Genomic DNA, 69,132 nt, shown 5'->3' on the forward strand with positions numbered 1-69,132 from the left:
CTTATTGTGGCCTTCCAGTATTTGAAGGGGGCTACAAGAAAGCTGGGGAGGGACTTTTTAGAGTGCCATGTGAGGATAGGAGTGGGAGGAATAGATCCAAGGTAGAGGAGGGCAGATTTAGATTAGGAAGAAGTTCTTCAGCATGAGGGTGGTGAGACACTGGCACAGGTTGCCCAGGGAGGTGGTGGAATCCTCATCCCTGGCAGTTTTTAAGGCCAGGTTGGCTGTGTCTCGGGGCAAACTGATCTAGTGTGAAGTGGGGTTGGAACTGGATGCTTCTTGAGGTCCTTCCAGCCCTGGCAGTGCTGTGGTTCTGTGACCTGCATCGTTTGCTGCTGTTGTTGGCATGGTGGCAGCTGCCTGCCTAGCAGAAGATTGCAGGCACTAGAAGAGATGCTGCTTTGTTTGCAGGAGCTTTGTGGTGAGCTCTGTTTCTTCTCAGACAGGGAAATATGTCTCCTGGTGGTTGCAACTATAACTCGACCTTGGGGCTCTGTTGTGTCTATCTTGTGCAGTCAGAGTTGCTTATCCCTCCTAGCCCCAAAAATCAGGCAGTGAGGCTCCTCATGCCCAGTCAAAACACCACGTTCTTGGCTTTGGCAGCTCCAGGAAGGCTGGCAGGCATTGACTGGCTCCTGCTGGCACCAGAGAGTGGGCATGGAGGGGCATGGTGAGCACTGTGGAGAGCAGTCTCTGCTTAGCCAGGTGAAAAAGGGAGCAGGGCAATTTTAGACCCAGAACCTGTGCCAGGTGGCCTCAGAACACCGTGGAGCTGACACCAGACTCAGCGTGCTGGTCTGTAAGGCAGGAAGATTCCTTTCTTCTCTAAGGCTGCAGGGTTCACAGAATGGGTTGGAAGGGACCTTAAAGATCATCCAGTTCCAACCCTGGAACACCTCCCACTAGAACAGGTCGCTCAAGGCCTCATCCAACCTGGCCTTGAACACCTCCAGGGGGGTTGTGGAGCACAGAAGCACCCAATGTGATCAAAGATGCTACTGTGCAGGAGGACAATCGTTACCCTGCTCCTGCTGGCCACACTATTGCTGCTCCAGCCCAGGATGCTGGTGGCCTTTTTGGGCACAGTAGTCACTGCCAGCTTTGCCACCACCAAACTGGGAAGGCTGAGGTCTCCTGAAGCAGTGAGATCACCCAGAGGCGTGGAGGGCCAGATTCCTGGGGGCAGAGAGGCAGTGGCCTCCCGGTGCCTTGCAGCTGTGTGTGTGCGTGGGAGGCTGGCGGGGGAAGCTGGTGGGGGAGGCCCTGCCTGCTTTTTCTTTTCCTTCAGCTCTTCTTTTTGTTTGGCTTTCCCCTGCAGCTCTCTGACGAGCGAGGCAGCAGCCCCCGGAACCTGCTGCGTTGCGATTTCATTCATGCTGCTTAAAACTGTTTCTCTCAGCACTGGCTTGGGAGCCATAAAGAGCTGGGACAAAAGCTCAGCTAAAGGCAGCAGTCCTCCTCCTCCTCCTCCTTCCCTCTGGCCAAAGCCTGCCTACAGATGTGACTCTGAGCAGCCATTTCTCCAGCTCTACTTGGCCCCACATCCCAAACTGGGTCATAGAATCATCAAGTTTGGAAGGGACCTCAAGGATCATCCAGTTCCAAGCCCCCTGCCATAAGGTTGCCCAGAGACATATCCAGCCTGGCCTTAAAAACCTCCAGGGATGAAGCTTCCACCACCTCCCTGGGCAACCTGTGCCAGTGTCTCACCACCCTCATGCTGAAGAACTTCTTTCTAACATCCAGTCTGAACCTCCCCACTTCTAGTTTTGCTCAGTTTCCCCCAGTCCTATCCCTGCCTGACAGCCTAAAAAGTCCCTCCCCAGCTTTCTTGCAGCCTCCTTCAGATACTGGAAGGCCACAATAAGGTCCCTTTGGAGCCTTCTCTCCAGGCTGAACAGCCCAAACTCTCTCAGCCTGTTGTCACAGGAGAGGTGTGATCCCCCTGCTGCTTGGCTTCATGGGATGCTGGAGGATGATGGAGCTGCCGTGGTGCTGCTTTACATCCACTGTCATGCTTTGGTTAGGAGTTGGCTCCTTGTGTGCCAGGTCCCTCCACTGTCACTTGGGATGCATCATCCCACATGCCTGTCCTATTCCACAGAAAACTGAGTGGTAAAACCTCCTCACTTTTAGCCTTTAAGCAGGCTCTGTGACATGCCCCTCACTCTGAGGACACTGAGGCTCTGGAACAGGGCAATGAAGCTGATGGAGGATCTGGAGAACAGGGCTGCTGAGGAGCAACTGAGGAACTGGAATTGCTTAGCCTGGAGAAGAGAAAGCCTAGGGGAGACCTTTGGGTCACCTGCCTGAAAGGAGGTTGGAGTGAGGTGGAGGTTGCAGTGAGGTGGAGGTTGCAGTGAGGTGGAGGTTGGAGTGAGGTGGAAGTTGGAGTGAGGTGGAGGTTGGAGTGAGGTGGAGGTTGCAGTGAGGTGTGGCTTTGTCTCTTCTTCCAGGTAACAAGGGATAGGGTGAGAGGAAATAGCCTGAAGTTGCACCAGGAGGGGTTCAGGATGGATATTAGAAGAAACCTTTCCCCAAAGGGTTCTCAAAGACTGGCACAGGCTGCCCGGGGAGGTGGTTGAATGCCCATGCCTGGAGGTGTTTAAAAGCCTCAGAGCTGTGGTGCTGAGGGCTGTGGTTCAGCAGCAGGCTTGGCAGAGTTAGGGAAGGGTCGGACTGGATGATCTCACAGCTCCTTTCCAACCCAAACGATTCTGTGACTCTCTGGTTCCACACCTGGCTTTGAGAGCCTGCCTGTGGTGGCTTCACACCCCAGAGCTCCGGATTTGACACTCTCCTGCAGTGAGCTGGGTGCTTGGTTGGCACCTCCTTGGTGCTGCCACCCACCCTGCCCACCCTGCCCGCTTTGGGTCTTTGGCAGCAGGAAGCGGTTTGTGCCTCCTGCCCTCAGCAGGGCCAGCTGCTGGGAGGAGGTGAGGGCTGCCAAGGCCTGTGGGGTGGGTGGTGGGAGGTGAGAAGGTGGGGGTGCTTGTACAGGTGGGCTTCCCCTGCTCTGGCAGAGTTAACATCCACCCCTACCCAGCAGAGCCCTGAGAGCCAAAGCTTCCTTCTGTGAGGGCCACACAGTGCCTGTGAGACTGGTTGGTGATGATGGAGGCATCAGAGAACTGCAGGGTGGGGTTAGCTCAGTGAGCTGCTGCAGCCCCCCAACCCATCCTCAACAGCTCCCACCCTCCCTTTGAGCCATGGGCAGCTCCTCCATCATGGGGAAAGGGAAATGGTTCCTAGGCCTTGTGCTCCAAACTGCTGCAGGTAGAGAAGGAACTGTTGATGCACCTGTTTGTAACTTGCTGTGTGGTAGAAAGATGGGTTGGGCTTTCCCCATCCGTGCATCCTCCTGCCTGCCAGAGTGAGGGGGCCAAGGGATGGTGCCTCCCTTGATCATCACTCGTGCAAGATGTGGCAACTATTGGGGCTGCTACCCCATGGGCTGGGGTTGCTCCCAGACCCCACACCAGCTCCTCCTCAGGCAAGTGGGGTGGTGGTCTGGGGCATGGCTGCAACCCCAGCAGGGTCTGTGGAGCACAGACAGCACTGGGCAGACACAACACTTTGGGCTGTGAGTGATAGAATCACAGAATGGGTTGGTTTGGAAAGGACCTTCAAGATCATCCAGTTCCAACCCCCTGCCATGGGCCAGGGACACCTCCCACCAGCACAGGTGGCTCAAGGCCACATCCAACCTGGCCTTGAACACCTCCAGGGAGGAGGCATCCACAGCCTCCTTGGGCAACCTCTTCCAGTGTCTCCCCACCCTCACTGGAAGGAATTTCTTCCTCATCTCCAGTCTCAGTCTGCCCTCTCCCAGCTCGCAGTCATTGCTCCTTGTCCTGTCCCTACAAGCCCTTGTCAAAGTGATTTCCAGTTCCAGAGCTGGGCTGCCCTGTGCCAGTGGAGGTTGCCTGGAGGCATCCCATGGCCTCAGGGCTTCAGAGGTGGAGGAGAGCCCAGGCAAAGCTGGGTTTGGTTTTATCCATCCACAGTGAATCCTCTCAAAGCCATCCCTGTGGCAGGGCCAGGGTGGGCCGAGAGATGCAGAGTGAGCACCAGGCATGGCAGAGATCCCCAAATAGAAAATCATTTATATCTGAATTTAAACCACTCATCAGGGAGGCTCTTCCTGGACTAGACCTGGGATAGCTGCAAATCCATCTCCCTACATGTCTCTTAGTCACATTCAGCCCAACAGGTGCCATTAGCATCCTCAGGGATCTCTGTGGGTCAGATCTCCTGTATCTCTGTGTCTTCTCAGCTCTTTCTCTCTCTAAGAGATGGTTTAAGATGTTGAGGTTTGGTCTCTTTTCAGCAGGCTCTGTTGAGGCTTCTGCTCTCCTGCCCCTTACGTGTTGGTGTTTGTGCTGCAACCAGAGCCAGAGTAAGGGCTCCAAAGGGATCAGGGCAGATGCCAGCCTCTGCCCTTCACAGAATCATTAAGGCTGAAAAGGACCTCTAAGACCATCGAGTCCAACCTTCTACCCAACACCACCATGACCACTAAACCGTGTCCCAAAGGGCTCATTGTTGACACCTCCAGGGATGGGGACTCCACTGCCTCCCTGGGGAGGCTGTTCCAACTTCTGACCGTTCTTGCAGGAAAGAAAGTCTTCCTAATCTCCAACCTAAACCTGCCCTGGTGCAGCTTGAGGTCATTCCTTCTCATCCTGTTGTTAGTTACTTGGGAGAAGAGACCAACACTGGCCTCACTCCAGCCTCCTCTCAAGCAGCTGTAGAGAGCAATGAGCCTCTCAGCCTACACACCCCCAGCTCCTTCAGCTGCTCCTCACCAGCCCTGTTCTCCAATCCTCTCAGCACCTTTGTTGTTGCCCTTTATCTGTACCTTCTCCAGCACCTCAAGGTCCTTCTTGGAGTGAGGAGCCCAGAACTGGACACAGTAGAATCATAGAATGGTTAAGGTTGGAAGTGACCTCAAAGACCATCCAGCTCCAACCTCCCCCCCACACACACACACTCGAGGCATGGGCTCACCAGTGCTGAGCAGGGGAGGCACCGTGGTTTTGCTGTCCACCTGCAGCAGCTGCTCTGCCTCTGCAGCCCGGCAGACGTTAGCAGGCAGCCGAGGCTGCGATAAGGCTGGTGCCAAAAGACCCGGCGCGGCTGGGCACAGACTCCTTGGCACCAAGCAGGCTGATAGCTTGGCTGCAGTGGTGGCAGCCTTGCAATTAAAACTTGCAGGTGCAGTCTTCTTGCCCTGGCCAGCAGCCACCTCGGTGAGGAGGTTAAAAATTGTTTCCAGGAGTAATTGAGCTTAATTAGAAGGTTGAATTCCCTGAGGCTGTGCTGCTCAGGGTTTTTCTCTGCTTGGTCTGGGAATCAGGCTGGGGCTGAAGATGCTTGGAGCAGGGAAGGAAATAAATCCAATGGGGGCAGTTCCTTGCTGGGTCTCATCCTTGGTTGGGTATTTGCTCGTGGGATGTTTTGATGGCCTTCAGATGGAGGTTTGTACCTCTGGGACTCCTTTGGCTTTGGTGCTGTGCCTCACTTTTCTAACTGGCTAGGGTGAAAAGGGGATAAAGGGGACAAAGCCAGCAGGAAGCCTTCAGGCTGGAGAATGTCGGTGTGTAGTCATCACCACTAAGATAAAATCAATCTGCTCCTACCTGCAGGCCCCTGGGCTCTCTGGAGGGAGCACAGGGAGCTGAGCTGTGCCGTGGAGACTCAGGATCAGGCTCCATCAAGAGTAGCTGCAAGGCCACCTCAGTCCCAAGGCTGGGGAGCTCCTGGCCCCCAGGAGCCCAATGGCCTGTACCTCCCAGTGGGTTATCAATGGCTGGTGCCAGCTCCAGGCTGCCTGCTCCTGGCTCTGTAGGGATGGGCACCTCAGGGACCTGCTTAGCTTCTTGGCACCAACCCTGCTGACAGCAGAGGAGGCCAGAAAACCCATCCCCTCTCCCCCCCAGCATCCTCTCTCCTTCCAGCAGAGCTGGCATGGCAGGTGAGCATGCCCGGACAGGCTGCTGCTGCCTCCTCTTACCCCTCCCGACGGCGAGAGAGAGCAGAATTCATGGCCTGAGGGGGTGGGGGAGAGGAAGCACAGCCATAAAAGGGATTTATAAAAGGGATTTAAAGAAAGGATTAGTTTATTTGTTTCTTGGCAGGGCTCCCTGCCATGCGAGGAAAGGCTTGCCCCGGGGGAGCTGTGCCCCCTCGCAGCAGTCCAGGCCCTCCTGCCTGCCTCTGCCTCCTTGTGTCCCTTGATTTACATGGGTCACTTGGGTGGTTTATAGCTTGGGAGAAATATGATTCATGAACTGGAGCCTGATAAGGATGGGGGAAGAAAGAAAAGCCACGTCAGCCCAAAGGAATGCAGCCAGTGGAGGGAGAGCCCAGCCTGAGGCTGGCAGAAGCCCCGGGAGGGTGGATCAGGCGTGAAAAGGGGAGAAACTTGTGCCTGGAAGAGTAGCTGGAACTGCCATCCGTGCTGTGGGAAAGCACAGCTCGCTTTGCCTGGGCTCTCCCCCACCTCTGAAGCCCTGAGGCCATGGGATGCTTCCAGGCAACCTCCACTGGCACAGGGCAGCCCAGCTCTGGAACTGGAAATCATTTTGACAAGGGCTTGTAGGGACAGGACAAGGAGCAATGGCTGCGAGCTGGGAGAGGGCAGACTGAGACTGGAGATGAGGAAGAAATTCCTTCCAGTGAGGGTGGAGAGACACTGGAAGAGGTTGCCCAAGGAGGCTGTGGATGCCTCCTCCCTGGAGGTGTTCAAGGCCAGGTTGGATGTGGCCTTGAGCCACCTGTGCTGGTGGGAGGTGTCCCTGGCCCATGGCAGGGGGTTGGAACTGGATGATCTTGAAGGTCCTTTCCAAGCCAACCCATTCTGTGATTCTATCACTCACAGCCCAAAGTGTTGTGTCTGCCCAGTGCTGTCTGTGCTCCACAGACCCTGCTGGGGTTGCAGCCATGCCCCAGACCACCACCCCACTTGCCTGAGGAGGAGCTGGTGTGGGGTCTGGGAGCAATCCCAGCCCATGGGGTAGCAGCCCCCAGTGGCTGCAATGAAGCTGGTGAGAGGCCTGGAGCGCAAACCCATTGAGGAGAGGCTGAGGGAGCTGGGGCTGACTAATCTGGAGAAGAGGAGGCTCAGGGCAGAGCTTATTGCTGTCTACAACTACCTGAGGGGAGGCTATAGCCATCTGGGGTTGGGCTCTGCTGCCAGGCAGCCAGCAACAGAAGAAGGGGACCCAGCCTCAATCTGTGCCAGTGGAGGTCTGGGCTGGATGTGAGGAGGAAGTTGTTGGCAGAGAGAGTGATTGGCATTGGAATGGGCTGCGCAGGGAGGTGGTGGAGTGGCTGTGGCTGGAGGTGTTGAAGCCAAGCCTGGCTGGGGCACTGAGTGCCATGGTCTGGTTGGTTGGGCAGGGCTGGGTGCTAGATTGGGCTGGCTGAGCTTGGAGCTCTCTTCCAACCTGCTTGATGCTTTGATTCAATGAGTGATGGGCAAGGGAGGCATCATCCCTTGCCTCCCTCACTCTGCCAGGCAGTGCCATGTGCCTGCTGGATGCACAGGTGGGAAAAGCTGCTGCTGTGCCAAGGTTTCCTTGGGCACTGGGACTGGTGGGGAAAGCCCTGACCTAGCAGCTGCCCCCACATCCATCGACCCCTGCACAAACACAGCTTGACCTGGCAAAGCTGTCCCCTTTATAAAGGCAGCAAACTTTGGCTATGAGGGCAAACCCTGGGCCTGCAGAGTGACCTTTGGCTCCAGGAGGGAGGTGCTGGGTGCAGGGAGAGCTCTGCCTCTTGCTCCCCTCGGGTATAACCTCCTGCCCAACACTCAAGCTCCTGTCTGGCAGCATCCCTGGAGAGCTCCCGTGCCCTGCACACCCGCAGGGCCAGTTCAGCTGCCAGGTGCCCTTCGGGGGTGTTACTCACGGCAGCATTTCAGCATTGGTAGGAAATTGTTCTTTGCTGGAAGGCTTTTCACCCTGCCCTGTGTGGGCAGCATATGGGCAGGGTGCTGGCAGGGTAGAGGCAGCATTTGGGCAGTGTGCTCCTGGGATGCAGGAAGGGTGCAGGCAGGCTATGTGCAGGGAAAGGCAAAGTGTGGGCAGGCTATGAGCAGGGTGCAGGCAGAAGGTGGGCAAGGTGCAGGCTGAATGCAGGCAGGGTACGAGCAGTGTGCTGGCAGGGTGTAAGCAGGGTACAGGCAGGATGTGGCCAGGATACAGGCAGTGTATGGACAGGTTATAGGCAGGGTATGGGCAGGGGCATAGACAGGGTACAGGCAGGGTATGGAGAGGAGCACAGACAGAGCAGGGGCAGGATCTGAACAGGCTCACAGGCAGGGTATGGGTAGATGCAGCAGGGTGTGGGCAGGGGCACAGGCAGGGCATGAGCAGGGTATGGGCAGGAGCACAGACAGAGTACGGGCAGGGTCTGAACAGGCTCGCAGGCAGGGGATGAGCAGATGCAGCAGGGTGTGGGCAGGGGCACAGGCAGGGCATGAGCAGGGTATGGGCAGGAGCACAGACAGAGTACGGGCAGGGTCTGAACAGGCTCGCAGGCAGGGGATGGGCAGATGCAGCAGGGTGTGGGCAGGGGCACAGGCAGATGCAGCAGGGTGTGGGCAGGGGCACAGACAGGGTACGGGCAGGGTGCGGCCCACGGCGGGGCTGGCAGGGCTGGAGGTCTGCAGTCGGTGAAGCCTGGCAGCGACTCCAGCAGAGTCAATATTGGCCTCTGGCCAGCCTTGCGTGCAAGGGCAGCGGCAGCACCACAAGCAGAACCAGCCCCACGCTCCCCTCCTGCACCAGCCTCAGCCACCCATTCCTCCACCCCGATCCCAGCCGGAGACCTGTCTTCGTTTGGGCTTTTCTGGAAGACAAAGAGCTGGGAAAAGCCGGGCAGAAAGCAGGCTCCACCTTCTGCACTGCTGCTTGTTTCTGACCCCTTCTCTTCCTCCCCTCACCCAGCACCCATCCTCCCCACGAGCATCCATTGGTGCGGGGAGATCCTGGCACTCAGGATCATCCTGCATCCCCAGCTCAGGAGCTGGGCAGAGGCCCAGAGTGGGCATGGGAACCAGCAGCACCCCTGTGGCTTAGAAACTGGAAATAAAAGCTGAAGTGGTTCGAAGGCTCAGCCTCGAAAGGGGGAAGGTGGCCGAGGAGCCAAGGGGAACTAAAACCCACCAGGGGCGGAACAGGAGGAGGGCAGAAGGAGAAGTGAAAGCAGCTGTGATTACTGAGAGCCCTGCTGAGGAGCACTGGGAGCTCTATCTTTGGGGCTCTCACTTCCCTGTCTGGGCGGGTTTGCTGGGCTTTGGGTTGGTTCTCCTCCTCCCCTGTCTCTGCTCATAAATTCCCCCCCTGGACTCGGTGGGGTTTGGTTGTCCCATCTGCCGTGGGGGCTTGGAACAGACCAAAGCTGGGGACCAGCAAACATCCTTGCAGTGGAGGGTTTCGTGCCACCAGAGGTGGTTGTCCCATCTGCTGTGGTGGCTTGGGGTGGCTATCAAAGCTGGGGACCAGCAAACAACCCTGCAGTGGTGGAACTGGTGCCACCAGAGGTGGTTGTCCTGTCTGCCACAGGGGCTTGGAGTGGCTATCAGAGCTGGGCACCACCAAACCTCACTGCAGTGGTGGCATTTAAGGGTTACCCATTCCTTGCCAGAGATGCAGATGTGCCATCAGTAAGGGTCAGGAGAGCTTCCAGCCTGGTGTAAGGCAAGAGTTCTGTTTCTCCCACAGTAAAAGGAAGTGAGGCATGGCCCTGACTTGCTGGTGGTGTGGAGGTGCTCTGGCATCATTCTGGTGTGGAAAACAAGCATCTGACACCACAACAAGCAGTGGTGTCCCCAGCTCCCTCGTAGCTGTTTTGGGCAAGGGAAGCTCACAGGTGGTTGGATTTAAGCTCATTTAGCAACCCTAATTAGAACAGTTGCATTCCCCTCCTCCATCAGCCCTGGAAAGAGTTGGTGCACCTCAGCTGTGACCTCATCTGGGGTGTCTGACTGCTTTTTGCCCTGCTGTCCTCTGTGGGACCCAAACCTGGGCTTGAAGTTAAGCCCGGGATTAGAGGCTGTGCTGAAGCCAGCTGGGGAGAGCCCTGAATCAGCAGAGCTGCTGCGAGGGGATGAGTGAGAGTGAACAAGGGGTCTGGCAGCTCATGGGGAGCACAGTGGTAGGTATTGAAAGGAGGGAGCTGGCAGGAGGGGGTCCATGCCCAGCCATGAGCTGGGCCCCTGCATCCACCAGCTGAGCTCTAGGAGACAGAAACCATGGGAAAATCTGTAGGGTGAATCTCCAGAGTGGTGTCAGCCCTCATAGGGGGCTGGGCAGAGGCCTCAGTGATGAGGGTGCAGCCCTCCACATGGCTGGGTTTGGATTCTCTCCTGGCTCCTGGGGAATTACTCCCTATCTCTGATTAAGCACCCCCACAGGCATCAGGACGACCACCCTGGAGTGGATCAGCAGCCCAGAACTTGGACCCCACCCCTCATCCTGGGCTGGAACAATCCTCTCTATCAATGCAGACTGGGGGGATGAGGTGATAGAAAGCAGCCCCCACAACTTGGGGCTGCTGATGGACAAGAAGCTGGACTTGAGCAGACAGTGTGAGTTTGCAGCCCAGAAGGCCAATGGCAGCCTGAGCTGCATCCAAAGCAGCACTGCCAGCAGACCCAGGGAGGAGATTCTGCCACTTTGCTCTGGTGAGAGCTCACCTGGACTACTGCGTCCAGCTCTGGAGCCCTCAATACAGGAAGGACATGGATGTGATGGAGCAGGTCCAGAGAAGGTCCACAGAAATTATCAGGGGTTTGGAGCAGCTCTGCTGTGAGGACAGGCTGAGGGAGCTGGGGTTTGTTCAGTCTGGAGAAGAGGAGGTTCTGGGGAGACCTCATAGCAGATTGCCAGCACCAGAAGGGGGCTACAAGAAGGCTGAAGAGAGACTGTTTGCAAAGGCCTGCAGGGACAGGATGAGGGCAATGCCTTCAGACTAGAGCAGAGCAGGTGTAGATTGGATGTGAGGAACAAGTTCTGCACCATGAGGGTGGTAGAACACTGGAACAGGTCACCCAGGGAGGTGGTTGAGGTCCCATCCTTGGAGATACTCAAGGCAAAGCTCAGCAGGGCTGTGGGCAAGCTGCTGTAGCTGAGGATGTCCCTGCTGACTGCAGAAGGGATTGGACTGGATGACCTTTGGAGGTCTCTTTCACCTCAGACCATTCTGTGACTGATTCTATGATTCTATCTCCCACCACATGGCTACTGAGGATCACCTTTGGCTACCAGCTAGGATAAATGGCAAGAGGAGAGGAGAGGAGCCCTGTCCGTGTAGCAGGAGACATGGTGATGGGGAGGGATGGTCCAGGACAGCACAGCTGTGAAGCTGTGTGCCCACCTTGCCCTTCCTACAGGTGAGGTTTGCCAAATGCCAGCCTTTCACTTGGTGTCTCTCCTGCCTCCTGTGGTGCACATTGGCTCCTTGCTTGCTCTGTCCTGCTAGAGTAGGGCCTGAAGGCCAAACCACCCTGAATCTGCAAAGCAAAGATAAGCATTCCCAAAACACAGGGCTTGGGAACAAACCAACAACATTTCTTCCCACACATGCACAGAGATGCATGACTTTAGCCTGCTTCAGGATTTCTGAAGGCACAGGTCTTGTCCTGCCATGGATGGAACACTCCCATCCCCAGGGATGTCTGGCCCCTCATTTCCAGTCTTGCTTTTCTCTTCCTGCTCCTTTTGCCCTCTACACTTCCCACTTACCAGCCCTTAGATCCCATAATTAACAGGCCAGCACCATCAAACCTATTCCAGAGTCTGAGGATCTGAGACAAGGAGGGAGGCAGTGATTTTCCACCTTGCTCCATGCAGTGAAGAGGGTGGAGGAGGGAAGGGGCTGGGGACTTTCCCTCTGACTGAAAGCAAGACAAAAACTAGAGAAACATCACTGGTGCAGAGTGTGTGTGGAGGGGAAACGGCAGGAGAGTTAAAGCCACCCCCTGAACCTCAGCCACTCGCATCCTGCAGGAGCTGGGCAGATGGACCAAAGGCACGGCTGGGTCAGAAGCTCTGGAGCTCTTCCAGGCCTGACCAGTGTTTAAACAGAAAGGTTTATGTACCTGGGAGATTTATTTCATCTCTTAATTGGTTGTTTGTTTGCACGGCTCGGGAGCTCTCTGCTGATGTTTGCTTTGCTGGCTCACTCGGCTGCTGACGGTCCCAGCCCGGGCAGCCTGCCGGGGAGAGCTGCCCTTCAGCTCCGGCTCCTTGCCTTCGCCCTCTGCTTCCCAGCCCTGCTCGGCAGGCATCGCCAAAGCCTCCTCACGGGTGGGATGGTCCGGATGAAGGCCCACCCCTCCAACCATCTCCCCTTCCTTAGTGGGCAGGATGATGGTAAGCAGGAGCAGGGGGGTGGTGGAGGTGGATGTGCCCTTAACTGGGTTTTGGGGCTTCCCCTCTCCCCATCACCCTGCTAGGCCCAGCAGAGGAGGAGGTGCAGAACTTCAACGTGAGAAAACAGCTTCTTTACAGTGGAGGTACTGGAGGAGGCTGCCCAGAGAGGTTGTGGAGGCTTCTTCTCTGGGGACTTTCAAAACCCACCTGGATGTGCTCCTGTGCAGACTGCCCTGGGTGATCCTGCTTTGGCAGGGGGCTTGGCTGGACTCGATGATGTCTGGAGGTCCCTTCCCACTTTTAATGCCCTGTGATTCTGTGAAAGCCTCATGGTTATGGGTTTGGTTTCTCCCAAGAGTGTAGTGTGGTCTCAGTTCTCTGCTGGTCTCAATCTGCAGGAAGCTCTGGGGGGGAAAATCGCTTCTCTTTGCCTGCAGCTCTGAGGAAAAGGGCTTTGAAAGCACCTGGTGAAGTGCAGGGCTTCTGCTGCACCTCCTCTCCCGGTTTTGTCTCACTCGGTGGTAATTTTTGCCTTCCCGTGGGTCCTGCCCAGCCGGCAGGCGCCTGACGGCCGCGGAGGAGAACGGCTGCGGTGCGACGTGTCCCCGGGCTGCTTGGCAGAGCGGGCGCCGGAGGGTGCTGGGCTCCTCCACCTCGGCCTTGAGGGGCACTCACATCATTCAGGGGGAGCCTCTTTTCCTCCCCGCCCCAGTGCCCGAGCCAGTGGATCCTTATCGCCGCCTGGCACATCTCCCCGGAGGGCAGGAGGGGAGCGATGCTCCCTGCCCGCGCTGATGAGGAGCAGCCACCCAGCCGGAGCCACGGGCAGAGCTGGGAAGCAGCAGCCTCGGGGTGATGGGGAAGCCACAGAGGAAGCGGGGGGGATCACACCCGAGATGAGCTATCTTTGGCAAAAGCCCCCTGAAGTGAGGAAGGCCAAGGAGGGTGTTCCCAAGGCGGGGTCACTCCAAAGAACCCCCCAGCTGCTGTGGCTGGTGGCCATCTCCCACTGGGTGGCCTGTTGTGGAATCATAGAATCACAGAATTGTCAGGGCTGGAAGGGGCCTCAAGGATCATCCAGTTCCAAGCCCCCCTGCCATGGGCAGGGACACCTCACATTAGATCAGGTTGCCCAGAGGCACATCCTTAAGGGCCTCCAGGGATGAAGCTTCCACCACCTCTCTGGGCAGCCTGTGCCAGTGTCTCACCACCCTCATGCTAAAGAACTTCTTCCTAACATCCAATCTAAATCTGCCCTCCTCTAGCTTGAATCCATTTCCCCCAGTCCTACCCCTACCTGATACCCTAAGACGTCCCTCCTCAGCTTTCTTATAATCCCCTTCAGACACTGGAAGGCCACAATAAGGTCTCCTTGGAGCCTTCTCTTCTCCAGACTGAACAGCCTCAACTCTCAGCCTGCCCCCATAGCAGAGCAGCTCCAGGCCTCTCCTCTGCTAGCTTGAGCCCATGCTCATTGAACCCATGCCCGTGTGGCTGGGAGGAGGTGATGGGTGTCACTGCAGAAATGTGGGGCTCTTGGGGGCTTTCCATGGCATTTGGGTCACAGCAGCAATGTCTGGTTTGTGCAATCAAGCCCTTGCTCAATCTTTGCTCCCTACCATCAACTGGAGCCCCATGTGTGTTGCTTAACTGAGACAGAGCTGTCCCTGCTCCTCCAGCCTCATCAACCACATGTGGCCAGCTCTTCTCCTCTTCCTCTCCTCAAAGGCTACATTTGACATCATTTAACACCAGCAGCATGGCAGGAATGTAACAGCAGCAATGAAGGGTGAAACTAGGGTTGGTCAAAGCTTGTCTCCTGCAGGGCATCTCTCTCCAGCAGCTTCTCTGTGCCATGAGTGGTGGCAATCAAAGTGTCTGCCCAAGAAAATCTCAAGCAAGTGGGCTTGTGTCACAAGAAGGATCAAGGGAAATGTCTCTGCAGGTGATGCACAAGGGCACAGAGAGACAATAAACAGGCAGAGGAGGTGATCAGAGGTCCTTGAGTGCTTTGAACACCTGAAGCTCCCTTTGGTGGTGGGACCACCACAGCAGGTTCCAGCTGCCCTGTAGCAGGGCTGACTTAGCTATCCCTTGGAGGACCCTGTGGGATGGTCTCCATGCTTCTGGCTGCTGAACGTGGCTAAGGAGAACAGGCAGAGCAGGAACAGGTCATGAGGAAACAAGAGAAGGAAGAGGACATAATTGGGTGCCATCATGGCAGCTTCTCCAAGCCTCTCTGACCGTGGTGGGGTTGGGTGCAGCCAGGCTAGCCCCGGGAAGTCCTTGGGAGCTTTGGTGGCATCGAAGTCAGCTGCCAGCTCGGGCTGGGCGGTCCCTCAGCCCAGGGGCAGTTGCTGAGTCAGGGCCAAGCTGTGATCCCCCGAAGGCATTGGATGGGCTGATCCAGCTGCTGGAGATCAGATAGTAGCAGCTATCACCCCCAAGCAAAGGCTCAGGCAGGAGTAAGCCTCCTTGCAACAGGTGCCCTGTAAGATGATGAGGACATGGAAACAGGGAGAGGGGGGATGTGGGGCAGAGGGTCATAGAATCATCAACTCACACAACTGTCAGGGCTGGAAGGGACCCTCTGCTTCCAACCCTGTCATGTCATCCCTAAGCCCTGGGCAGCCATCTCACTCTTCCCAGGGTGACAAAGCCACCCTTGCAGCAGGAGTATGGCTTATCCCACCACCACCTCATTTCCAGCCACCTTACTGAGGGTCTTCTCAACAAAACCTCTGCTGGCAGAGCCTGGGCACCAGCAGGTGAGCCCCAAAGTGCCCACCCTAGTAATAGAGGGGTGCAAAAGGAGAGCTTGAGATTCAAAACAGTTGGCTGATGGAACCTCCTCTTTCCTGGCAGGCCAGAGAAGCTCCCACAGCCCCAGCTTCAGGCTTGCATCCAGAAATACCACTATGGGCACAGCCAAGAGCTTCACTCATTTATTGATGTCTCTCTTGTCTTTCTTCCTTTGTCCCTTCCTTCCAGGCAGTGGGAATTGCTGTGTGGGAAGAAGGGGTTCTGGAGGTGGTGAACGGCTTGGCTGTGGCTTGCAAAGAGATGCTTTCTTTTCATGGGCACCCAATACCTGACCCTGTCCTTCCTGCCTGGAAGTGCAAACATCCCCCAGGATGTCCTCAGATCCTGGCAAACCTTGGTGATTCCATGAGAAAACTAGGAAGGCTGGAGATGCAGAGCTGTGGTAGGGGAGGGCAGAGGCCAGGCTCAGCCTTCCTGGGTGCGTGATGACCATGTGCAGCTTCTTCCCCAGCCAGGAGGGTTTTCCAGTGACCTGGATATTAACAAGACATGCCCCATCCCTCCCACTGCTCCTGGCTCAGCCACCCTGGAGCCCTGTGACATAGCAACCAGGTCAAGTGAGCATCCTTACACCTGGAGGCATGTTCTCAGCCCTCACAAAGAGCCCAAGGGGGTTCTCCACCTTCCTCTAATGAAGGAAACATCCATGGAGAAGCTCTGGAAAGCATCAAAGGACAGGGGTACAAGTCCTGTGGGGAACCACACTGAGCTATTCCAGTTGCAGGGATGCTGCACCAAGCTGAGAGCAGCAGACAGGTCTTGGCTTCCTGATCTGTGTGTGGAAATCAGGGGGTTCCCATAACAAGAGCATCAAGATGTTTCTCTCTGTGAGGAGCAGCAGCTCAGCTGGCTGGCCTTATGCTCTGTGAATCACACCCTGGCTAGCAGAAGGATCTTGAAGCCTTGATGCCTCCTCCTCCTCTAACCACCCATCCACCAACCCACTCATCCATCCATCCATCCATCCATCCATCCATCCATTCACCCACCCATCCATCCATCCATCCATCCATCCATCCATCCATCCATCCACCCATCCATCCATCCACCCATCCACCCATCCATTCATCCATCCATCCATCCATCCATCCACCCATCCATCCATCCACCCACCCATCCATCCACCCACCCATTCATCCATCCACCCACCCACCCACTCCATCCACCCACTCAATCATTCATCCATCCATCCACCCATCCATGGCAGGAGGTTGGAGCTAGACGATCTTTAAGGTCCCTTCCAACCCAAACCATTCTGTGATTCTGATTTGTTTTTCTCTCATGACACTTCTGAGGAGCAAAGCCCAGGCAGTGGTTGTGCTTCCCTCTCCCATGGGCTGTGCTCTACAGACCTCTCCAGAGAAGATCATAAAAATCATAGAATCAGGCAGGTTGGAAGAGAGCTCCAAGCTCAGCCAGCCCAACCTAGCACCCAGCCCTGCCCAACCAACCAGACCATGGCACTAAGTGCCCCAGCCAGGCTTGGATCCAACACCTCCAGCCACAGCCACTCCACCACCTCCCTGGGCAGCCCATTCCAATGCCAATCACTCTCTGTGCCAACAACTTCCTCCTCACATCTAGCCCAGACCTCCCCTGGCACAGCTTGAGGCTGTGAAGCAATTCTGGGCCAAAATGGATATATTTGGGTTTAATTTACCTTTTTTTCTGTTGAATGCTGTAAGCTGCTTCATCCAGGCTTTCCAGCCCAGGCAGCATCCCATGGTGAGGAGCTCCCCAGCTGAAGGCGCAGCCTCAGCTCGCCTCGCCCTGGGGCAGGCAGGGACCTGGCACTGGAGCATCAGCAGTAATTTTCCACCCATCTCTGTGCTGTGGAAATAACACCCAAGCACGGAAAAAGCCTGGAAGGGAGTAAAGAAGACACTTGGCCAATACCACTTGGCCAGCTCCCAAGTCAAGGAACGGCTTCAGGTTCATCTCCAGCTCCCCAGCAGCTTGGCAGGCTGAGGCTGCCTCGGCTCCGCGTGGGCTGCGGGCTCCCCGGGGCCGGATCCTGCTCTCACTATATATGAGATGAGCCAGCTGGGCTTTGCAGAGCAGCTGTGGTGCCAAGTCCCCAGGGGCTCCTGCTCCAGCAGCTCCCTGTGCCCACGACTTCGGTGTGAGATGAAAAGCAGGGAGGGGAAGGCCTTTCTGTGGAGTTTGGGTGGGTTTGTGCTCTTCGTTCTCGCTGCAGAGCAAATGGCTTGGGGAGCAGAAGGAGAAATGTGGCTCTTCTCATAGCCAATGCCACGGGGAGGGCAAAGGGCCTGAGGGCAGTGTGGTGGTGGGAGGGAGGTGATGAGTCCTTTTATGAGCCTCTAATTGCCCCAGCCCCCCGGCCCCCCACCCTGAACACCCAAACCAGTGAGCAAAAGGAGAGTTTTATGAGGGCAATTGAGGTTCCAGCACACCAGGGTGGTAATTGTCCAGCCAGAGCTCTGCAAGGAGCCTCTCCTGCTGCAGTGTGGTGCAAGCCTGGGCAGTAATTCTAGAACAAAGAGTTGTTTCAGTTGGAGGAGCTCTTTAAGATCACCCAGTCCAACCAACAACCCAACACCACCGTGGCCATTAAACCACATCCCAAAGTGCCATGTCCCCATGTTTCTTGAACACCTCCGGGGATGGTGACTCCATCACCTCCCTGGGCAGCCTGTTCCCATGCCTGAAGAGGGTTCAGATCATTTCCCAACCTCTCCACACTAATCCAGCTTACCTTGCTGGTAGGGCAATAACCATCGGGAGCCATCCCTACCTGGCAGTGGCAGCAGTTGGAGGTCATGAGGTGTTCCCAGACAAGCCTCCCCACACCCTGCGTGGTCCTGGCCAACAAAAGAGGCTTCTCCAATCCCCTCAACATCCTTCCCCCAGCAAACACCCTTGCAGAGCTGCTGTCTTCTTCCCAACTCCATGAAATTTTGGTCTCCCTTGCAAGGGATGATGAAGTAAATTGGGAAGGAGGCACCACAGGCAGATGTGCCCAAAGTTTATGACATCCTGGTGAGGCCAGAGAAGATCAAGAAGGGGGTGATTACTCAGTGTCAAAACCAGGGTGATCAAATGCAATCCAACAGTTGGAGAGTTGAAAACCACCCAGAGGAGATGCTGTTCCCTGTGATGAAGCTGTGCAGCCCTTTGCTGTAGGACAGCAGGACACAGAGGGATGAGGAAGGCTTCAAAAAGCAGTACCGAGAAGAGAAGAGAAGAGAAGAGAAGAGAAGAGAAGAGAAGAGAAGAGAAGAGAAGAGAAGAGAAGAGAAGAGAAGAGAAGAGAAGAGAAGAGAAGAGAAGAGAAGAGAAGAGAAGAGAAGAGAAGAGAAGAGAAGAGAGGAGAGCCACCCCTGACACAAGGAGCATCACCAGTTCACTCTGTTGTGTGCTGCAAGGAGTGTAGAAGTGACTTCTCTTTGCTGAGCTCTGAGGCTTTCCCTTGTTGTCTGCTCTAGCTGATGGTTGGGGAGCAAGAAAACCCAGTGGTGAGGTGGGTGGCACAGCTGCCCACTCATGCTGATCCCAGCTAGTCCCCGGGGGCACACTGGCCAGGAGTGGGCTAAGGTCCGGGTCAGGTCTTGCAACCCTGGGCAGGGCTGGGTCGTCTTCTGCTGATGGAGATGAGGAAAAGAGGATCTCTGCATTCCCGAGGTGGCCAGAGGGAGCTGGAGCCACCAGGACTTCACCTGGGTGGAGGAATGACTCAGTCACGGGACCAACCACAGGGATCAGTTATCAGTAGGAAATCTGCCTTGTGAGGGCATCAAAGCAGCTCCCTCTGTGCCAAAACGGAGCGGGGGAGGGAGATGAAGACAAAGAGCTGCTGTGCTGAGCAAGCAGGGGTATGTGCCCCCCATGTGGGATGGTGCAGAGGGGAGCTGGAAGCTTCATATCCTTCTGCTCACCCCGGGTGAGCCAGGAGGGGAAGGTCTCACTTGCTGACAGCCCCCACAAAAGTCGAGTCAGGGCCAGGCTACCTCTGTGTTATTCACCTTGAAACTATGTGAGCAAACAGAGGAGAAGACTTCTGTTCCTGCTCCCACTTCAGCAATGCAGCTGCCTTTCTGCAGGCTGGAGGAGACCAGCACTAGTCCATCCCAGCTCTTGCTCTCTCCTCTGCTGAGATCTTGAGCCAAACCCTCCAGGAGAGGAGAACTGTGCAGCTCCAGTTGGTCTCTTGTGACATCCCCTCCCACCTGGAGCACCTTGAAGGTGTCCCTTCAGAAAGGCAGCCCTTTCCCACCACTTCTAATGGTTTTATCACCTCAGTGACACTCAGTTCTGGTCACTCAGTGGCACCAATGCTCTGTGGCATGGGGTGGGGGGGAGCAGAGCAAACTCTAAGAGCCCAGTCGAGATACTCAGCACCAGCCATGAAGAAGAACAAGAGATGGGAGGGACTTTTCTGCTAGCACATCAAAAGCCTTTGTGCTTTGGGGACTTGGTGGCCACCATCCCAGCGATGGGTCCTGCTGGATGCTGCACCCTGACACTTTCCATCTGGGTCCTCAGGGTTTTTGCAGCAGCTCTCAGGATGCCTCCAGGCCTGTGGCTGGGTCTTCTCTAACAAACCTTCATCCATCTTGCTGTCCTGCCTTCCCAGAGGAGCTACCACCATCCCCAGAGGCCACCTCAATTGTGCACAGTCTTAGGAACCCAGGGAGAAAGCAAGCAGCTGCCTGTTCTGGAGCTTGGAGAACTGATTTCTCCTTGCACTGGGCACAAGTCCTGCCTGGGACAACGCAGCCTTGGGTCCTGGTGAGGGCATTTTGTGCCACTGCCTTGGGGTCTGCTCCAGGTGAAGGGCAGAGGTTCAGTTTCAGCAGCTCCATAGAGAGACCAGTGCCTAGGTCTGCCCATCCTCTCTCCCAGCTCCTTTGACAGCCCAGAATGCCTGAGGGCCATGAGAGGCAGAGCGGTGCCCTTAGTCATCGCATCCAGGTCATTTGTGGCACTTCCCAGGCAAGCCAAGCCACAAGTTTAGCAAGAACTGCAACACTCCCACCCCCACCACCCCAGAAGCTGAGAGGTCAACAGCTTCTCTCTGGGAGCAAGCCAGACAGGCACACCACAGCCGTGGGTGGGAGGAGAAGCAGAGGAAGGTCCACGTGTTGCTGAGATTCAAACAAAAGTGACCTCAACCAGAGTGGAAAAAGAGAAGGGGAAAAAAACAACCCCAAAACAAAGGTAAACAAAAGCTGAGAAAGAGACTGCAGCTCCCCCAGGTTGCTCTCCTGCAAGGCTTGCCCAGAGTTACATCATGGTGCTCATTAGGCACCAGCAGCAGGAGCTCACAGCCCAGCCCAGGAGACACTTGGCTCCAGCAGCACCCTCCTGGGATCCCCACACCCCAAACCCTGCCATGGGGGGCTGCAGGCCAGCCAACTCATGCAAGGGATCTCATGGGCACTGGCTCTCACCTGATTGCTTGGGCATCTCATGGAGAGAACAGCTTTGTATGCACAGCGCCCCACAGACCCCACAGCAACCCACAGATCCTCCACAGCATCCCACAGCAACCCACAGATCCTCCACAGCACCTCACAGACCCCACACAGCACCCCACAGACCCCCCACCAACCCTACATCCCCCACAAAGCACCCCACAGACCTAGCACAGTACCCCATAGACCTCACACAGCACCCCACAGCACCCCATAAGCACCACACAGCACCCCACAGAGTTCCTGCAGCATCCTATGTCCCCTACACAGCACCCCTCAGTCCCCACCCAGCACCCTACTGCCACCCCACAGCACCCCATAGACCCCACACAGCATCTCATAGCCACCCCACAGCACCCCATAGACCCCCCCCCAGCACCCTATGGTACTCATACAGCCTGGCCACTGGTGTATACTGGTAACAGAGCCACTTCTCCACTGGCACAAGAGGTCCCTGGGGTTGGCTATGGCTGCAGGAGGATGTCACAGGTCTCCTCACTTCTCTCTCTGGTGCAACTCCCCAGCATCACCAGGGCCACCATCAGGACAAGAGGTAATGGGCACAAACTTGAACACAGGAGAACCTCAGCCTGGGGAGATCTGCTGCTGGGTGTGGGATTCATCTGAGAGCTCTGGGAGGCTTCTCTGTTCCTATGCAGGCTGGGGGGCTGAGGGGAGCTACGCCAGGGGGCTGGGGGGGAAGGAAGCTATGCCATAGGGTTGGGAAGAAGCCATACCATGGGGCTGGGGGGAGCTATGCCATGGGGTTAGGAGGATGCCATGCCATGGGGCTGGGGGGAGCTATGCCATGGGGTTAGGAGGAAGCCATGCCATGGGGCTGGAGGGAGCTATGCCATGGGGTTAGGAGGATGCCATACCTCGAGGCTGCCCTGGATATTTAGTAGGGTAATTTAATCTCTGAGGTGGCAGTTGTCTTCTTCCCACAGGTGGGGGGTGGAGGAGTGCCCCCACTGCCCATGCCCTGCCCACCAAAAGGACAGCAAGTGTGTCTGGAGCATCCCTGAGGCTGTCCCAACCCCGGGACTTCCCGTGGTGGGGGCATGCAAACACACTGGGGCAGTGTGAGTCCAGCTGCTGGGTTTCAGCACCACAGCCACAGCCTTTCAAGCCCACAGCATGATGCAAGAGTGGTTTTCCTCGTCTCGGCTTGGGTTTCATCAGCCCGTGAGCCAGTCCAAGAGGTGAGTAGTGGCACAGCTGCTCCAGGGACTCTCCTGGGAATACCCCAGTGGAACAATCTGGGGCACGGCCTCAAAAGCAGGGCACTTGGCATCCTCACCCCATCACGGATGCAGCCAGGTTCTTGCCAGCCCTGCTCCAGGAAGCCTCCCCTCCACCAAGGGTGCAGGGAGCTGTCAGGAGCCCTAACTCATGGCCTCCCCAACTGCCAAATGGTGGCTTTGGTTTTACACTCAGGGAACAGTAAAGAAAGGCAGAGGCTGTGTTCTGCAGGATTCTGAAAGCTCCATCACCCAAGGAAAGGTGGCAGCAGCAGGACCGGGAGCTGCTCGGCTTCATCCTCCCTGTGCCCTTCCCAAGCATTTTGCAGGGCAAAGCCTCCTGCAGGAGCTGCCTTCCTGGGAAACAGAAAAGAAACAGCAAGGCTTCCTCCCCCTGCCTCCCCTCCAAAGTGGAGGAACAGTCTGTGAGTGCAGAAGCAATAATTCAAGCAGGAACATGGAGAGCTTTCAGCTCCCTAACTCTACCCAAGCCTCAGCCCTTGGCTTTGTGCTGCTCATTCATCCACAGGCTTACAGAGAACAGGATCTGTTTGATTTTCAATGTCCCTTTGAGAGCAGCCTCCTGAGGAGTTAGTTTAGCAGAGGAAAAAGCCTCTTGGCCACCCTGTCTGGGGCAGAGAAGCAATGGCACTGCCACTGCCATCGTGTAGGTGCTGCCCAGGGCTGGGGTGGGAAGGTGAGGCTTTATCTCCCTTGGGAATGCACTCTGCTGTGGCTGAGGGTTGGGTATCTCATTATCTCCAGGCAATTATCTAGAGCTAATGAGATATCTCATCTCTGGTTTGCTGGCTCTTGTCTTTATTGCTTTCCTGGGGCAGTGAGTTGTGCAGGTTGGGGTTTTTATTGTTTACTAATAACTGTGGGCCCTGCTGTGATGTAAATCCAAGATGAAGCTGACCTGATGTTGGGTGAGCAATCAGGTGTGCCTGTTGCTTTCTTTTCTACTAACTCATCCTAGTAGAAGCCCTGAGCAGAAGAAGCTCCAGAGCAAGGAGGGGTGGGAGAAGCTGTAAAGCTGTCCCCTGCCACCAAGCAGCACTCACCCCAGTGTATCTCCTGACACATCTCAGCACTCTAACTTCCAGGACTGATATAGATTTGGGACTGGGTGCCTCAGAGAATGCTCCTGCTGGGGGCTTGGAGGGAGCTGGCAGCTCTCAAACCTTCAGCTTCATCTTGGCACAGGAAGAAAGGTGCAGGAGGAGGAATTCCTGACATCTCTCTTCTTTATTAATGGGTGTATTTTAATCTCAAGTCCTCTGGAAGCTGTTGGGAGTCCTCCCTCATGGCCCTTCATCCTCCTCCCTCTGGCTCTTCTGCCATCACTTCATCCTTTCATCCCTGTTTTCTGTGGCTCAGCAATGTGATGTGAGGCTCAGACCCTCTCTTCCACCTGGGCCGAGTGTGGGGAACAGCCAAAGTGGAAATGAAGACAATCTGTACAGCTCTCTTACTCGAATTAGCTCAATAATTAAAGCCTCATCGAGGACATTGCTGCCTCCAAGGATGCCTCCAAGTTGCTAGCAAGGCTGGGAAGCCCCCATTGGGAGCCCTGGGTGTGGTGGAATGGGCTTACAGCCACCTCTTGTCCTCATGGACAAAGTGATGATGGGTGCCAGCATCCCAGATTCCCTGTGGTACCCAGGGAATTTACCTTCATCCCGTACAGGATGCTCTGCAGATGCAGAAGAGGATCCCATCATCCATTCCACCCCAAAACACAGAATCATAGAACGATCTGGGTTGGAAGGCACCTCCAAAGGCCATCCAGGGACATCCTCAGGATGTCCAACAGGGACATCCTCAACTAGGTCAGGTTGCTGAGAGCCTTGTCAAACCTCATCTTGAATATCTCTTAGGAAGAGGTGTAATCACTCCCACCCCCTCAAATCATCTAACAACCCCCAAATTCTCCAAACCAAGCTCAAGAGGAGAACAAGAGATGCCTGCTGGGTCAGTGTCTTCACAGATGCTTTCACCAGGGACACCAGGAAGCTCTAAAATCCAACTGCAATCACCAACTCCATCTCCTGGGTAATAAGCACTGTTGTGTAGTAGCTGAGGTAAGCTGCAGTGCAGGAGGTTCCAGCTCAACACAAGGGAGAACTTCTTTACTGTGAGGGTCCCAGAGCACTGGAACAGGCTGCCCAGAGAGGTTGTGGAGTCTCCTTCTCTGGAGCCTTCCAAGGCCTGTCTGGATGTGTTCCTCTGTGATCTGTGTTAGATAGCATTGTCCTGCTGTGGCAGGGGGGTTGGACTCGATGATCTCATTGAGTCCTTTCCAAACTCTAACATCCTTTGATCCTATGATCTCCAGGGGTGAGGCCTCCAGAGGTGTACCTCTCAGGGGCAACTGGCTGCAGTGCTCTCCCACCCTGATGGTAAAGAGCCAAAAGCCATCTCCAAAGCGAGAGAGGCTGTGTAGCTGCACAATCCCAGATCATCACCGTCACCATCTCTGCCGCAGCCCTGCTCCTGGCAGGAAGGCTGTCTCTGGGCAGTGGGGGAGCTGCTGGTGGCACAGACCCCAGCTGGGTACAAACCACCCACTGCCTTCTCACGCTCGCTTCGGTTGGCACCAGGTGGAAATCAAAGAGGTTTCCAGGAAACCTCCTCGAGCTCTCGAAGAACCCAGGGACAATGGCTGCTGAGGCCCTAAAAGGGTGGTGAGCTTCCTCTGCAGACCCCAGCACAGCTGCTTCCTCGTAGTTGGAGGCACAAACCAGTGCAAAAGCACAAAGCTCCAACTTGCTGATAAGCACCTGGAGACCAGAGCAGGCAGGGAGGCTGGGGGAGGAGGTCTGGCTGCCTGCCTTGCCATGGTGCTGGTGAGGAATGGGGGTGGAGGTGGAGGCTGTGAGGTGCTGTTCTTCCACTTATTGCCCCCAAGACTGCTGACCAGAGGAGCTACCCCAAGGTTGAGAAATGTTGTGTGCAAGTGATAAAGGAGGAACGGTTTGACCACAAGGAAGCAGGGCTTGACCACAGCCCCACCCAGACACTTTGCACAGCGCCAGATAAAGAGGTATAAATACTGCCCTGATTTTTGTGCCTGGTTAGGGGAGGGGTAGGGGGTGGGGGTGGGGCTGAGAATTCCACACCGCACAGCAGGGATGAGTTGATGGGTCTGTCCTCCTCACCACCCCCCACCCCTGAAAAAGGGACTCCTCTTGATAAGATCTGAGACCTCAGGCTCACAGGATGTCAGGGGTTGGAAGGGACCCAAGGAGATCATCGAGTCCAACCCCCCTGCCACAGCAGGACAATCCTATCTAACACAGATCACAGAGGAACACATCCAGACAGGCCTTGAAAGGCTCCAGAGAAAAAAAAAACAACCCTCCATCAGACTGAAAACTGTGGAGAAGCTTTGGGTAAGATTTCAAACTTTTGTTTTTAAGAGTTGAGCTGAACAAGCGGTGGTGGAGATGTCTCCAAGTAGGCATGAGGGAGGAAGGACTCTGGCATGGAGTTAAGCTAATGCTGAGCTGAACCATCTTAAGCTTCAAGGCTTTCTCCACCAAGTGGAGTGAACTGCAGCTCTGCCTTGGAGTTAAGCTAATGCTGAGCTGAACCATCTTAAGCTTCAAGGCGTGGAGTTAAGCTAATGCTGAGCTGAACCATCTTAAGCTTCAAGGGTTTCTCCACCAAGTGGAGTGAATTGCAGCTCGATGCAGTGAGGGGAAAACAAAAAGCAGGAATACTGATAGAGTCTTATGACCATAACTCCACCTAATGAGCTTTCCCATCTTCCTGTCGGCTGGTTTTAACACTTAATAACTCCTAGATGTTACCCACAAATACATAACCTCTCATAATTGGATGTAATTGTTATGTAATGGTGTTACAACGAGACCAGAGGACACGTCACGGCGGTGCACGATCGATGAGCTCCAGACAAAGCAATCATGTGTAAACACCAGAGCTGAGGGACTTGCAAACCCAAAGCCAGCTCCTCCCAGCTCCTTATTTTCTTGCCTGCTGCCACCAAACTGCTATAAATTAAACTAGGTTTCAAGGGGGAAATAATGGTGGTGAGGCCAAAGAGAGGAGAATTCAAACGTTGGCTTCTTGGGCTTCATTCAATAAGGTCCTTAATCACCTCTATTAATAATTAGGCACATTCCTAAACCCTCTGCTGAAGTGGGGCCAAAAGGAGTGTGAGCAGGTTTGGACACCTTGGTGACCTGAAATCATACAATTAAGGTTGGAAAAGCTCTCCAAGAACATCAACTCCAACCATTAATATCCCTCAGAGCCCAGTCCCCGTGGACAGTCACTGCGTTGCGTTTACATCTAGTTAGTGCAAAGCTCATTCGCTTGGGAAAGCTCCAAGGGAACCACTTTCCCCCCCTGCCCCCTGCCACCTGCCATCTGAAGAAGCTTGGAGGTTTGGGCTTCCAATAAAAGCAGGGTCAGCTGACACTGTTCGAGACACCTCCATGCTGCCCAACTCAAACTGTACTGCAAGAAAAGAGTACCTGGAAAGCAGAAGTCTTTATTTCTCCTTTAGCAATCACAGAATGGTTGGGATAGGAAGGGGCCTTTAGGATCATCTAGTTTCAATCCCCCTGCCACAGGCTTAGAGACGCCTCCCACTAGACCAGGTTGCTGAAAGCCTCATCCAGCCTGGTCTTAAAGACTTCCAGGGATGAGGCATCCACAAATTCTCCAGGCAGCCTGTTCCACTGTCTCATCACCCTCATAAGGAACTTCCTCCTAACAGCCAACTTAAATCTCCCCTGCTCTTCTCGAGCCATTGCCCCATGTCCTATCACCCACAGGCCCTTATAAAAAGTCCTTCTTTCCCTGCCCAGTGAGGGCCAAGCCTCTGCCGAAGCTTGGCTCCGTGGCCTTGGGCAAAGCACTTAATCTGGACACAGCATCTATGGCACTGGGTTAACGGCAGCGACGGGCCTTTGAGGAGGGTTAATGATTACTTGGGGAATGTTTGCCCTCTTCAGACACAGCTCCTCCGATAAACTCCACGCGGCAGTGCCAGCAGAGATACCCTGGGCCCGACCCTTTGTGCTTCGAGGGGCTCTCCTGGGCAGGGCAGGGCAGGGGAATCCCTGCGGAGGCTTTTCTTTGGGGTGGGGAGAAACCATCCCCAGCCTACCCAGACTGTCAGTGGAGCTCTCAGCCTGCCTCTGTCCCTGCGTAGAAGATGGGAAAGCATTGGTGTGAGTACGGACAGAGTCGAGCCCGGAGAGGTCCTGGACGCTGCATCCGGCCGCCAAACCCAGGGGGGTCAGTGCTGTGGGGACATCCTTTGGCCAAGGGTCCTCTTAAACAGGGGCTACCCACAATTCAGAGACTGCCTGTTGTGGGGGGCTCCCCTTAAGGGGGGGTTCTCCTTGATAGGGTCTGCTCTCTTATGGGGACTGCCTGCAATGAAGGATTCCCTTAATGGGGGATTCCCTCTTGGGGGGTTACTCCATAACGGGAACTACCTGCAGTGAGGGCTCCCCTTAATGGGAGTTCTTTCATAATGGGGACTGCCTGCAATGGGGGCTGACCTTAATGAAGTGTTCCTCTCTAATACAGGCTCTGTAATGGAGGCTCCCTTCAGTGGGGGCTCTCTCCAGCACAGGCTCCTCCATAACGAGGAGCTTTCTGCACCGCGGAGACTTCTTCAGCAGGGACTCCTCTCTGGGGAGTTTCCCGTAACAGAGAGCTGCGGGGATCGAGGGTCTCCGCTGCGAGCACGCCGGGCAGGGTCCCGAACAGCTCAGCGCACATGTGGCGGGGCTGGGCCGTCCCATCCCGTCCCGTCCCATGCGTCTCATCCCGTCCCCTCCTCCGGCCGGCCCACGCGCACACACAGCTCTTCCTCCTCCTCCTCCTCCCTCCTCCTCCTCCTCCCACTTCCTCCGCACAATGCGGGCTGCCGGTCGAGCGGGGAAGCGGCTGCGCCCCCCTACTCGGCGCCGAGACCGGTAGAGATGCTCCGGAGGAGGCTCCCCGCAGCCGCCGCAGGTGAGTGCGGGGCTGGATGCGGCCCCAGTGGGCTGGGGCGGAGTGGGACACGACGACACGGAGACCTATGGGAGCTGGGGGCGATGCGGGGCGGCAGCCGGGGCTCCCGTGGCGGCGGTGAGGGGACACACTCTTTGGCCTCTCCGTTCCCTTGCGGAGGGGGAGAAGCTGCCGGAGGGTTTCCCACCCCCCTCCCCAAAACTTTCCTGGCCCCTCCGTCAGGGTGAGTTTCTGTTTGGAATAACTGGGCCCCAGGCTGCGCGTCCCGGGATTTTCCCCATTTATGGACACCCGGGCTGCACGACGTGTGCCCCGCGGCTGCCTTGTGATCGCCATCGCGATAGCACCAGCGACACCGGGGCCGTGCGGAGGGAACAGGAGGACAAGCCAGCAGCCAGGTCCGTGCCTCGTGGTCGGGCAGGAGCGGGTCATGCCCTGGAGCACAACGGGTGGCCCTGCCTGGGTTTGGTCAACCTGGGTGGGACATGAGCTGGATGGCTCCGAGCTGGCTCGGTGCCTTTGTAGCTGCGTATCCGGAGGGAGGGCGAGAGGAGAGTGGTGTTGAGCCCTTAAATACTGCGGTGTGGCTCTGGAGGCAGCGGTTCTGCCCTACGGACTGCCTTCATCCCTGTTCTTCGCTAGGAGCGGGCATTGCCGGGGGTGTTTGAGGAGTAGCAATCTGATTTACAACACCGCCAGTGGCATGTGTGGGTGTTCCATCAGGGTACTGTCCTACAAAGAAACTGGCTTGGGCTGAGGGAAAGATCCATCTGGGATTTTTGCCTACCTGGGCAAGTCTTCAGAGTTACAGATTTCCTTAAAGAGGGGTAAAGTATGAAAAGAGGCAGCTGGGACTGCTGAGGCTTCTGCTTTGCTGCCCAAAATGACCTCAACGGGCAGGGAAAACCTTGCATCCGAACCCACGGAGAAGATGGGGACACAAAGCCACTGAGAAGATGGGGAAGGTGACCTCCTCGGCAGGGGCCCAAAGTCCTTGCCATTGTGAAACCAGTACTGCAGCCAGACAGGAAACTCCTTTATCACTGGGAGACAGATTTGGGGTGACACGGGCTAAGCCCCCTCCCTTAGCAGCACCGCGGGGGTGCCGCGGGACGGCTGGAGGTGCCCGAGGCCAGCGGGTTTAGGGGGTGAAGGGGTTTGTTTCTGGCTTGCTAGGGGGCTGGCTGGGAGCCGGCGGCTGGTCCGTGGCATCACGTGGCGGCGGCGGAGGCGGGAGGCCGCGGCGAGCAGCTCCCGCTTCTTCCCGCCGCCCGCCTCGGGCAATGGCAGCCCGGGGAGGAGGCGCCGCGGAGCCCCCGCGCCCTGCCCGACCGCTCGGGTGACACTGGACACGGCCACGCTTGTTCGAAGCCGGTGGAGCAAAAAAACCACCAAACGCAGAGCCATTCCCTGGCAGCCTCAGCAGGCCAAGGAGGTGGCACAAGGGCCCTTGGCCGTGACCTTTCGCCACCCCAAGCGCGGCAGATAAAGCCGACTGCGGCCCGGCGGCGCTTACCGAGCAGGTTTCGCTGCAGGCAGCCGGGTGGCATGTGCTCCTTTTCAGCTGGTTTGGCTTCCCCCACCCCCCGCCCCTTTGCAGCCAAACAGCCCTTTCCGGGGGGAAATGGGGAAAGCCAACCATAGAACCATACAACCACAGGACCATAGAATGGTCTGGGTTGGAAGGGATCTCCAAGGTCATCCAGTCCAAGCCCCTCTGCAGTCAGCAGGGACATCCTCAACGAGATCAGGTTGCCCAGAGCCCTGTCGAGCCTCGCTTTGACTATCTCCAGGGATGGGGCCCCAAACACCTTCCTGGGCAACATATTCAGTGCTCCACCACCCTCACAGTAGAGAATTTGTTCCAAACATCCAATCTAAATCCACTCCCCTCCACTTTGAAGCCATTAGCCCTTGTCCTGTCACCACAGGTCTTTGTAAAGAGTCTCTCTCCATCCCTCAGGTATTGGAAGGCTGCTATTAGGTCTGTCCCCAGAGCCTTCTTCAGGCTGAACAACCCCAGCTTCCTCAGCCTGTCTTTGTAGCAGAGGTGCCCCAACCTTCCGATCATTCTCGTGGCCCCCATCTGGACCTGCTCCATCAGGTCCATGTCCTTCCTATATCAAGGACTCCAAACTTGGATGCAGTACTCCAGGTGAGGTCTCACCAGAGCAACCAACCAACCAAAGAAACCCAGGAGGAAGATAGAGGGAGGGAGAAACAGCTCCATTTGAAATGGAACAGAAGCAGAGTTGTGTTTCACTCACTCTCTGCTTTCCCCAGCTGTGAGGTTTCGGTATTGCCAGTGCTGGCCACGTGTTGGCCCAGGTGTTCCCCCAGGCAAGCCCCAATTCTCACATGGTTTTCTACTCCCTGCAGCACCCCCCCAGCTCCTGCAGCTCGGGAAAAGGATGGTGGGTGTCACTGTGCCACCTGCAAGGGGATGGTCCTGGAAGGAAGGGCTGGTGGTGACAGCAAAAGCAGAGCTGTTTACTTGGGTCTGGGATGGCGCAGGTGTGGGGATGGCACCAGCCAGGCTGTATTTCAGGGAAAGAGGGAGCCCATTTGTGCCCTCACCCTAATGAGCTTAATGAGCTCAACTCCTATCAGACAGCAGAGAATCCATGTGTCTGGCTCTGGTACCTGCTGTGGGATGACTTGCCCTGTTCTGCAGCCCTCCCCTGTAAGGCTGGAAGTCACAGCTGGCCACCTGCTTCCCCCTGAATCAGTTGTGTTCTCCTGGGGGGAAAGATGTCCTCCTAACAGAATCCAAGGCTTCTCCTCCCTCCGTTGCTGAACAGAGGCCTCCACTGTCGGGGTTCAGGCGATGTGGCAAGAGGACAGCTGTGATGGCACCGCCAAAGCACCCAGAGGTGTGACTGGGTGCTGGGGTGAGAGCAGGGCTGCTTGCACAACATCCCTGCCGCTGCGGGTTTGCAAATCGGTGCCTTTCAGGGAAAGAGGAAAAAGCAGTAGGGAACTGTCAGAAGTCACAAGATCCCAGCGTTCTGTCCCAGCCTGTCCACCCTGAGCACTCTCACCACTTGGAAGGGAACCGATGCTGGCATCTCCCTCCCACGCAACATCTCCTGGGGAGACAGATTTAAACACCACCCTCCCGAGAGGTCCCTCTGGGGCCACTGGGAAGGGAAATAACCCAGTTTGGGCCTCCCTCGCCGTGGCTTCACATCCTCCCAGTCAGGGTGGAAAGAAAACCCAAGGCTCGTTTTGGAGGGGCCACATGGCAACATGCAGCTGACTTCTCCCGGGTAGGGTGCCCCAAAAGGTCTCAGCCAGCATGCGGTGCTCAGAAGCCTGCAGCTTCTGAGGGTGCCAGCAAGGGGATGAACTTCATTCTCACCCAGAGGGAGGCAGCAACCCTCCAGAGAGGTTTTCAGAGGAGTCCAGGGAAGCTGGTGGCCCTGTGACCCCTCTCTCTGCCCATCAGTGGTCTGGTAGGGAGAGTGGCAGGGTGCAGCACGTAGTGTGTCAAGGTGGAATGTGTGTACCTCAGCTGGCAGACCACAGCCGTGCTGCAGAGCAGAGCCACCACACTCAGGTCCCTGAGCACTACCCTTGCCAAGTCTCCCCAGATATCTGCTCCATTTCCCCTCCTGTGGACAGGGCTTTTATCTTATCTCTGCACTCTTTTCCTCCACTTCCTTCTTTGCTTCTCTGCTAACCCTTGCCACAGTAAGAGTAAAAACCTTGGGGGGGGATGAGGAGCAGATACAAGATCCTACTGCAGTAAGTTCATCCACGTCCTTGCAAGGAAACCAGACCATCCCTGAGACATGCTGGGTGAGGTTTGGCCGTGCTAGGAGGATGTTTGGTGATGTTTAGCTGTGCCTAGGACATGCTGGGTGAGGTTTGGCCGTGCTAGAAGGGTGCTTGGTGATGTTTAGCTGTGCTTAGCACATGCTGGGTGAGGTTTGCCGAAGCTAGGGAGATGCTGGATGACATTTGCCTGTGTTGGGGAAATGCTGGATGAGATTTGGCTATGTTAGGGAGATGTTGGATGATAATTAGGCCATGCTGGGAGAATGCTGAGCCATGGTCCAGTAATATTGAAGTGGGTCTTGGGGATTGCCTGGGTGATGTGCACAATGCCAGGTGATGCTGGAGGGATACTGCGTGAAGGTCCAGTGATGCTTTTGGTGCTCTAGCAAGGCTTAGGTCATGAGATGCTGAGCAATAATGTGAGGCTGCTGGGTGACACCGAGAGACACTGGGGGGATACTTGTGATGTTCAGGGGATGCAGAGTGATTCCTGGGAAGGCTGGGTGATGCTGGGACGATGGTCTGTCAGCTCCACCTGCTGGCATGCACCGCCTGACACTGTGAGCCACTACTCGAGGCTTCGATTAAGCAGTAGCAGCCCAAAATCAGAAAAGCTCATAGCAGAGAGAGGGTCCCCCTGAGCTGCAGGCTGCTGTGTTGGGGGAAAAGCTTCGAATCAGCCTGAAAGGTGAAACTGGGGGGATTTTGGGGCACTCGCCATAGTCTGCTTGCTCCTCACCTGAGCTGACCCAGCTTTGCTCTCTTCTGCTTGTTACAGACGCTCATTGAGGCTTGGAAACCAAAGTGCCCACAGAGGTGTTCAGGGGTTCTCCAAGGAGACTGACACAGAAGTGCTTAGCCAGCCCAGCAGGATTCTCAGCCCACCAGATCTGGGCTCCCACCCTGGCTTGGGCAGGGCTACCCTGGCCAGCACCCAGAGAGAGGAGCATCTGTGCTGGGTGTCAGATGTTGTTTCTCAGCTGGGGACGGGTTGGTTTGTAGGATCTCTGTCAGGTGCTGGAAGGATGGGAAGAGGGAAACAAGACTCTTGGTAGAGACTGACTGTGAGATGGGCAGGGCTTTCCATGACTCTCTTCCTGGGTCCTCTGGCCTTCCGGTCTGATGTTGCTGAACATCACAAATGAGTAAGAACCACAGAATCATTAAGGTTGAAAAAGACCTATAAGACCATCAAGTCCAACCAACACCACTACACCCACTAAACCATGTCCTGAAGTGCCATGTCTACAGGACAACAAAACCAAGCTGGAATTGCCCTGTTTCAGATTAAAGCTTGTCCTGACTGAGTCCATCCTCCCGAGGAGTTGCTCTGTGTGTCCCTGGCAGCTTCTTGAACATCCTGTGCTCAGCTCCCAGTTCCTCAGGGACATTTGGCTGGCCCCTAAGATTGACCATTGGCCTCACACCACCATGGCCATCAAACCATGTTCCAGTGTGCCACATCCACATGTCCATTTCTTGAACACCTCCAGGGATGGTGACTTCACCACATCCCTGGGCAGCCTGTTCCAACGCCTGACCACTCTTGCAGGAAAGAATTATTTCCTACTATCCAACCTAAACCTCCCCTGGTGCAACTTGAGGGCATTTGCTCTTGTCCTAAAAGAGAAGCTGCAGGGGGAGAAGCTGCATGAGAAAGCCAACATGCATCCTCCAGCCTCTGTGTGGGCAGGGTGAGTTCTGGGGAGCTCGCAGTGGACCCTGTCACTCCACGCTGTTCCACCACGGGCCTGAGTGCTTGCTATGGGGACTTCCCTTGCTCACAGCTTATTTTCTCTGTCTCTCTCACTCAGGAAGGCCAGCTCACCTCAACCATCGCATGCCCTGGTCGGGACACCATCAGCAACATATAAATGGCCTCAAAAAGGCACTCAGAGTCTCTGGACCCTGTGATTTTCAACAAGCTACATCGGCTGGAGATGGAGACCACCACCACCACCTTCCCTGCCAGCCTATGCAAATCCAGCCCCGTGCCCAACCCTGGCTCTGAAAACCATTTCAACTACAAGGGCTCCTACTTTGCCTGCCCACTGCAGAGTCCTGACCACCCTGAGCAGCCCGCAGTGCGCTGGAGCCCGGCGCCTGCCTACGTGCACTACGGCCCTGCTGCCAACAGCCAGCCCCCCTCAGCAGAGGGGCCGCCGCTGGGCTGCCTGCTCTACCGACCTGAGAGCTTGGGCAGCGGGCTGCAGCCCACGGGCACCGAGAAGGGCAAGGACAGCCTGATGAGGGAGCTGCTGCTGGTGAGGGAGAGGCGGAGCAGCCCACCACCGGCACCGGGTCACCCCTTCCCGGCGAGGGCACCGGTGGTGGCGGTTAACAAGGTGACGCCCCTGGCTGTCCCCAAGCCGGTATACAGAGCCCCCTCCACCTGCTTCATGGACCCCAGGATGGCTCTGCCACTGGGACCCCGGGCTGAAAGCCTGCAGCAGAGACCTGGGGATGCAGACTGGACTCTGCCTGCTGCCACCCCTAGTAGCCACCCTCTCCACCCCAGTGAGCCCCGTGGTGGCACCGGGCTGCACAAGCGGGGTCCCCATTCTGACCCTGGTCTCCCAACGCTGCACCCCAGCCTGGCACTGCCCACCAAGGATAAGGTGGGCTCCCCCATCACCTTCTCTCCCTACTACATTGCCTTTGAGAAATACAGGCCCTCTCCTGGCACCCCCTTCCTGGAAGCCAGCTGCCCCACTGCCCATAGCCAGCAGAAGGCACCTGAGGTGCCCAGCCTCAGCCCAGACCCCTGGGTCAAACTCCAGCCACCCAGCCCAGCATACCGAGAGAGGCCACCGGTGTGCTACCCCCTTACCCACTACCCACTGCCCCTCCAGAAAGCTGCCCTCCTCTACCACCCCTTGGCTCCCAACATGGAGGCACCACCCAGCCCCCTGCCCAGTGCTTACAACGGTTTCAGCTTTACCGGGGGCGGGGAACCCTTTCCTGGCTCTTACCTGAAGCCCCAAGCCCCAGCAAGCTACTTGCCCAGCCGCTTGGACACCTACACGGCAAGGACAGTGGGCACGGGCACGGTGGCATCGCCTCCTGCCAAGTCAGTGGCACTGCCGAGGGATGGCGAGTCACCGCAGCGAGCTGGCTACGTGCCAAGCCCCAGCTTCACCTTCAGCCCTGGTGACAGGACGGGCTTGGGCACGTCCTTTGCTGGCACGGAGCCGGGCTGTGAGCGGCGCCGGGCGGAAAGCCCCCAGCAGCGAGCAGTGCCGAGGGATGATGGTGCTTCCCAACCCGCCCGCACCCCAGGGAAGGTGTCCGGGAACTCTGATGGGCTCACAGGGACATTGCCCGGCCCTGTGGAGCAGGATGCTCCTTATCCTGGGAGGAGGGCCAGCCCAGCTCCCCAGGAGACCCCCCACGGAGGACCACCAGCCACCACTGATGTTGAGAAGGGAGATGCCGGCAAGGTGAATGATGCGGAGAAGGAGCTTGTCCCATCATCATCAACTTCCTCCCCAGACAGGCTGAAAAGCCCCAGGGATGGTGAAGTTTCTCCTTCCTCCCCACCCATGCCGGTGATCAACAACGTCTTCAGCCTGGCACCTTACCGAGACTACCTGGAGGCCTCAGCACAGGCCCCCTTCTGCAGGGAACATCTGCAGGGGGACACCTCGACCCAAAACACGGGGGGCAGCCAGGAGCCTGCTGTCCTTAGAGACAACTCAGTGATGTCCAGCCTGCTGCCCCTGGGCATGGCAGCCAGCCAGGAGCTGGAGATGGGCAGCAGCACGGTCCAGAGCGAAGGGGAAAGCTGTTACACAAGTATCCCCAAAAAGCCAAAGCTTGCACCTTCAGACCCAGAGTCTGAGGAGAGCAGTGTTGGGGGGCTGGGGAGTGGGGAGCCAGCCCCTGAGGACACAGTGCTGGACCTCAGTTTGAAGAAGAACATGGTGAAGGCCAAGGAGATCCAAGGACCCAGCAGCCATGTGGAGGGGACTCCGGACAGGGAGGGTGTGGAGCAGGAGAAGGAGGGTCCAGGCAGGAAGGAGGTGGTGGGAGAAGGGACCACGCCCCAGGTGTTGCCCTTGATGCTGGAGGTGTACTCTGTGGACAAGAGCAACTTCCAGAGCTCTGCCACCTTCATGTTCAAAAAATTCAAGATCCTGCGCCCCCCACAGCCCAGCTCCTTGCCCCCCACGCAGGCTGGCAGCCTCCCCACACCTCAGCCCAGCCTGCTGCCAATGCCAGCCCCCTCCAGCAGCGTCCCCACCCCGCTGCCATGGACCCCTCCGGCTTCCCCGCTGCCACCCACCAGCAGCCCCCCAGCCCCCCAACCCAGCAGCTTGGTGCTGCGGGGCACTGGGCCGGACCCACAGCAGCCTCTCCTGCCTGAAGCCCTGCGTGTGCTGCGGGAGGAGGTGGTCTCACTGCTCAGGCAGCGGTCTGGCTCCCAGACCACCGCCGGGCAGTATTTCACCACCATGCACAGCTGGCTCTGCGACATCATCTCCTGCTCTGTGTCTAGGTCCTCCCCAGAGCTCCTGCAGGAGTGGCTGAAGAAGGCAGAGCCTGCAGAGGAGCTCGGAGAGGTGCCCAGATCCTCCCCCAAGCCCAAGAATGGCTCCAGGGTGCCCGAACCTCAGAAGCCTACCAAAGGCAAGGAGATCTGGCTGGCTTTCCAGGATGTGGACACTCTCCTCCCCAACCTGCTCTCTCAGTTGGAGACTTTCATGTTTTCTCGCAAGTGTCCTTTCCCCCACGTAGTGCGGGCAGGGGCTGTCTTCATCCCCATCCACGTGGTGAAGGAGAAGCTCTTCCCCAAGCTCCCCGGGGCCTCTGTCGACCAAGTGCTGCAGGAGCACAAGGTGGAGCTGCGCCCCACCACGCTCTCGGAGGAGAAGCACTTGAGGGACCTGGAGCTGAAGAGCTGCACCTCTCGCATGCTGAAGCTCCTGGCACTCAAGCAGCTCCCTGACATCTATCCAGACCTGCTGAATCTCCACTGGCACAACTCCATCAAGCGGCAGCTCAGTAGGTAGCCCAGTGGCACCGGTGGGTCCCTGGGGCTCTTGGGAAGATCCAGCTCCATCTGCCTGCCAGATGCTGCTGCTCTTTGGTGGGAGCATCCATCACTTCTGTCCTCCCTCAGCATCCTTCTCCTACCGAGGCTGCTGCAGAGCAGAATATTTAGCTTTTCTCTGTGGGTAGTGGAAGCAGAATGCTTGAGCTGGGCTGTGGTGGTGAAGCTGATGGGTTTGACCTTGCCTGCCTAGGAGTCATCCCGGGGACATCAAGAGAGTGTTGATCACCTCCAGGCCACCCTTCCCCAGCCCAGAGTGATGGGCAGGGCAGTGTGCATGCTCTGTGCACCAGCAGCCCTCCTTGGCAAAAGGACATCCTTTTGCTGCTGCTCAAGGTCACGGGCAGCAGCTTGATTTGTTGCATGTCCAAGCTCACAGGCTGAGCAGCACCCCTCTAAGTAGGCAAGTGGGCATGTCTGCAGGGACTTGGGGTGGGGGTTGTAGGCAGCTTCCTGAAGGGGATGGGGACCTTGGGTTGGCTGGGGATGAGGACAGAAGTGGCTCTGCTCTATGGGCTGAAAGGGGATGATTCAGGATGGGGAGGTGAAGACCCTGCTGTCCCTAACCCCTCTGTTCTCTCCCAGGTAGTCCTGGCCTGGAGGCACTGAAAGCTGATGGCAAAGCGATAACCGCAGAGGGCAAAGTGATAGTGATGGAGAGCACAAAGTAAAAAGGAAGCACAAAAGAACGTGTCATGGGCAACAGCTGAGCCACCTGCCCTTGAGAACGGGGAAGAGAAGGTCCCCTTTGTCCCCAGAGTAGGGTCCCCTCCTGGCAGTGACATGGATGCCAAGGTGAAGTAGATGGTCACCAGCAAACCTGTGGGGAGATGCTCCCACCAGCAGAGCAGCTGGGATGAGGACCCATCCTCCTGGGATGTTGGTGCCTGGAGACCCACTGGTAGCATGGGGATCCTCTAAGGATGATGTTCAGGGTGGAGAACACGCTCCAGAGCTGTGAGCAGGGGTAGCTGGCATGGGACCCTGGCCCATGGGGATGGGCTCAAGCCCCTTATGGCAGCTGGAACTGCGTTTCTGTTGAGGCAGCAGCTTTGAGGACATCTCCTGCCTCCATCTGTGACTGGGAGGGCACAGCTGGATTCCCAGGGAAGCTGAAGGACTGGAGCAGCATTTTCCTGCGAGAGGAACATGGAAATGGCCACAACAAAGTCCTCAGCCTTGGCAAAAGCTGCCTGGCTGCTGCAGGGGCCATCAGCCACCAGCCCTCCTCTCTCCCAGCAAACATCCCTTTCTCCGGGGATTTCAGCTCTCAAGTCCTACAGAGACTTCACTGCAGGTTAGAGGTCAAGGGAAAAGAAACTTCTGTAGCCACAGGATGGGTTTTGTTGCTGTTTTACATGAAGACGTTGTAAAGATGTTACAGATTCACCACAAGATGCTGCTGCCTTCAGGGTATGTGCTGGGGGGGTTGTAAAAACAGTAATTTATACCTTTTTGGAGGTGTGGGGGGGGAAGGGAGGGGATATTTAAACTCATGTCCTCACCCATTTGCTCTGCTGGACCAAGGAACCAGGCTGGTGGGGCTGAACGTTTCAAGTCCTACCTACAGCTGGAAAATACCCCCCCACACAAAAAGAAAAAGGCTGTGAGGACAATGTCAAAGCTGCCAAAGAAAAACCACATCACCACCCAGACCCCAGCCGGCCCCAAAGGGAGGTGAATGTGTTGGGGATGACCTTCCTGGCACCACGGAGACCTCAGCATGAGGAGATGGGAGCAAGACCTCAAAAGGAGAGGATCCCAGATGAGCTCCAGAGGTCCCTTCCAACTCCTACCATTCATGCCACAGGCACTCTAGGGTTGATTGGTAGCTCAGCAGGGATCCATTCCATCCCACGGGTGTGCAGCAGCAGGATGCAGCAGAGGCCTTACAAGCTCGACACTCAGGTGTTTTTCCAGCTGATTCAAGGGCGTGGAGTAACAGCAATCAGGACTGATGTTACTTTTTTATTTCACTACAGGAAATATTTATTCTAAGCTAAGAACACAGGGCTGGGAAAACCCAAACAAAAGAACCCCCAACCTTACCCTGACCCCGGGGATTTTTCTAGCCCCCAAAATGTGTTTGCCATCCTGGGGAGACATCTGGTGCTGCTGCTGCTGCTGCTTCCCTGTTTTCTGTGAGTGGTTTCTGGTTTACCCACTAGGGATGGACTGGGCATGGTGGGGACAGGGAAAGGAGGAGGTGCTGCTGGTCTCCTCGGGCAGCGTTTGGGAAGGACAGGGTGGGGTTTGGAGCTGTACACTGGGGGCTGGGGAGGGAGCTGCCTTCACTTTATTTAATGTTTTTGTAAGGATTGGGAATTTTAAAAGGTGCCTTTCCAGATTAAAAACAACAAAAAACACCCCACAAGGTTTGGCTTGTTTCCAGAGACACTGCTCTGGGCTCTGCCTGCCAGTGTGCACATCAATGTCTTTATTGATGATCTGGGCCAGGAGATTGAGTCCAGCATCAGTAAGACACCAAGACAGGAGCAGCTTGGAGCTGTGGGAGGGTAGGAGAGCCCTGCAGAGGGACCTGGCCAGGCTGCATGGGTGGGCAAAGGCCAAGGGGATGAGACTGAACAAGGCCAAGTGCAGGGTTCTGCCCTTTGGCCACAACAACCCCAAGCAGCACTACAGGCTGGGGCCAGAGTGGCTGAGAGCAGGCAGGCAGAGAGGGAGCTGGGGGTGGTGGCAGAGAGGAGCTGCAGAGGAGGCAGCAGTGCCCAGGTGGGCAGCAGAGCCAGTGGCATCCTGGGCTGGCTCAGGAGCAGTGTGGGCAGCAGGACAAGGGAGGTTCTTGTGCCCCTGTGCTCAGCACTGCTCAGGCCACCCCTGCAGTGCTGTGTCCAGCTCTGGGCTCCTCCACTGCAGAGAGCTGTTGAGGTGCTGGAAGGTGTTTGGAGAAGGGCAGCAAGGCTGGGGAGGGGCCTGGAGCACAGCCCTGTGAGGAGAGGCTGAGGGAGCTGGGAGGGTGCAGCCTGCAGCAGAGGAGGCTCAGGGCAGAGCTCATTGCTGTCTACAACTACCTGAGGGGAGGCTGTAGCCAGCTGGGGTTGGTCTCTTCTGCCAGGCAAGCAGCAACAGAGCAAGGGGACCCAGGCTGAAGCTGTGGCAGGGCAGGTCTGGGCTGGCTGTGAGGAGGAAGTTCCTGGCAGAGAGAGTGATTGGCATTGGAATGGGCTGCCCAGGGAGGTGGTGGAGTGGCTGTGGCTGGAGGTGTTGCAGCCAAGCCTGGCTGGGGCACTTAGTGCCATGGTCTGGTTGGTTGGGCAGGGCTGGGTGCTAGGTTGGGCTGCCTGAGTTTGGAGCTCTCTTCCAACCTGCTCCACTCTTTGCTTCTATGACATCAAAGGAGCTTTCTGGGGGTGGGGAGAGACCCCAGATCATCACCCAGCATCACCGAGCCAGCTGAACACCCTCCCATCTAAAGCACTCACCTACCTCTTCCTGCAACAAGCCCTGAGTGATGTGTCCAGCCCCTCTACCCCACTGAAGTAGGGAGGAGTTGGAGCCATCATGCAGTCCATCTCTGGAGGGTGCAGGGAGTCCTGGAGATCATCCCTTGTTAAGGAACACATCCCAGCAGCCCTAACAGAACCAGAATGGTTTAGGTGGGAAGGGACCTCAAGGATCATCCAGTTCCAACCCCCTGCCATGGGCAGGGACACCTCCCACTAGAACAGGTTGCTCAAGGCCTCATCCAGCCTGGCCTTGAACACCTCCAAGGAGGTGATTCTGTGCTCCACAACCTCCCTGGGCAACCTGTGCCAGTGTCTCACCACCCTTAATGCAAAGAACCCATTCCTAACATCTAGTTTGAATCTCCCCTATGACAGTTCAAACCCATTCACCCTTGTCCTGTCATTACAAGACCTTGTCAATAGTCCTCCAGCCTTCCTGTAGGTCCCCTTCAGGCACTGGAAGGCTACTGTATGGTTTCCTCGAAGCCTTCTCCTCTCCAGGCTGCACAGCCCCAACTCTCTCAGCCTGTGCTCACAGCAGAGCTGCTGCAGCCCTCTCAGCATCTTGGTGGCCTCCTCTGCACTGGCTCCAACACTTCCATGTGCTGTTTGTGCTGGAGGCTCCAGAGCTGCCCCCAGGAGTGCAGGTGGGGTGTGAGGAGAGCAGAGCCAAGGGGCAGAATCCCCTCCCTTGCCCTGTGCCCACACTGCTCTGGCTGCAGCCCAGCACAGGCTTGTGTCTGGGCTGCACTCACCCTGCAGGCTCAGGCTGAGCTTTGCATCAGCCCAGATCCCCAGGGCCTGTTCCTCAGGGCTGCTCTCAGCCATTGCCCACCCAGCCTGGAGCTGTGCTTGGGATTGCACCCACCCAGGTGCAGGACCTTACACTTGGCCTTGTTGAACGTCATGAGGTTGGCCTGGGCACACCTCTGCAGCCTGTCCAGGTCCCTCTGGATTGATCCCTGACCCCTGAGGGATGTCACTTCTCCATCCTGGGTGGAGGATGGGGGTAGTGGAGGTGTCTGTGCATCAGGAGTGAGTCAGGAGAAGCACAGGGGTGTAGCAGGGGTGGCACAAATCTTCCAGCACTCTTCTACCTGCTGCAAGGGTGCTGCTCCCCAGGGCTGATTTACAGAACCCCCCCCAAACCACACTGCCACAGGTTTAATGAGGAGCAGAGGCAAGCTGGGACCCCTCCCACCAGGAATGAGCTTCACCTGAGGGTTGTTAATGAGCTTGGGTGTTAACTGGGAGCAGCTGGAATGGACCCACAGCCCCACCACCCTGGGAAATGAGATAAAAGGGCAGGGCTGGCCTGAGTTTTGCTGTCTTCTCCTTGGGTGCTGCCAGGTAAGGGGTGTTGGGGGGGATGGAAGGGTTTGCCATTCCTAGTGAGGTCATCTTGTGTAAGCTGGGTGTTTTGGACAGGGGGTGAGGTAATGACTGAGCCTGAAGCCTTGCTGGGAGCATTCCTGGATCGTCCTGAGAGATTACTGAGGCTTAGCACAAAATTTCCTGAGCTGGAGAAACTGCTCAGTGGAAACTCCTTATTGTTGCAGGAGACCACAGAGGTGCTCTGCCCAGGAGCCTCCTGGCTGTGGTGGAGGTGATGCTCCGGGGATGGGTCAGCCACTGTCACTGGGGTGAAATATGAAAGGGGAGCTGGGAGGCAGCCAGCCTGAAGCTTTTGTTGTCCCTCTCTGGGGCTTGCAGGGGCCCAGCCTGAAGTTCCTGCTGTTCCTCTTCACAGCTAGGCTGTCTCCATGGCTTCTCCCAAGCAAAGTCGAGGACTAGGACCACCAGACCCCACAGATGATGTTGCTCTACAACAGCCAGCAGTACTCCGTGGTGAGAGGGAAGAGTCTGTGGCCATGACCCTGTGTCATGCTGCCCCTGTGACCACCGCTGCCAGCAGGCTGTGGTGCAAAGCCTCCCTGGTGCTGGCCATCTGCCTGTCTGCCACTGTTCTCCTGTGCAGCCCAAGCTCTCTGCCTGCCCTGGGCTCCCTGGCTTCTTCCCCTGTTTGGCTGGGCACTGCAGCCACCCAGCAAGGGACAGGAGATGGTCTGGTGGCAACAGGCAAGGACCTGCCCGAGCAATCAGCTGGGCAGCAGGGTAGGACTGTGCTGATGAGTGCCCCAAGCTGCTTGCCAGAGGTAGAAGGAGTTGTGACCCGTGGTACAGATGTGGAGGGATGGAGCCTGGGGATGCTGACCACAAGCCCTGCCTCTCCCTTGACAGCTTGGACCTCACCACAGCAGAAGGCTGGCTCCAGGCATGGGGAAGGGCTCAGCATGGGCACAGCAGTGGCTGTGACACAATGGCTTGGCACAGGGGCATCTGCTACCTCAGACAGGCTGCTCCAGACCATGGGTGTGCCCAGTGCTGACTCCCAGCTTCCCCTTGCTGTGGGAACCCTACCTGGCACAGGACCAGGCTCACATGATGCCACACGGAAGCCAGCAGTGACCTCAGCCCGTGGCCTTGGGCAGCCAGTGGGCACAGCAGAGCCCCACAGCCCAGGGACTCCTGTCCCAGCACACAAAGGGACACTGGCAGGGACTCTCTCTCAGAGCCACAGTATAATGGATCAACCTGGAGATGCCCAGATGCTGGGCCTTGGGTCACTTCCAGACCATCAGACTGTGCCCTGCAAAGGAGATGTCAGCCCAGTTGTGAGCTCAAAGTCTCCTGCTGTAGTCACAGCCAGGGATGTATCTTCTTGGAGCAGAGCTGTGACAGCAGCACAGGCTCCCAGTAGTGTGCCAGCACCTGACCTAGCTACATCTGGTGTCCAGCATGGAGCTGCAGTGCCCAGAGCAACAGAGAGGAGTCACAATGACCAGGAAGAAGAGGTGAGACCAAGCCCTGGCCAGCTTGACCTTGGTATGGGTAAGGACCACACTGCTGTTCCTTGTCTGGTACCCCTTCCAGAGGTGTCTTCAGCTCTGCCAACAGAAAGGGCATCCAACTCAACCAAAATGCACCCTGGCACTGACTGGATACCCTCTACAGTCACACCTGAGATGTCTTGGGACACACAACCTGCTGGCACCTTCCTGCATGCACTGGACAAGGTCTCAGGAAATAGGTCTGGACTTCTGGCCACTCTCTTGGCCTCACCTAGTACTGTGGTGGCTCATGATGTCACCCATCCACAAGTGCTGGCTTCCACCCCCCCTGCAGCAGAGGCTGGGGGACCTGCTGTCACCTCGGGGAAGGCAACTGAGTCTTCTCCCTCTGCACAGCAGACTTTGCCAACATCTACTGAAGCCCACCACTCCCCTGCTTGGACCAGAGTCCCCAGCACTGCAAGTCCAACTGGGGTGAGCTTGGCACCCCCTGATGCCATCCCAGAGCCTGGAGTGACTGAAGTCCCCTGCAAGGATGGAGCTGGTGTGGTGGCTTCTCCAGAAGAGCCAAGAACTGCAGGTGTGACACATGGCTTCCCTCTGGAGTCACCCACCCAGAGGCCACTTTGGCATCCAGAGCCCTTCCTCATGGCAGCACCTGAGCATGGACCCACTGCAGGGCAAGGCCAGGCCATGAAGGAGACTGAGATGAGCATGCAGCCAGGACAGGTGGCTGTGGCAGCAGAAGCTGGACACAGTGAGCCCAGAACAGCATCAGCAGGCCCCCATGCTACTCCAGCAGAACCTCCGGAGCCCACCCATGCCAGCCCAGCCTCTGTGCCTCCTCCCAACTCCAAGAATCCTGCTCTGGAGTGCTGCTTTGAGAGTGTGCAACACACCAGCACCACAGGCTTGCCATCTCCACCCTACCTGCTGCCTTCAGCTGGAGCTGTGAGTGCAGCCAGCTCTGAGACCCTGGCTGTACCAGCAGTAGTGACCCTGTCTGCCCAGTCCATGGCCAGGCCCTTTGCCACTTCCCAGCACCCCTCAACAGCTGGAGCACAGCCCTCTTCAGCTTCAGGAGAGGCCTTCACCAGAGCTGGGCTGGTGACAGTGGCCAAATCTGTCTCCTTGGGGCTGAAGCCCTCTGCACCCCACTTTGCCAGGGTCCCCAGCCAGCTTCTGCCCACACATGTGCTGCCCTTCCAGTTCAGGCTAGTGGGTATCGCTTACTCGGAGGCGCTGAGCAACCCAGCTTCAGAGAGCTACAGGGAGCTGGAGGAAGAAGTGAGGCTGCTGGTGAGTGCAGGGTGGGGCAGCTGAGGAACTGCTGTAGCAAGGTCTGCTTGGGGTGAGGGGCCTGCAGGCTGCATTAGCCCTGGCTTGGTCTATCACTTACCTGGGCACAGTGGAGATAAGTAACTGACTGGCACTGCTCTGGCAGAGATGGACTGGGATGCCTGGTTTGAGGTTGGGCTGGACTCCCTTCAGCTCTGGTAGCTAAGGGGGGCATTGGTCACTGTTGTGGTCAGTGTTCCCTCCTGGCTGCTGTTCCTAGGCTGGTGGGAGTATGCCACAGCTGTCCCCAGAGGCCTAGCATGCCCTGGGGTATCAGCACATCCTGCGCTGGACAGATTGAGCTGGCTCTTCTCTGCACATCTCCTGGTACATCCACATGATGGAGCTTGTAAAAGCTCCTTCACTAACGGGTCCTACTTTCTTCCAGCTAAACCAAATGCTGTCCACCTATAAGACCTTCCTGAAGGCATATATCCTCGAGTTCAGGTGAGTGTGCAGCGCTGCCCTGGGGCAACAAACAGGCAGAGAAGGTTGAGTTTGACTGGGAGAGAAAGCTTTACCCAGCAAAACGCTCTAGGAAGTGGCAGTGCTCCCTCTTCAGGGTCACCACCCTTGAGGAATCCCTGATTGAAAGTCTCTGAAGGCATGGATAAAGTCACCTGAGAGGTCTCTTGGGGTGGGGTGGTAATGTGAGGGTGCTGGGACTCTCAAGCTGCTCCCAAAGAGGAGTTGGGCTGCCCATCCTCTCCTCTCCCTCCAGGAATGGCTCCGTGGTGGTGCGAGGGGAGGCTCTGTTCCGGGGGGATGCTCCTGCTCCCACCAGCTCCCACTTCATCCGGACCATCATTGCAGAGGCAAGCAGGGGAGGGAATATCTTCAGCTGGAAGCTGGAGCCACAATCTGTCCAGTCCAGTGGTAAGCCATGGAGATCTTCCCACAGCACAGCTGTTGAGTGTACCCCCTAGACCTCTAGCAAAACTAAAGCTCTTCAGTTTGGGCTTTAAGCTTTGCTTTCATTGAGCATCCCTTCCCTTGACTCATGCCAAACTCTGATCCTGGAGACCACATTTGCAGCTCTTGCACCTCTGTGGTCCAGTGCTCCTGCTAAGCACTATGGTTTCCACCCTTTCTTGAGCTGCTTCTCCTGGGAAGAGGGTACATCCCAGGTCTGAAAGGTGGTACAGCTCAGGCCCTTCCCACCACATCTGCACTCAGCTGCCCTACTGGCTTCTGCTTTTGGTATGTGGCAGAGCATGAGCTCCAGGCTGTCTGGTATCTCACAAGGAAGGTGGAGGAACAGCTACGGGCATAACTCTTCTCTCAACTTCTAGGCTTCAGCCTGGAGAACCTGGACCCAGAGAAGCTGTCTGTCTCTTTCACTGTCTTCCAGCTGGGGAGGAACAGAACAGAAACCTTGGAGAAGCTGATCAGTGAGGTATGACAAGCCTTGGTGACTCTTCCAAAGGATGATGCTGGGGAGAACAGGCCCAGGTTGCCCCATGGTGGGATAAGGTGCCCTAAAGCAGGGGCAGAGTGTAAGTTGTTGTCTCCTCCTAGGTGATATGGTCACTCAGTGCCTTCTATGAAGTGAGGAACTTCTCTATCGTCCAGCTCAGGTATGGGGCACAAGCATTCCTCTCCAAAGCTCTTTAAATGAATTACCTCACCTCTTGTGCACTCAGCAACTAAGTAGCCAAGTTGCAAAGATGGAGAGGCTGGACTTAATGATCTTGAAGGTCTTTTCTGACCAAGCAATTCTGAGAGGATGAGTTGCGCTGCACTAGGATGCCCATGAGGGTGGTGTGCTGCTGGTGGTACCCTCCCTGGGCTTGAGTTAGTCCTGCTGAGAAGACAAGCTACAGTGTGCTTAGCCTGGTCCCAGCTCTCCTGCCTTACTTAGTCCTTCTCTCTTCTTAGACGCTTCAGGGGAGGGCTGAAGATTGTTGGAAACATCTACCTTGACACTATTGCCCATGCTGATGTTGCAGAGGTTCTGCAAGCTTTGACAGCTCTTGTAGCCTCCTCTGTGGACCTGACCTCCCTCTCAGTGGAAGGTAAGGACAGGAGATGTGTGTGGTAGGCCTCACCACCACACCTGCTCCTCTAATACTCATCTCCTGCCTCTTCAGGAGCCAAGCTTGACCTGCAGGTTTATCCAGTCTCCTTCCTCATCACCAACAGACACTTCAGTGAGAATCTTCTGGACCCACTTACTAAAGAGCACCAGGAGCTCACCAGAAAGCTTGGTGATGTGGTAGGCATGGCTGGTGGGAGGGGGCCAGGTGCTGAGGATCACTGGAGGAAGAGAGACTGATTCAGGGTTGTCCAAACCAGGCCCTCAGCTCCAGTGCTGTTGATACCTGATGGGCAGCACTGAGGCTTTAGCGGCAGGATGCTCTCTGCTGATGGTGCTTCAGTGGTTTGGGATGCCACAGTGCAGCCAGGCACCTGTGTCCCTCCTGCAGTGGCTGTCCTAGCCCACATGAGGGCTGTGGAAGTTGGTGGTCTGGCTGGGTGAAAGACCTCAAAGGCTGAGGAAAAACTTCTTTTTCAGGTTGCAAGAATCCTGAGGAGAAACAACAAGAGCTTCCTGCAGGTGGTGATAAGAGGGTTCCTGTAAGTGGGAGCAGAGGGTCTGCTGGGACAGCAGGGGAGGGAGAGGAGGATACAGAGCCAGGGAAGTCTCCCTGCAGGCATCAGCTAACAGGTTGTGGCTCTTGGGTGTGTAGTCTCATCCACAGAAAGGTTTACAACTAGTACCCGCGGCCAAGAATTTGCCTGCCTCAGAAGTGACTTGCTGAACCCTCAGGGGTTTCTTCCATGTGCCCCTGGTCACAGCCCAGCACGTGGCTGTGGGATCATGATAGGACTGGCAGCTGCTGGAGCTCTTTCCAACCCTGTCCACAGGCCTGGCTCCTTGATCTGCCATGGGGATGTGGTCTTCCAGAAGCCTGCTCCAACCAGCCAGCAAGTTCTGGAGGTGCTGCTTCTCTCAGTTGGACCAGACAAGGCTTTGGCTGCTTCAAACTTCCAGGTGGACCCCTACTTTCTTGCTGTTGGAGGTGAGCTTCTCTTTGGGGGTCTGGGTACACAAGCTTCACCAGGTTGTGGCTCCTTGCCTGCAGTGTTGAGTAGAGTAGATCCAGATTCTTTGTGCAAAGGGAGGGTGAAGTGTCTTGGCTGGTGAGGTGACCAGCTTGAGATGCTCTGAAAGTACAGTTCTAGGAACAACCATGCCCTCCAACTCTGCCCAGCCTGGGGAACTGTAGACAGGCTGATCTGCTGAAGGTGCAGAGGACAGGGGAGGAGGTTTGTCTGGGAAGGGCATGGAGGCTGTCAAAGATGTCAGTGGTGGAAATGGGTGCTTGGCTGGCTGCCACCTGTGGCGTGTAGAAGACCTGTGTCCTGCAGGCTGGGCTAACACTGCTGTGCTCTGTCGCAGAGGCCACTCTGGAGCCCCCCAAGTCCCAGCCAGGCTTTCCAGAGTACGGAGTGGCCATCATTGTTGTGTGTGGCCTCTGCATCATTGCTGCTCCTGTTGCCATCCTGCTGGTAAGATGACATCTGTTGGGGCAAAGGTGCCCTGATGCCTGGGTGAAGGGAGCATGGAGCAGGGCACTGGTGTGGGGCTAGGCCTGGCTGCAGTGTCTGTGCTCCTCTCCCTAGTATCTGAGAACCAAGAGGCTTGGTCGGTGGGACAGACCAGTCCTCTGGGACAGAAGAGACCTTGAAGTAGGGACTCAGACCATGGAAATGGAAAACCAAGGATTCTGGGCATCCTCTGAGCAGGTAAGGGGGCTTCAGTCCTTGGAACTCATTTCTGTGCCTTGGAGCTGGAGCTCTGGGACACAGCTGGTGCTTGTGCAGGTTGCAGGTCCCTCTTGTAGCTGGTAATGATCCTGAGCAATGCCAGGAGTTGGAGACCTGCCTGGGAGGTGGGTCCAGTGACTTGTCTCACCCACAGGGGCCTGAGGATGTGCATGCCTGCTGTCAGGATGACTCTGTCTGAGAAGATAAGGCTGCTGGAGTGAAGAAATGGAGAGGGGTTTTGGGGAGAGATCTGCTCAGAAGATGCTCCTTGAGCTGCAGCTAAGTGCTCCTGGAGGAGGTGTAATAACTTTGTGTGTTTTGAACTTTTAATAAACTGTTTCTAGACTGCCAATCCCTGATGCAAGTGACCTCTACTTCTGCTCTAGGGGGGGTGCTAAGCTCTCATGCCCAGGGGGGCATCAATGAGCTGAGCTTGGTCTTCTCCAGCTCTTGATTAGCTTTTTGCTAGTGCTAGGAGGTTAAAAGACTGAGGAAGGGGATCCCTTCTGGGGCTGGGTTTGCTCCACTGGATGCATCCCTGCAACCCCCCCCCCCCAGGGAAAGCACCCTACAGTAGGGCTCTTCTTGCTGCCCACTTCACTACGCTGTCCCATAACCCCATCTTGCTTTCAGGGTGCTGGGCCCTGATTGTACCCTGTAAGGCTTGATCTGGTGGGACCCTGGGTGGTGCTAATAGAGATGTGCTGAGCTCCGTGGCCCTTTTCCAGGCAGGAAAGGGACTAAGCTTAGCCCTTTTACTCTACTTGGCAAGATGAGGAACCACTATGTGCTCCTCAACTCCCTCCTGTTGGAAAACTACCCACAGGCAGCAAGTCCAGAGGGGGGTAAACTTTCTACACCCTCAAACCTTGGAACTTGAAGCTTCGAGGCATGAAGCTGTTGCTACTTGTCAGGCCCAAGCTGTAGAGCTGCCTTTACAGAACTGAGGAAGGTCTGAGGATGTCACCTAACCCCAGCATGAATGAAGAACAAGAAGCAGAACCCAAAGGTCCACCAGCTTGGTTCTGCTTCCCTTCAAGGGTGAAGTGATTCTCTAGAAACCTCTCCAAATGTGATGCTCACCTGAAGGCACAGGCATGGAGCAGATGACCAGGAGGAAATCCTAACTTGGAAAATAATGGCAGCTTGGTGAGGAGGGAGGATTGGAAATGTGACCAGGAGATGCCAGAACCCCACAGCTGTGTAGTCTTGTGTTTGACAAGCACAACATCTGTGTTTGGATGCATTTAGGACTGCACAGATGTTGAGGTGCCCTCAGGATGTGTGAGATTCCTGCCCTGCTGTGGGGAAGAACAAAGCATCAGAGGTAATGAAATTCAGTCTGTTCTTCGTCTTTCAGCCAAGAGTTTGGGGTTGGTCCTGCATCATCCCCAACAAAAAAGGGGCTGTGAGAGTCAGCCTGGGAAAAAAAACAACTGGAATGATGGAAAACAAGGTAGAGGGAAAAAAAACCCTGGTACATCTAGAAAAGACGTGGTGAGGATGGTTGGCAGGTGAAGGTTGCTGGGATGAAGCACCAGGAGGAGATGGCAGCTGTTTGGCTCTGCCACCACCTTGTGGCTTGATGCCTATGAGCCCTGCAGCAAACCTGAGTTCCCAGCAGCAGCGTCCCTACTGCCTTGCTCATGCCACACTCCCACGCTGAGCCCCAGTGGGGCTTGCTGATTGTTGGGAAGGCAGGTGCCACCCCCATGTTGCTTGAGATAATGAGAGAATCTGAACACTTCAGCCAAAGCAGTGTCTGTGTTTAGGGTTAAAATGTTCTTCTAAGGGACATAGGGGAATGATTAAGTAAGACTTCAAATCAGTGTGTCCTTGACAGCTGAAATGTGTTAATAACAGTCAGCTTTAGGGCTTGTCTTAGACTAAACTGGCCTCCCTGTTATGTTAAAACCCACCCTTCCTAGGCAGGAGACTCCTGCCTGAAAGAAACTTCTGATAAGGTCGTGTAATCTAGGAGGAGAGGCAATATTTTTGAGCTTGCCCACCAGAAAGGATGCTGGTGGTGGGACAAAGAGCTTTATCCATGCCCTGGGTGGGTCAGAGCAGAGAATCAGAGTTGTCAGGTTTGGAAGGGACCTCAGGGTGGGGAGGGAGACAGTGGAACAGGGTTCTAGGGAGGACGTGGATGTGCCCTGTCCCTGGAAGTGTTCAAGGCCAGGCTAGATGAGGCCTGGAGCAATCCCTTTGAGTGGGATGTGGTCCCCTGCTGTGGCAGGGGTGTTGGAACTAGGTGATCTTTAAGGAGATCATTCTTGATGTTATGAAACCACTCACTCTATGAGCATGCCCAGTGAATTCAAGAGAAGCTGGGCCTTGAAGGGGAAGTGAGCAAGAGATTAAACAGGTACTTGGTGACAGTTAAACTGTATTGGCTATGCTCAAAGTGCTGCTGGGGCTTGAAGGGATGTGCTGAGGCTTTTGGGACCTCCCCAGGCACCTGGGCTGGGAGTCCTGGTGGGCACTGAGGCCAAGTAGGCAAATGGTCTCTTGAGCTCCATCGGGAAGAGTGTGGCTAACAGGTCAAGGGAGCTTCTCCTTCTCCTCCTCCCCAGTGGGGCCTCACCTACAGTCTTGTGTCCTGTTAAGGGCTCCCCACTTCAAGAAGGAGCTGCTTGAGAGGGTACAGGAAAGGGCTACAACGTTGATTAGGGCACTAGAACGTTCTCCTTGTCAGGAAAGGTGTAGAGAAGTTTCAGTGGGCTTATCCATGCTTACAGTTAAGGGGAGGGGGGGCAGGAGGATGGTATTTCTTCAGTGGGGTCCAGCTGCAGGGCAAGGGACAACGGGCACAAACTTGAACGGAGGAAGTTCTAGCTGAAATGAGGACGAACGTCTGTTTACGGTGAGAGGGGTGAACCTCTGGCCTCGGCTGCCTGCAGAGGAGGTGGAATCTCCACTGGCGTCCTTCTAACCCCCGCTGGAAGCTGTCCTGTTCAACCCGCCCTAGTCCAACGTGCCGCGGCAGGGCTCTGTACTAGATCATCTTCAGAGCTCCCTTCCACCTCCTACGAGTCTGGTTCTGCAACTGTTATCTTCGGCTTACCGCACGTCAGCATCTACTCTTCCCTGCGGCGGCCCCACGGAAACCGGCTCCAGCGCCGGTGCCCAGGGGACTCTCCAACACCCCCACCAAACCGCTGTTCCGGCCCCGCTCGCAGTCTCGCCACCCTGCACCCAGCCTGCTGGCCTTCTCCGCCCATGTGGGCCCCTGCTCGGCGCCGCATGAACCTCCAGAACTCAGGACCCTGCCGATCACAGGCATCCTCACCCCGCTCGGGCCTCCCCGAAGGCCCTCTGGCCGCTGCCGCTCCAGCGGCAGAGCGCAGCTCGGGCTTGCCGAGGGCGGATTCTGGCCCCGCCAATCACCGCCCGCCTAGCGCGGCCCCGCCAATCCCGGCCCCACCCCTCAGGCTCCGCCCCGCCCAATCAGGGCCCGACTCCGCGGTCCGCCGCTGCCGCCCTTCTGACAGCGCCACCTTCGTCCCGCTCAGGCCCCGCTCCTTCCGCCGGCAGCTCTCCGGGAGCGGGGGGACACGGAGGGATGGGACTCCCATGGCACGGGCAGCCGTGCTGCCGGAGTGCCGGCGGCAGGATCGGGGAACGTGGCGGGGCGGGCTGAAGAGACCAACTGGGTCTGGGCAGGAACGAGCTTGCTCTGCCGCACTGGGCTGAACCGAGATTGGTGGGGCGCGGCTGCGGGCGGGGATTAGCGGAGACAGCGAAGCCTCAACCTCGCCGGGCGGAAGACAGAACTCCGCCTCAGCTAGAAGCTCATCCCCGGGGCGGGGCTCCCTGGCTAAGCCCAACCCAACTCCTTCTCCCACAGGCGCCCGGCCCGGCCCCTTCTTCCCGCGGTCCCAAACATGCCCTTTCCCGAGCTCCTCCCCAGGTTTAGCCACCGCCCCGTGGGAAGACGGGGACATCGGCTGCCGTAGTGACTGAACGGCTCCCTGTGCTGGAAACGGCACAGGCACGGAACTCGCCAAGTAAAGAGACAGGCCCACGAAGCGGCCAGCCCACGCCTGCAGTGCCTATGGCGGCAGAAGGCAGCCGGCGGCCCGCGGCGCCGCTTCCTCGAGCAGGGAGAGGGGCGGGGCCTCCACCCACCACAATAACGGGGCAGAGGCGGCAGCGCTGGATCAGCCAATGAGAGGCCGCGATTGCTACTGGGAGACGCCTACCGGAAGGGAGAAAGAGGCGCGCGCGCTAGCCACGCCCCTCCCCAGCGCCTATTTAAAGGCGGGCGGCGCGGACGAGCGCCAGTGTGGAGCGGCGCGCAAGGAAGACGGCGGCGAGAGCGCGGCGGTGAAGCCCTGTCAGAAAGGGCTCTGGTCTGCTCGGCCTGAGGCGCTGTCCGTGGTGCTCGGCCTGGAGCTGTGACCGAAGCTGAAGAGCCGACAGCGCCGGGGACTGCAGAAGGTACTGTCCCTGCCTCCGTCCCGTTTGGTCGTTCTGCAGCAGCTTGAGCGGCGTTGGAGCCGCAGGACGGGGGTGGGAAAGCGAAGCGTCCCCCTGGCCGCAGTGGCTGGAATGTGATGGTCTAAAAATAGTTCACGGGTTTAGTAACGCAACTACACAATCACTTTTATTTTGGTTTTGTTTTTGTGTTGTTTATTTTCTTTTCTTTTTGTTCTATTTTAAGTTCACTGATTTGTTTTTCTTACGTTATTTATTTTTATTTATGTCATTTACACACTGTTCATTGAAGCCAATACGGAGTAGTAGTGATGTGCAAAGCAGCTTCTGGGTTACCCTGGTGGCTGCTGTCCCACCTTTCCCCAATCACTCCCTGCCGTGTTCCAAGCACACACTTCCCTAGGCAACCATTCCTTGCGCCGACTGTTCTGTAGGTAGGGGATATGTTCACAGAAATACTCAAAGGGAGAGGGAGCCGGTGGGCAAAGAGTTGAAATAAATTATAGGGCTGGTCTGAAATATAGACAAAAGAGCTTGAGGGGGAGACACTACCAACAGAAGGGCTGGAACTGGTGCTGAAGAGAGCAGCAACAGAGCTCGTGACACTGAGAAACAGAGTGTATGGATGGGGCTCGAATAACACTGGTGGGGCTGCATTTGGAATAATCACTGAAGGGGTCTTGGCTGAAACACAGAGCCTAGGAGCTGAGGGGGGAAATACTGGAGGGCAGGGTATGGAGCTATTAAACATGCCATAAAGTTGTGGCTAACCAGTAGGGTTTAGAGCTGAAGTCACTGAGGGCTAAAGCTAAAATCAATGACAGAATAAAAACCTGTGAGGATGGGGCTAGAAGAAACACAATGCACAGAGCTGAAATCACAAAGAGCTGGAGCTGAAATCACGAAGAACTGGACCTGCTGCTGAGGAGAGCATCAAGAGAGCACATGTTCCTGAGCAATAAAGACTGGGGATGGGGTTGCAATAAAGCTGCTGGGCCTGGGGCTGGAATAAAGTGGAAATCTGCACTGAAAAACACAGGTCATTAAGAGGAAGGGAAATTGGTGAGGCCTGGTGTATATGCAAATGCTGTAAAGTTGGGGTTGAAGCATAGGGTTTAGAGCTGAAATCACTGTGTGCAAGAGCTGAAATCACTGTGGGCTAGAGCTGAAATCACTATGGGCAAGAGCTGAAATCACTGTGGGCAAGAGCTGAAATCACTGTGGGCTAGAGCTGAAATCACTATGGGCAAGAGCTGAAATCACTGTGGGCTAGAGCTGAAAAACCAAACTTAGAGCTGAAGGGGGTGCTGATGAGAGCATCAACAGAGCACAGGGGCTTGAGAAACACTTGAGGGGTGGGGCTTATGTAAAAGCCGTAGAGTTAGAGATGAAGTGTAGGGTTTAGAGCTGAAATCACTAAAGGCTAAGAGCTGAAATCACGAAGAGTTGGAGCTGAAATGAAGAGCGAGAGCTGAAATCACGAAGAGCGGGAGCTGAAATCACGAAGAGCAGGAGCTGAAATCGTGAAGAGCAGGAGCTGCTGCTGAAGAGAGCATCAACAGAGCACATGTTCCTGAGCAATAAAGACTGGGGATGGGACTGCAATAAAGCTGCTGGGGATGGGGTTGGAATAAAGAGGAGGACTGTGCTGAAACACAGAACCTAGGGCTGGAGGGGAAGAACTGGTGAGCTGGGGAGTGGAGGTATTGTAAAAGCTGTAGAGTTGGGGCTGAAGCATAGGGTTTAGAGCTGGAATCACTGAGGGCTAGAGCTGAAATCACTGTGGGCTGTGCAGAAACCACTATGGGCAAGAGCTGAAATCACTATGGGCAAGAGCTGAAATCACTAAGGGCAAGAGCTGAAATCACTGAGGGCAAGAGCTGAAATCACTGTGGGCTAGGGCTGAAATCACTATGGGCAAGAGCTGAAATCACTGTGGGCAAGAGCTGAAATCACTAAGGGCAAGAGCTGAAATCACTGTGGGCTAGAGCTGAAATCACTGTGGGCAAGAGCTGAAATCACTGTGGGCAAGAGCTGAAATCACTAAGGGCAAGAGCTGAAATCACTGTAGGCTAGGGCTGAAACCACTATGGGCAAGAGCTGAAATCACTATGGGCAAGAGCTGAAATCACTGTGGGCTAGAGCTGAAATCACTGTGGGCAAGACCTGAAATCACTGTAGGCTAGAGCTGAAATCACTATGGGCAAGAGCTGAAATCACTGTAGGCTAGAGCTGAAATTACTATGGGCTAGAGCTGAAATACTAAATTTAGGGTTGGAGGTGGTTCTGAGGAGAGTATCAACAGAGCACAGGGGCCTGAGAAACACTTGAGGGCTTGGGGCTTATGTAAAAGCTGTAGTTAGAGCTGAAGTGTAGGGTTTAGAGCTGAAATCACTAAAGGCTGGAGCTGAAATCACGAAGAGCTGGAGCTGAAATCACGAAGAGCGAGAGCTGAAATCACGAAGACCGAGAGCTGAAATCACGAAGAGCAAGAGCTGAAATCACGAAGAGTGGAGCTGCTGCTGAAGAGAGCATCAACGGAGCACATGTTCCTGAGCAATAAAGACTGGGGATGGGGCTGCAATAAAGCTGCTGGGGCTGGGGTTGGAATTAAGTGGAGGGCTGTGCTGAAACACAGAACCTAGGGCTGGAGGGTGAGCTGGGAGTGGAGGTACTGTAAAAGCTGTGGAGTTTGGACTCAAGCATAGGGTTTAGAGCTGAAATCACTGAGGGCAAGAGCTGAAATCACTAAGGGCAAGAGCTGAAATCACTGTAGGCAAGAGCTGAAATCACTAAGGGCAAGAGCTGAAATCACTAAGGGCAAGAGCTGAAATACTAAATTTAGGGTTGGAGGTGGTTCTGAGCAGAGTATCAACAGAGCACAGGGCAGAGGCGGCATCGCTGGATCAGCCAATGAGAGGCCGCGATTGCTATGGGGAGACGCCTCCCGACAGGCAGAAGGAGGTGCGCGCGCTAGCCACGCCACTCCCCAGCGCCTTTTTAAAGGCGGGCGGCGCGCAAAGAAGACGGCGGCGGGAGCGCGGCGGTGAAGCCCTGTCAGAAAGGGCGCGCCGGTGGAGCCCTTGCAGAAGGGCTCTGGTCCGCTCGGCCTGAGGCGCTGTCCGTGGTGCTCGGCCTGGAGCTGTGACCGAAGCTGAACAGCCGACAGCGCCGGGGACTGCAGAAGGTACTGTCCCTGCCTCCGTCCCGTTTGGTCGTTCTGCAGCAGCTTGAGCGGCGTTGGAGCCGCGGGACGGGGGTGGGAAAGCGAAGCGTCCCCCTGGCCGCAGTGGCTGGAATGTAATGGTCTAAAAATAGTTCACGGGTTTAGTAACGCAACTACACAATCACTTTAATTTTGGTTATGTTTTTCTGTTTTTTTGTTTTGTTTTGTTTTGTTTTGTTTTGTTTTTAAGTTCACTGATTTGTTTTTCTTACGTTGTTTATTTTTATTTATGTCATTTACACACTGTTCATTGAAGCCAATACGGAGTAGTAGTGATGTGCAAAGCAGCTTCTGGGTTACCCTGGTGGCTGCTGTCCCACCTTTCCCCAATCACTCCCTGCCGTGTTCCAAGCACACACTTCCCTAGGCAACCATGCCTTGCGCCGAATGTTCTGTAGGTAGGGGATATGTTCACAGAAATACTCAAAGGGAGAGGGAGCCGGTGGGCAAAGAGTTGAAATAAATTATAGGGCTGGTCTGAAATATAGACAAAAGAGCTTGAGGGGGAGACACTACCAACAGAAGGGCTGGAACGGGTGCTGAAGAGAGCAGCAACAGAGCTCGTGACACTGAGAAACAGAGTGTATGGATGGGGCTCGAATAACACTGGTGGGGCTGCATTTGGAATAATCACTGAAGGGGTCTTGGCTGAAACACAGAGCCTAGGAGCTGAGGGGGGAAATACTGGAGGGCAGGGTATGGAGCTATTAAACATGCCATAAAGTTGTGGCTAACCAGTAGGGTTTAGAGCTGAAGTCACTGAGGGCTAAAGCTAAAATCAATGACAGAATAAAAACCTGTGAGGATGGGGCTAGAAGAAACACAATGCACAGAGCTGAAATCACGAAGAACTGGACCTGCTGCTGAGGAGAGCATCAAGAGAGCACATGTTCCTGAGCAATAAAGACTGGGGATGGGGCTGCAATAAAGCTGCTGGGCCTGGGGCTGGAATAAAGTGGAAATCTGCACTGAAAAACACAGGTCATTAAGAGGAAGGGAAATTGGTGAGGCCTGGTGTATATGCAAATGCTGTAAAGTTGGGGCTGAAGCATAGGGTTTAGAGCTGGAATCAGTGATGGCGAGAGCTGAAATCACTGTGTGCAAGAGCTGAAATCACTGTGGGCTAGAGCTGAAATCACTATGGGCAAGAGCTGAAATCACTGTAGGCTAGGGCTGAAATCACTGTGGGCAAGAGCTGAAATCACTATGGGCAAGAGCTGAAATTACTAAGGGCAAGAGCTGAAATCACTGTGGGCTAGAGCTGAAAAAGCAAACTTAGAGCTGGAGGTGGTGCTGATGAGAGCATCAACAGAGCACAGGGGCTTGAGAAACACTTGAGGGCTGGGGCTTATGTAAAAGCTGTAGAGTTAGAGCTGAAGTGTAGGGTTTAGAGCTGAAATCACTAAAGGCTAAGAGCTGAAATCACGAAGAGCGGGAGCTGAAATGAAGAGTGGAGCTGCTGCTGAGGAGAGCATCAACAGAGCACATGTTCCTGAGCAATAAAGACTGGAGATGGGGCTGCAATAAAGCTGCTGGGGCTGGGGTTGGAATAAAGTGGAGGGCTGTGCTGAAGCACAGAACCTAGGGCTGGAGGGGAAGGACTGGTGACCTGGGAGTGGAGGTATTGTAAAAGCTGTAGAGTTGGGGCTCAAGCATAGGGTTTAGAGCTGGAATCACTGAGCGCTGGAGCTGAAATCACTATGGGCAAGAGCTGAAATCACTGTGAGCTACAGCTGAATTCCCTATGGGCACGGGCTGAAATCACTGTGGGCAAGAGCTGAAATCACTATGGGCAACAGCTGAAATCACTATGGGCAACAGCTGAAATCACTGTAAGCTAGAGCTGAAATCACTATGGGCTAGAGCTGAAATACTAAATTTAGGGTTGGAGGTGGTTCTGAGGAGCGTATCAACAGAGCACAGGGGCTTGAGAAACACTTGAGGGCTTGGGGCTTATGTAAAAGCTGTAGTTAGAGCTGAAGTGTAGGGTTTAGAGCTGAAATCACTAAAGGCTAAGAGCTGAAATCACGAAGAGCTGGAGCTGAAATCACGAAGAGCGAGAGCTGAAATCACGAAGACCGAGAGCTGAAATCACGAAGAGCGAGAGCTGAAATCACGAAGAGTGGAGCTGCTGCTGAAGAGAGCATCAACGGAGCACATGTTCCTGAGCAATAAAGACTGGGGATGGGGCTGCAATAAAGCTGCTGGGGCTGGGGTTGGAATAAAGTAGAGGGTTGTGCTGAAACAACCTAGGGCTGGAGGGGAAGAACTGGTGAGCTGGGAGTGGAGGTACTGTAAAAGCTGTGGAGTTTGGACTCAAGCATAGGGTTTAGAGCTGAAATCACTGTGGGCAAGAGCTGAAATCACTGTAGGGAAGAGCTGAAATCACTAAGGGCAAGAGCTGAAATCACTGTGGGCAAGAGCTGAAATCACTGTAGGCAAGAGCTGAAATCACTGTGGGCAAGAGCTGAAATCACTAAGGGCAAGAGCTGAAATACTAAATTTAGGGTTGGAGGTGGTTCTGAGCAGAGTATCAACAGAGCACAGGGCAGAGGCGGCATCGCTGGATCAGCCAATGAGAGGCCGCGATTGCTATGGGGAGACGCCTCCCGACAGGCAGAAGGAGGTGCGCGCGCTAGCCACGCCACTCCCCAGCGCCTTTTTAAAGGCGGGCGGCGCGCAAAAGAAGACGGCGGCGGGAGCGCGGCGGTGAAGCCCTGTCAGAAAGGGCGCGCCGGTGGAGCCCTTGCAGAAGGGCTCTGGTCCGCTCGGCCTGAGGCGCTGTCCGTGGTGCTCGGCCTGGAGCTGTGACCGAAGCTGAACAGCCGACAGCGCCGGGGACTGCAGAAGGTACTGTCCCTGCCTCCGTCCCGTTTGGTCGTTCTGCAGCAGCTTGAGCGGCGTTGGAGCCGCGGGACGGGGGTGGGAAAGCGAAGCGTCCCCCTGGCCGCAGTGGCTGGAATGTAATGGTCTAAAAATAGTTCACGGGTTTAGTAACGCAACTACACAATCACTTTAATTTTGGTTATGTTTTTCTGTTTTTTTGTTTTGTTTTGTTTTGTTTTGTTTTGTTTTTAAGTTCACTGATTTGTTTTTCTTACGTTGTTTATTTTTATTTATGTCATTTACACACTGTTCATTGAAGCCAATACGGAGTAGTAGTGATGTGCAAAGCAGCTTCTGGGTTACCCTGGTGGCTGCTGTCCCACCTTTCCCCAATCACTCCCTGCCGTGTTCCAAGCACACACTTCCCTAGGCAACCATTCCTTGCGCCGACTGTTCTGTAGGTAGGGGATATGTTCACAGAAATACTCAAAGGGAGAGGGAGCCGGTGGGCAAAGAGTTGAAATAAATTATAGGGCTGGTCTGAAATATAGACAAAAGAGCTTGAGGGGGAGACACTACCAACAGAAGGGCTGGAACTGGTGCTGAAGAGAGCAGCAACAGAGCTCGTGACACTGAGAAACAGAGTGTATGGATGGGGCTCGAATTAACACTGGTGGGGCTGCATTTGGAATAATCACTGAAGGGGTCTTGGCTGAAACACAGAGCCTAGGAGCTGAGGGGGGAAATACTGGAGGGCAGGGTATGGAGCTATTAAACATGCCATAAAGTTGTGGCTAACCAGTAGGGTTTAGAGCTGAAGTCACTGAGGGCTAAAGCTAAAATCAATGACAGAATAAAAACCTGTGAGGATGGGGCTAGAAGAAACACAATGCACAGAGCTGAAATCACGAAGAACTGGACCTGCTGCTGAGGAGAGCATCAAGAGAGCACATGTTCCTGAGCAATAAAGACTGGGGATGGGGCTGCAATAAAGCTGCTGGGCCTGGGGCTGGAATAAAGTGGAAATCTGCACTGAAAAACACAGGTCATTAAGAGGAAGGGAAATTGGTGAGGCCTGGTGTATATGCAAATGCTGTAAAGTTGGGGCTGAAGCATAGGGTTTAGAGCTGGAATCAGTGATGGCGAGAGCTGAAATCACTGTGTGCAAGAGCTGAAATCACTGTGGGCTAGAGCTGAAATCACTATGGGCAAGAGCTGAAATCACTGTAGGCTAGGGCTGAAATCACTGTGGGCAAGAGCTGAAATCACTATGGGCAAGAGCTGAAATTACTAAGGGCAAGAGCTGAAATCACTGTGGGCTAGAGCTGAAAAAGCAAACTTAGAGCTGGAGGTGGTGCTGATGAGAGCATCAACAGAGCACAGGGGCTTGAGAAACACTTGAGGGCTGGGGCTTATGTAAAAGCTGTAGAGTTAGAGATGAAGTGTAGGGTTTAGAGCTGAAATCACTAAAGGCTAAGAGCTGAAATCACGAAGAGTTGGAGCTGAAATGAAGAGCGGGAGCTGAAATCACGAAGAGCGGGAGCTGAAATCACGAAGAGCGGGAGCTGAAATGAAGAGTGGAGCTGCTGCTGAACAGAGCATCAACAGAGCACATGTTCCTGAGCAATAAAGACTGGAGATGGGGCTGCAATAAAGCTGCTGGGGCTGGGGTTGGAATAAAGTGGAGGGCTGTGCTGAAGCACAGAACCTAGGGCTGGAGGGGAAGGACTGGTGACCTGGGAGTGGAGGTATTGTAAAAGCTGTAGAGTTGGGGCTCAAGCATAGGGTTTAGAGCTGGAATCACTGAGCGCTGGAGCTGAAATCACTATGGGCAAGAGCTGAAATCACTGTGAGCTACAGCTGAATTCCCTATGGGCACGGGCTGAAATCACTGTGGGCAAGAGCTGAAATCACTATGGGCAACAGCTGAAATCACTATGGGCAACAGCTGAAATCACTGTAAGCTAGAGCTGAAATCACTATGGGCTAGAGCTGAAATACTAAATTTAGGGTTGGAGGTGGTTCTGAGGAGCGTATCAACAGAGCACAGGGGCTTGAGAAACACTTGAGGGCTTGGGGCTTATGTAAAAGCTGTAGTTAGAGCTGAAGTGTAGGGTTTAGAGCTGAAATCACTAAAGGCTAAGAGCTGAAATCACGAAGAGCTGGAGCTGAAATCACGAAGAGCGAGAGCTGAAATCACGAAGACCGAGAGCTGAAATCACGAAGAGCGAGAGCTGAAATCACGAAGAGTGGAGCTGCTGCTGAAGAGAGCATCAACGGAGCACATGTTCCTGAGCAATAAAGACTGGGGATGGGGCTGCAATAAAGCTGCTGGGGCTGGGGTTGGAATAAAGTAGAGGGTTGTGCTGAAACAACCTAGGGCTGGAGGGGAAGAACTGGTGAGCTGGGAGTGGAGGTACTGTAAAAGCTGTGGAGTTTGGACTCAAGCATAGGGTTTAGAGCTGAAATCACTGTGGGCAAGAGCTGAAATCACTGTAGGGAAGAGCTGAAATCACTAAGGGCAAGAGCTGAAATCACTGTGGGCTGGAGCTGAAATCACTGTAGGCAAGAGCTGAAATCACTAAGGGCAAGAGCTGAAATCACTAAGGGCAAGAGCTGAAATACTAAATTTAGGGTTGGAGGTGGTTCTGAGCAGAGTATCAACAGAGCACAGGGCAGAGGCGGCATCGCTGGATCAGCCAATGAGAGGCCGCGATTGCTATGGGGAGACGCCTCCCGACAGGCAGAAGGAGGTGCGCGCGCTAGCCACGCCACTCCCCAGCGCCTTTTTAAAGGCGGGCGGCGCGCAAAAGAAGACGGCGGCGGGAGCGCGGCGGTGAAGCCCTGTCAGAAAGGGCGCGCCGGTGGAGCCCTTGCAGAAGGGCTCTGGTCCGCTCGGCCTGAGGCGCTGTCCGTGGTGCTCGGCCTGGAGCTGTGACCGAAGCTGAACAGCCGACAGCGCCGGGGACTGCAGAAGGTACTGTCCCTGCCTCCGTCCCGTTTGGTCGTTCTGCAGCAGCTTGAGCGGCGTTGGAGCCGCGGGACGGGGGTGGGAAAGCGAAGCGTCCCCCTGGCCGCAGTGGCTGGAATGTAATGGTCTAAAAATAGTTCACGGGTTTAGTAACGCAACTACACAATCACTTTAATTTTGGTTATGTTTTTCTGTTTTTTTGTTTTGTTTTGTTTTGTTTTGTTTTGTTTTTAAGTTCACTGATTTGTTTTTCTTACGTTGTTTATTTTTATTTATGTCATTTACACACTGTTCATTGAAGCCAATACGGAGTAGTAGTGATGTGCAAAGCAGCTTCTGGGTTACCCTGGTGGCTGCTGTCCCACCTTTCCCCAATCACTCCCTGCCGTGTTCCAAGCACACACTTCCCTAGGCAACCATTCCTTGCGCCGACTGTTCTGTAGGTAGGGGATATGTTCACAGAAATACTCAAAGGGAGAGGGAGCCGGTGGGCAAAGAGTTGAAATAAATTATAGGGCTGGTCTGAAATATAGACAAAAGAGCTTGAGGGGGAGACACTACCAACAGAAGGGCTGGAACTGGTGCTGAAGAGAGCAGCAACAGAGCTCGTGACACTGAGAAACAGAGTGTATGGATGGGGCTCGAATTAACACTGGTGGGGCTGCATTTGGAATAATCACTGAAGGGGTCTTGGCTGAAACACAGAGCCTAGGAGCTGAGGGGGGAAATACTGGAGGGCAGGGTATGGAGCTATTAAACATGCCATAAAGTTGTGGCTAACCAGTAGGGTTTAGAGCTGAAGTCACTGAGGGCTAAAGCTAAAATCAATGACAGAATAAAAACCTGTGAGGATGGGGCTAGAAGAAACACAATGCACAGAGCTGAAATCACGAAGAACTGGACCTGCTGCTGAGGAGAGCATCAAGAGAGCACATGTTCCTGAGCAATAAAGACTGGGGATGGGGCTGCAATAAAGCTGCTGGGCCTGGGGCTGGAATAAAGTGGAAATCTGCACTGAAAAACACAGGTCATTAAGAGGAAGGGAAATTGGTGAGGCCTGGTGTATATGCAAATGCTGTAAAGTTGGGGCTGAAGCATAGGGTTTAGAGCTGGAATCAGTGATGGCGAGAGCTGAAATCACTGTGTGCAAGAGCTGAAATCACTGTGGGCTAGAGCTGAAATCACTATGGGCAAGAGCTGAAATCACTGTAGGCTAGGGCTGAAATCACTGTGGGCAAGAGCTGAAATCACTATGGGCAAGAGCTGAAATTACTAAGGGCAAGAGCTGAAATCACTGTGGGCTAGAGCTGAAAAAGCAAACTTAGAGCTGGAGGTGGTGCTGATGAGAGCATCAACAGAGCACAGGGGCTTGAGAAACACTTGAGGGCTGGGGCTTATGTAAAAGCTGTAGAGTTAGAGATGAAGTGTAGGGTTTAGAGCTGAAATCACTAAAGGCTAAGAGCTGAAATCACGAAGAGTTGGAGCTGAAATGAAGAGCGGGAGCTGAAATCACGAAGAGCGGGAGCTGAAATGAAGAGTGGAGCTGCTGCTGAACAGAGCATCAACAGAGCACATGTTCCTGAGCAATAAAGACTGGAGATGGGGCTGCAATAAAGCTGCTGGGGCTGGGGTTGGAATAAAGTGGAGGGCTGTGCTGAAGCACAGAACCTAGGGCTGGAGGGGAAGGACTGGTGACCTGGGAGTGGAGGTATTGTAAAAGCTGTAGAGTTGGGGCTCAAGCATAGGGTTTAGAGCTGGAATCACTGAGCGCTGGAGCTGAAATCACTATGGGCAAGAGCTGAAATCACTGTGGGCTACAGCTGAATTCCCTATGGGCACGGGCTGAAATCACTGTGGGCAAGAGCTGAAATCACTATGGGCAACAGCTGAAATCACTATGGGCAACAGCTGAAATCACTGTAAGCTAGAGCTGAAATCACTATGGGCTAGAGCTGAAATACTAAATTTAGGGTTGGAGGTGGTTCTGAGGAGAGTATCAACAGAGCACAGGGGCTTGAGAAACACTTGAGGGCTTGGGGCTTATGTAAAAGCTGTAGTTAGAGCTGAAGTGTAGGGTTTAGAGCTGAAATCACTAAAGGCTAAGAGCTGAAATCACGAAGAGCTGGAGCTGAAATCACGAAGAGCGAGAGCTGAAATCACGAAGACCGAGAGCTGAAATCACGAAGAGCGAGAGCTAAAATCACGAAGAGTGGAGCTGCTGCTGAAGAGAGCATCAACGGAGCACATGTTCCTGAGCAATAAAGACTGGGGATGGGGCTGCAATAAAGCTGCTGGGGCTGGGGTTGGAATAAAGTAGAGGGTTGTGCTGAAACAACCTAGGGCTGGAGGGGAAGAACTGGTGAGCTGGGAGTGGAGGTACTGTAAAAGCTGTGGAGTTTGGACTCAAGCATAGGGTTTAGAGCTGAAATCACTGTGGGCAAGAGCTGAAATCACTGTAGGGAAGAGCTGAAATCACTAAGGGCAAGAGCTGAAATCACTGTGGGCTGGAGCTGAAATCACTGTAGGCAAGAGCTGAAATCACTAAGGGCAAGAGCTGAAATCACTAAGGGCAAGAGCTGAAATACTAAATTTAGGGTTGGAGGTGGTTCTGAGCAGAGTATCAACAGAGCACAGGGCAGAGGCGGCATCGCTGGATCAGCCAATGAGAGGCCGCGATTGCTATGGGGAGACGCCTCCCGACAGGCAGAAGGAGGTGCGCGCGCTAGCCACGCCACTCCCCAGCGCCTTTTTAAAGGCGGGCGGCGCGCAAAAGAAGACGGCGGCGGGAGCGCGGCGGTGAAGCCCTGTCAGAAAGGGCGCGCCGGTGGAGCCCTTGCAGAAGGGCTCTGGTCCGCTCGGCCTGAGGCGCTGTCCGTGGTGCTCGGCCTGGAGCTGTGACCGAAGCTGAAGAGCCGACAGCGCCGGGGACTGCAGAAGGTACTGTCCCTGCCTCCGTCCCGTTTGGTCGTTCTGCAGCAGCTTGAGCGGCGTTGGAGCCGCGGGACGGGGGTGGGAAAGCGAAGCGTCCCCCTGGCCGCAGTGGCTGGAATGTAATGGTCTAAAAATAGTTCACGGGTTTAGTAACGCAACTACACAATCACTTTAATTTTGGTTATGTTTTTCTGTTTTTTTGTTTTGTTTTGTTTTGTTTTGTTTTGTTTTTAAGTTCACTGATTTGTTTTTCTTACGTTGTTTATTTTTATTTATGTCATTTACACACTGTTCATTGAAGCCAATACGGAGTAGTAGTGATGTGCAAAGCAGCTTCTGGGTTACCCTGGTGGCTGCTGTCCCACCTTTCCCCAATCACTCCCTGCCGAGTTCCAAGCACACACTTCCCTAGGCAACCATTCCTTGCGCCGACTGTTCTGTAGGTAGGGGATATGTTCACAGAAATACTCAAAGGGAGAGGGAGCCGGTGGGCAAAGAGTTGAAATAAATTATAGGGCTGGTCTGAAATATAGACAAAAGAGCTTGAGGGGGAGACACTACCAACAGAAGGGCTGGAACTGGTGCTGAAGAGAGCAGCAACAGAGCTCGTGACACTGAGAAACAGAGTGTATGGATGGGGCTCGAATAACACTGGTGGGGCTGCATTTGGAATAATCACTGAAGGGGTCTTGGCTGAAACACAGAGCCTAGGAGCTGAGGGGGGAAATACTGGAGGGCAGGGTATGGAGCTATTAAACATGCCATAAAGTTGTGGCTAACCAGTAGGGTTTAGAGCTGAAGTCACTGAGGGCTAAAGCTAAAATCAATGACAGAATAAAAACCTGTGAGGATGGGGCTAGAAGAAACACAATGCACAGAGCTGAAATCACGAAGAACTGGACCTGCTGCTGAGGAGAGCATCAAGAGAGCACATGTTCCTGAGCAATAAAGACTGGGGATGGGGCTGCAATAAAGCTGCTGGGCCTGGGGCTGGAATAAAGTGGAAATCTGCACTGAAAAACACAGGTCATTAAGAGGAAGGGAAATTGGTGAGGCCTGGTGTATATGCAAATGCTGTAAAGTTGGGGCTGAAGCATAGGGTTTAGAGCTGGAATCAGTGATGGCGAGAGCTGAAATCACTGTGTGCAAGAGCTGAAATCACTGTGGGCTAGAGCTGAAATCACTATGGGCAAGAGCTGAAATCACTGTAGGCTAGGGCTGAAATCACTGTGGGCAAGAGCTGAAATCACTATGGGCAAGAGCTGAAATTACTAAGGGCAAGAGCTGAAATCACTGTGGGCTAGAGCTGAAAAAGCAAACTTAGAGCTGGAGGTGGTGCTGATGAGAGCATCAACAGAGCACAGGGGCTTGAGAAACACTTGAGGGCTGGGGCTTATGTAAAAGCTGTAGAGTTAGAGATGAAGTGTAGGGTTTAGAGCTGAAATCACTAAAGGCTAAGAGCTGAAATCACGAAGAGTTGGAGCTGAAATGAAGAGCGGGAGCTGAAATCACGAAGAGCGGGAGCTGAAATGAAGAGTGGAGCTGCTGCTGAGGAGAGCATCAAGAGAGCACATGTTCCTGAGCAATAAAGACTGGAGATGGGGCTGCAATAAAGCTGCTGGGGCTGGGGTTGGAATAAAGTGGAGGGCTGTGCTGAAGCACAGAACCTAGGGCTGGAGGGGAAGGACTGGTGACCTGGGAGTGGAGGTATTGTAAAAGCTGTAGAGTTGGGGCTCAAGCATAGGGTTTAGAGCTGGAATCACTGAGTGCTGGAGCTGAACTCACTATGGGCAAGAGCTGAAATCACTGTGGGCTACAGCTGAATTCCCTATGGGCACAGGCTGAAATCACTGTGGGCAAGAGCTGAAATCACTATGGGCTAGAGCTGAAATACTAAATTTAGGGTTGGAGGTGGTTCTGAGGAGAGTATCAACAGAGCACAGGGGCTTGAGAAACACTTGAGGGCTTGGGGCTTATGTAAAAGCTGTAGTTAGAGCTGAAGTGTAGGGTTTAGAGCTGAAATCACGAAGAGCTGGAGCTGAAATCACGAAGAGCGAGAGCTGAAATCACGAAGAGCGAGAGCTGAAATCACAAAGAGTGGAGCTGCTGCTGAAGAGAGCATCAACGGAGCACATGTTCCTGAGCAATAAAGACTGGGGATGGGGCTGCAATAAAGCTGCTGGGGATGGGGTTGGAATAAAGTAGAGGGTTGTGCTGAAACAACCTAGGGCTGGAGGGGAAGAACTGGTGAGCTGGGAGTGGAGGTACTGTAAAAGCTGTGGAGTTTGGGCTCAAGCATAGGGTTTAGAGCTGGAATCACTGAGGGCAAGAGCTGAAATCACTAAGGGCAAGAGCTGAAATCACTAAGGGCAAGAGCTGAAATACTAAATTTAGGGTTGGAGGTGGTTCTGAGCAGAGTATCAACAGAGCACAGGGCAGAGGCGGTATCGCTGTATCAGCCAATGAGAGGCCGCGATTACTATGGGGAGACGCCTCCCGACAGGCAGAAGGAGGTGCGCGCGCTAGCCACGCCACTCCCCAGCGCCTTTTTAAAGGCGGGCGGCGCGCGAAAGAAGACGGCAGCGGGAGCGCGGCGGTGAAGCCCTGTCAGAAAGGGCGCGCCGGTGGAGCCCTTGCAGAAGGGCTCTGGTCCGCTCGGCCTGAGGCGCTGTCCGTGGTGCTCGGCCTGGAGCTGTGACCGAAGCTGAACAGCCGACAGCGCCGGGGACTGCAGAAGGTACTGTCCCTGCCTCCGTCCCGTTTGGTCGTTCTGCAGCAGCTTGAGCGGCGTTGGAGCCGCGGGACGGGGGTGGGAAAGCGAAGCGTCCCCCTGGCCGAAGTGGCTGGAATGTAATGGTCTAAAAATAGTTCACGGGTTTAGTAACGCAACTACACACTCACTTTTATTTTGGTTTTGTTTTTCTTTTTCTTTTTTTTTGTTTTGTTTGTTTTTTTTCTTTTCTTTTTGTTCTATTTTAAGTTCAATGATTTGTTTTTCTTACGTTATTTATTTTTATTTATGTCATTTACACACTGTTCATTGAAGCCAATACGGAGTAGTAGTGATGTGCAAAGCAGCTTCTGGGTTACCCTGGTGGCTGCTGTCCCACCTTTCCCCAATCACTCCCTGCCGTGTTCCAAGCACACACTTCCCTAGGCAACCATTCCTTGCGCCGACTGTTCTGTAGGTAGGGGATATGTTCACAGAAATACTCAAAGGGAGAGGGAGCCGGTGGGCAAAGAGTTGAAATAAATTATAGGGCTGGTCTGAAATATAGACAAAAGAGCTTGAGGGGGAGACACTACCAACAGAAGGGCTGGAACTGGTGCTGAAGAGAGCAGCAACAGAGCTCGTGACACTGAGAAACAGAGTGTATGGATGGGGCTCGAATTAACACTGGTGGGGCTGCATTTGGAATAATCACTGAAGGGGTCTTGGCTGAAACACAGAGCCTAGGAGCTGAGGGGGGAAATACTGGAGGGCAGGGTATGGAGCTATTAAACATGCCATAAAGTTGTGGCTAACCAGTAGGGTTTAGAGCTGAAGTCACTGAGGGCTAAAGCTAAAATCAATGACAGAATAAAAACCTGTGAGGATGGGGCTAGAAGAAACACAATGCACAGAGCTGAAATCACGAAGAACTGGAGCTGAAATCACGAAGAGTGGACCTGCTGCTGAGGAGAGCATCAAGAGAGCACATGTTCCTGAGCAATAAAGACTGGGGATGGGGCTGCAATAAAGCTGCTGGGCCTGGGGCTGGAATAAAGTGGAAATCTGTGCTGAAAAACACAGGTCATTAAGAGGAAGGGAAATTGGTGAGGCCAGGTGTATATGCAAATGCTGTAAAGTTGGGGCTCAAGCATAGGGTTTAGAGCTGGAATCAGTGATGGCGAGAGCTGAAATCACTGTGTGATAGAGCTGAAATCACTGTCGGCTAGAGCTACAATCACTAAGGGTAAGAGCTGAAATCACTGTAGGCTAGAGCTAAAATCACTGTGGGCTAGAGCTGAAATCACTATGGGCAACAGCTGAAATCACTAACGGCAAGAGCTGAAATCACTGTGGGCTAGAGCTGAAAAAGCAAACTTAGAGCTGGAGGTGGTGCTGATGAGAGTATCAACAGAGCACAGGGGCTTGAGAAACACTTGAGGGCTGGGGCTTATGTAAAAGCTGTAGAGTTAGAGCTGAAGTGTAGGGTTTAGAGCTGAAATCACTAAAGGCTAAGAGCTGTAATCACGAAGAGTTGGAGCTGAAATCACGAAGAGCGGGAGCTGAAATCACGAAGAGCGGGAGCTGAAATCATGAAGAGTGAGAGCTGAAATCACGAACAGTGGAGCAGCTGCTGAAGAGAGCATCAACAGAGCACATGTTCCTGAGCAATAAAGACTGGGGATGGGGCTGCAATAAAGCTGCTGGGCCTGGGGCAGGAATAAAGTGGAGGGCTGTGCTGAAACACAGAACCTAGGGCTGGAGGGGAAGAACTGGTGAGCTGGGAGTGGAGGTATTGTAAAAGCTGTGGAGTTGAGGCTGAAGCATAGGGTTTAGATATGGAATCACTGAGGGCAAGAGCTGAAATCACTGTGTGCTCTCC

General features: G+C 55.0%; 2 protein-coding genes across 2 annotated transcripts; both read left to right on the plus strand.

Moving 5' to 3' along the window:
* The first annotated feature begins 27,777 nt into the window (after positions 1 to 27,777).
* On the plus strand, positions 27,778 to 39,084 carry C17H15orf39 (chromosome 17 C15orf39 homolog). The gene is made up of 3 exons (XM_064157284.1): positions 27,778 to 27,885; positions 33,480 to 36,669; positions 37,304 to 39,084. Exons 2-3 carry the CDS (start codon positions 33,540 to 33,542, stop codon positions 37,387 to 37,389), a joined length of 3,216 nt encoding a protein of 1,071 aa, XP_064013354.1. The 5' UTR covers positions 27,778 to 27,885; positions 33,480 to 33,539; the 3' UTR covers positions 37,390 to 39,084.
* A 2,883-nt stretch (positions 39,085 to 41,967) lies between these two features.
* LOC135182821 (nascent polypeptide-associated complex subunit alpha, muscle-specific form-like) lies at positions 41,968 to 48,498 on the plus strand. The gene is made up of 12 exons (XM_064157285.1): positions 41,968 to 44,336; positions 44,764 to 44,822; positions 45,097 to 45,251; positions 45,668 to 45,771; positions 45,894 to 45,952; positions 46,254 to 46,390; positions 46,466 to 46,590; positions 46,891 to 46,952; positions 47,244 to 47,398; positions 47,779 to 47,888; positions 48,003 to 48,125; positions 48,301 to 48,498. The coding sequence occupies exons 1-12, from the start codon at positions 42,057 to 42,059 to the stop codon at positions 48,343 to 48,345; spliced, it is 3,414 nt and encodes a 1,137-aa protein (XP_064013355.1). The 5' UTR covers positions 41,968 to 42,056; the 3' UTR covers positions 48,346 to 48,498.
* The last annotated feature ends 20,634 nt before the right edge of the window (positions 48,499 to 69,132 follow it).

The sequence above is a fragment of the Pogoniulus pusillus genome, chromosome 17 (assembly GCF_015220805.1).
Source record: "Pogoniulus pusillus isolate bPogPus1 chromosome 17, bPogPus1.pri, whole genome shotgun sequence".
NCBI lineage: Eukaryota > Metazoa > Chordata > Aves > Piciformes > Lybiidae > Pogoniulus > Pogoniulus pusillus.

Coding starts and splice junctions, on each gene's coding strand:
- C17H15orf39 (XM_064157284.1), top strand. CDS start 33,540: ATGGCCTCAAAAAGGCACTCAGAGTCTCTGGACCCTGTGATTTTCAAC. Junction 36,670..37,303: donor CTCCATCAAGCGGCAGCTCA/GTAGGTAGCCCA, acceptor GTTCTCTCCCAG/GTAGTCCTGGCCTGGAGGCA.
- LOC135182821 (XM_064157285.1), top strand. CDS start 42,057: ATGACCCTGTGTCATGCTGCCCCTGTGACCACCGCTGCCAGCAGGCTG. Junction 44,823..45,096: donor GCATATATCCTCGAGTTCAG/GTGAGTGTGCAG, acceptor CTCTCCCTCCAG/GAATGGCTCCGTGGTGGTGC. Junction 45,252..45,667: donor ACAATCTGTCCAGTCCAGTG/GTAAGCCATGGA, acceptor CTCAACTTCTAG/GCTTCAGCCTGGAGAACCTG.